Below are 72,089 nucleotides of genomic sequence, written 5' to 3'. Positions count from 1 at the left end.
GTGGGATCAACTTTTTCACTCTCGTCAAATTCTCTTTTAAACCATTTTAATATTAAATTTTTGTGCCCCTCCCCTAAATTTATTAGCCCATACATGAGATGAATATATTATTTACATAAAAGAACAAGTGAATTAAATTGTAATGTAGAGTAGATGGAAATCAGTTGAAGGGAAGGACTGTAACAAGAATTTAAGCAAAAATATGTTGCCGTTATATGGGTGAAAAAGTTTATGGGGTATACTTAAGGCATTTTCTCATGTTTAAAGAGAGAATGAAACACTGCTTGACAAATATTACATGCAAAATAATCTAACCAAAGGAAATAATTATTTCATTAAATTAGAAAATCGTTTTATGTTTATGCTCACCTACAACAGAATCTGGAACAGCAGGGGGCCAACTAATGAAAATGTATCCCCGATTACGAGATGAGTACAACATGACTAAAAGCGACACATGTACTGTAACAATTTACATAGGGTATTCCGTGGGGAATGCAAGCCTGATAATAGCCCTGTTTATAGCTGTTGAAAGATATAGGAAAATTTGTCATCCATTCAGGACACAAATTACCTTTAACCAATCCAAAGCAATGTGCATCATTGTAATTATTCTTGGTTTATTTATAAACATACCTGTGCTATTCATTTATGGAAGAAGAGATATGCAGGTGGGAGGAATAAATACAACACGCTGTCAAGTTAAACGGGAACTTGATCAAAACTTACTTCCATTTGTTTTCTTTGAAATACTTGTTTTCCAAACATTGTTGTTACTGGGTGCCATACTCAAAGCATCCGAATAACTATTACTCTGTGTATTGTTACTGTGTTGCTCTTAATAACTTTCCTAACATATCTGTTCTTTCAGCTCATAGTAGCTCTCTTAAGATACTTTTCTTACGAAGGCAGTGTTTCTATTGCCCATGATATTTTCTACGAATACTTTCAAGACATTGTCGCAATGAACGGTGTTCTTAATCTTTTTGTGTACTTCTTCCCAGACAAGAAATTCAGAAAAGAAATAAAATCATTGTTTTAGAAATAAATGAAAAGTAACTTTTTAAAGGAAAAATAAGAAATGGTGAGTCTGAAATCAATGCTCTATTGTGTTTATACTGGTTTGGGTAACAGGTTTGTATTGCGTTACGGGATCGTCATTTAAACATAGCAATATCTTCCATACTCAAATACTAACGGTGTTGGAGGTAAAAGGATACTAGAGTCTGAGTTCCGGATGTTGATAATCCTTTATTGCACTCCTGTATAATAATTTCTTAAAATTGCGATTTTTATCTGATACGGAGTCAATTTAGTCTTTTTTTCTTCTAAGTTTGAAAAAAAAATCCGTTTTATTCATTATTTTAGCTTAAATTTTGACATAAACCAGATATGTGAAGTATAGTAAAAATCATGTTTCATATGTGCCTGAATTTTTTCTCATATTTCGTTAAACCACAATCCCAATTAAGAACGATTTATATATTCATAATAAAACCACATGATTCTGACATTATTGGTATTACTGTGCCTTTTTGTAAGGTCGAATGAAACATTGAAAGAAATTAAAAGCAATAAAGCAATTAGGAAATCCGAGATTGTAAGAAGGCAATCACGAATAATATATATAGTTCAACAACAGGTTGCATACTAAAACTTATTTGTTAAAGAAATTATTGGAAAAAATAGTTAGTTATAGACATAATAATTGGAGGTGGGCTCAGTAAAAAAAGTTTACTTTAGAATAATTTATTAAAGACATTAAAATCTAGGGATTTGAACAAGTCGACATTACGGTTTGCCAGAGTGGAGAGAGAATCCTAATACAATGGAAGTCTTAAATACGTATATCCTTAATAAAATGTCAGCTTTACAAGTAAAACAGTATTCCCTTTATTTTGATTTCGATTATTTAAAATGTGAAAATAACAACAAAAAAGTTATCTTCATTGTTATGGAAAAATATTCTAACAAGTGGAAGTTATAGAAGATATTCAATGTTTTGTAGTTGTGACGTCATAGTTGTGACGTCATAGTTGAGCAGTTGAGACGTCACATTTGAAAACAATGTAACATTGATTTTAGTAACATATTTGTGAAGAATTGGCAGATTTAGTCTCTATCAAGATGATTTAGTTAAAATCTCTCTCTTATTACAGGCCAGAAATTATTTTTTTACTTACTTTGCTATCCTTTCACATTGTGACAAAATCATTTCACACTGTGAGAGAATATCACTTTTTTTCAATAAATTCAATAAATAAATCACAGTATTTCACTGTTGCAAATGTAATAGATCATTATATCAGTTGGATGATTAAAGGCAAACAGGGTTTTTTTACTTGTGTCTATTTTGTATTTATTTTTTTCTGAAATCGAAAATAGTAATTACAAATAATGTTTTCAATAAGATTTTCCAATTGCAATGAATTATTGTTTTAAGTACATTTGTGGTCTTAGTTTATCAATCATCCCTTTTACATCATTTGAATTGTAGGTCTACTTAATTTATACATATTAGCTAAAATCACAGTCCAAAAACCAATGACGTCCAATATAAGTAATTCATGAACTTGCTAAATGAAAGGACCGGTTCAAACTTTCAAATTTCTTCCTGAGCATTGTTTTCTAGAATACAAATAATTGAAAGCTTAAAAATGTTTATTAAATTTTATTGAAATGTCACTTTAAGTGGATATGGTTAATTACAAGAACTATTGATTTTAGTAAGAAGTATTAATTTCTTTTATTTCCGAATTTTTTTGCAAAATTGTGCTCATTCTATAAACCCCTTCCTGCACCCGTTCTCTCCGCTGTAGTTATTAAAGCTTTATTTCTCATGCAAACAGCTCTGTAAGTTCAAAATCAGTAAGACGAATTTTATGTGTTATTGACATAGAAAACTATAGGTAAATTTTATATTCAATGATTATCCGATATTTTTTTCAATTGAATCTTTTGCCATGAAATTATTTTCCTTTTACTAATTAATGTTTTTCGTTCCTTTATCGAAGCATAAGTTATTCTGTTAATACTGTTCATGTACGTAGTGAATGGAAAGAATCAACTTTCATTTTTTTTTTTTTATTTACATTGAATTGATCTGGAATGCCATTTAGTGAATAAAGAAAAGGAGAACATGAACGTTAAGGGACACAAAACACAAGAAAAATAGGTCTTGTAATATTCTGAGTGTAATCTTTATATCGAGCACAGAGAGAAGCGCCAAGCAACCTCTGTAGACTTACGTGTTGGAACACAGAAAATTCGAATTGAAATATTTATATTCGTCTAGCACATTTTTGTGTCAAACATTCACAGAATTATTTCGCAATCACAATTCCATGCTTTAATGGCGAAAATTACAGGCCAGATCATGATGTTATCATAAATATTAAGTTCTTGCAGCTTATAGAAGGCTTCAAAGAAATAAAATGCATATGCACTAAAAGCCTTTAGTTTCAAAATTCACTGTGACGGTTTTGGTTTTTAATGAATATTTAATTTGTCTTTATTAGCATATTTAGTGCCTTAAATTACCTTTATACATTTTCCGATAGTTATCCCTGATGTTAAAAGTCCCGTATTTGTAACTTTATTTGTTTTCACATGTGCTCAAGTTAAATTTACCTCCATATTGGCTGTCATTCCGAACTTATTTTGGTTCCTGAATTTTCATTGGTTGACTGATAGTATTTTGATGGTATACAATATCACTCGTACTAAAAGGTCGCACCGTAAAGCATATTTAATAGATCTTAATTGAAATTCCGGTTTTGCCTACTACAAAGTGAGGATGTTTGATGTTGTGCTATGGATTTGTGGATAACCAATTAATTTAAATTTTGCGATCTTTTACCTACATCAGTGCTTACAGCAGCGGGCATTAACCCTTAATAATGAAATTGTTTTCAAGCGCTCAAAGATTGGATACAATAAGATTGACTGTATATTGTTTTACGTCCCATTCGAGAATTTTTCAATCATATAGAGACGTCACCATATACCGGTGAAGGGCTTCAAATTTTGACCTTTACTCGGCACTCAGGGCCACTGAGCAGTGAAGGATCTTTATCGTGCCAACGCCTGCCATGACACGGGGCCTCGGTTTTTAAGGTCTCATCCGAAAGACCCGCAACTTTCACTTCAAAGTGCCGAGCGCATGGCGAAGGAACAGTTGCTACCCATTTTTTATCGACTTAGGTCTGTCGCGGCCGAGATTCGAACTCACGACCTCCCGATCACGGAGCGAGCGCTCTACCGACTGAGCTACCGTGAACGGTGGATACAATAAGAGGAACATCTTCATACGATGGAGAGTTTGATCTTTCTAAATATAAGAACATTTACATTGATTTCCGATTTCAAAGAAGCACTAGTTTAACAGAGTAAAGAATGTGCAAGATGCTTAGTGTACACGCAAAACAAAAACTTTTTAACCGATCCTTATATCTTTATATTGAAAGGAGAAATAGCTTGAGAGGACCAGGAAGTTATGTTGAGCCATATCAATTTTACCTATTTGCGCTATATCTTATTGTCCAGTATAACTTAATATAATTCCTATAATGCAATCATCCGCTGTTAGTAGCAATAGCTTCCATCGTCATGGTTACAGTCTCAGATTTTGAATTTTTAATCTATTTATTTGCCTTTGCTGTTTCTATTATAAATAGGGTTTATTATCTGTCAAAATCCTTTCCTAATCCAAACAAAATGGGTTTAATTGGTTAAATGTTATGCAATAAAGCCCAAATGAACATGATCGAAAAACGGCAAAAAGGAAACAAAATAAAATAAAATATTTCCATGGAGTTAACTTTTCCTTGGAAAAAAATATTCTGTTTATTTGATTTCATCGTTGGAAATCTGTTGAGTCGACGTGTTTTCTTGGTTTAAGAAAAGCAGATTTGTCTATATTATAATTATACAATACAGGTATTTTTTCGTCTTTTGCGTTAATTCTCACTCACTATGTATGAGTCAAAAATTGTCCGCGGAAATTTGTCACAATGCATTGAAAATGCATTTTAGACACACTATTATTACACTGTGGAAAAAGCACGTTTACAGAACTTTATATGCTTGTTATTATACACTTATTTCATGACTACGAGGGGAACAGTCAAACTGTTGTCCCGAGGTAATGGGGAAGACCTGGGAAACTGTTGCCCGAGGTCGAAGGCCGAGGGCAACAGTTTCCCAGGTCTTCCCCATTATCGAGGGACAACAGTTTGACTGTTTCCCGAGTTGTCATGAAATAAGTGTTTTATTACCTAACATATTAAGTATATAATTTCTTAAAGTAATGATATCGACATAATAATCAATGGCTTTTAAAATACATTGACAAAAGTTTGTATTATTTTTTAAAACCAAACTAAACAAGATGAATATTAATCAAATATTCACACTGATAGGTGTAAAATCAGAAAAAATTAATGGGTGTGATATTATCATGCACTAATAAATTGGAAAAAAAAAAGCATGTAGTAAACAACATAATGATGTCTTAAAGATTTGAATATTGCACGTTTATGGCAAAGATCTATACTGAATGAAAGGGTCCTACATTTTTCCCAAACTACCCTCAGAAAAGGTACTGTTCATGGCCTCTTCTTTGAAATGATATTAAATTGAATATATATTTAAATTGGTATCAGGTTTACTTTTCAGATGATAATTTCAAATTGAATAAAAATGCTTCAATTTATATATAATACAATATTATAGCTGTAAAGTACGGGAAATTAACTATGACGTCATAATGGAACAGTTCAGCCATGCAACAGTTCATTCTGTGACCGGGTAAACAGTTTTGACTGTTTCATGATTTGCAAAAACATTAAAAAGAATCAGGAAACAGTTCAAAATGCCTAATTACAATTTATATAGTAGGTTAGGTAATAATTGGAGTTGTCCTCCATGTAACAAGCAACAGTAGCACAGTATAGGCACTGTGGACAATTTTACGCGCCTTACATAAAATTTGAATAAAGTTGTTTTAGGTAATAATTAGTTTTAAGATACTTTTCCATGGTTTTTCATTCTCCCGAAAGACAACACAAAAATGATGACTTTTCAAAGGAAGAGATGTTTACTCATAACTTAATCAACGGACGATGGACCATTAACATTAATTTAGATACATGTAAGAGCTATAGGCTAGGGTTTGGGATTGGGGATAATGAACAGGAGTGGACAAGATAGGTGCTGATTTTCTGATAGAAAGCGATATTTAATAAAGCAGTAGTTCTTAAAGAAGATGATGACCCTGGTTATCTTTCATTCAGTACATGATTCACATTAAGGTAGTCAAAACATTGGAACAATCATACGCTTTTCTTGGTTGTGAAAGCCATATTTCTACTTTTGGTCTTGAGTTGGTTAATGATAAACTAGTCAAAATAATCAATAACAAATGTTATATAAATCAACTTTCTCATTCCAAGCTGATGATAAATTTTTACAATGTTTGAATTCAGTGTTCTTTTTTTTTTTGTTTTTTTTTTTTTTTTTTTTTTGTTTTTTGTTTTTTTTTTTTTTTAATTTTTGACATAGTGGTTTACGATACTAGGTCATATGGAAAAGATTCAAGAGCATTTTGATGGAAGGGTAAGACACATTCTTCTTGTCTAATCAATTAATTTGAATGTTTGATGGGTACCAAGTCACAAGACGTTTACCATGGGAAAAAAACTTCAAGAAAAAACCTCTGGTTCTGTACTAAAAATTAAAAAAAGTATTGTAATAACAGAACTAATTTCAATTTTGTTATGTTTTAAACTTAGCAAAACGGCCAATTAATGCATTTGCTCTTCATTGAATACTTTCGTCAGACATCACTCATCATTGGTTCGAAAGCATGGTACAAATGCTTTTAATACATTTTCAGAACAAAAAAAGTAAACGAATGGATTCGCCGAATGTACAAGAATTTTTAACATACCACTTACATTTGAAAGAGTAAACTCTTCATAAAAAAAAATGTTGTAATTAGAAATGGCTCGACTGCTAAGAATACTTTGAACTACGGAAAACAATGAGTTGTTTGACCTCAGGAGAAGAATCAACATAACAGTTAACATCATCCTCTTCTTCAAAGAGCTAAGTCCACGAAGCATCAAAAACGGCCTCTTCTCAAAAATTAATGTTATGTTTATTATAGATAATATAGAATTTTTCCTTTTCATAACCGTTTTCCTTTTTCCAGTCTCTATTATACTTTTTGAAAAATAGATATTGCAATATGGCAGTGTTTTGATAGAAAACGGCAATATAGGAACGTCATTTTATGTAGTGTAACGTCACGTCAAAGAGCGATAGAAATGACTTAAAGTTTGCAATTGCAATTACAATGTAGAAATATACGAATTTAAGACTTGAAATTGAATAATTGGTGATAGATATTTATCAAATCAACATCATTTAATTTAGAACCATAAATTTAAAAAAGCAGATAAAAGAGTTCATTTGATATACCAGTCAGTTCTGACTGGATAGAATTGAAAAAAATCTTTTCAATGGAAAATGACTACAACTGGGGTATTTTTAGATCAATGAAATAGTAAATATTTGAGCTTTTAAAAATCTACATCTAAATAAATTATCATAGAGAAAAAAGTCAACGGAAGTAAAAAGGATAAATTTCCTAAACATTTGTAAAAATAAATTGAACATCTCATCTTTTTTGTTCATGTAAAAGAGAAACTGAAAGGAGTTTCGTAAAATACGGAACTCATTCAAAACTTATTTTTCTGAATACAACATTTTGTGGAAATAAATTAATTATTTTTAAAAGAAAATCACCTAAAAACAAGAATATTAAATCAGCTTAAAAATTGAAGATCTATGCTATTGACTTAGATGAATTCACGAGAATTCCCCACATTCCATCAAAGAATAAACAGACTACAATGTATTTATCAACTAAAATATAAATATAGGTATTACCCGATGTGTTGTTTGAAATACAAGTACATGTATATATTTACTGCAATAAATAAATAAAGGTAGAAATTTGTGTTATACTTGATTATAATTTTGATTATATATAAACAAAGAGAGTACATGTAACATCAAGATAAATTCTAACATTATACTGTTAAACTTTGATGAATACGCATGCGAGATATATCCGCGAGATTCGCACGTACCCCCCGTAAAATGATAAGTGTATGCAGGACAGTGATTCGTGGCGTGTTGTAAAGTGGAGATGAATAAATGATGTTTCTGTTTTTCTTCTCATAACTTATCAGTATCTATTTATCTATAAATGTAATAAATTTAGTATGTTTTATTGATGTATTGTATGACATTCACTACTTTCAATTTCATTTTCACATTATGATTTTCATGTGAATAAATAGAGCAGTATTGCTTAAGTAATGCTCTTATACGTCAAGATAGGAAGTAAGATACATCTATACAGGGATTAATATTTTGCAAATACTCGGCGTAAAATTGATTTTACACGAACAGTTTTTGAAAAGGGGGGGGGGGATTCCAGGTCTTTGCCACAAACACTCATGCATAGAATCACACCATAGGCACTTCAAGCCTGTAGAAACGGTTTTCTAAGGGTACAACCTTCAAAAGAGTTGACAAGCCAAAAAAAAAAAAAAAAAAAAAAAAAAAAAAAAAAAACAAAACAAAACACCTGCGCACCACGCTCTAAAATCCTATTGGGGGGGGGGGGCTGTCTCTAACTATTCAGTACATTTCTTTTTCAAATACTTGAATTTGTGCATTTGTACCTTCCGGCAACAAGAAATAGAGGGGGAATCCAAATAAAGACTTACATATTAAAACTAGAGCAAGATTATTCTCCGTAGTACTCCCTCCATAGGGAGTACATGTTTACATGTACTTCTTAAAGTTAAATACTTCAGAAGATAGTCCAAAAATTGCATAGATAAATGTTCGCCGGAATTCAAAGTGAAACCTTGCATGTTACTTGTGGGTGGTCTGGGCCCGGGGCCGGGATTGTTAAGGTACACGGAGGGAAGCAAATACGCGAAACATTACATAGAGTACAGAAAGAGCAGATATTGAACTACTTATCTATATTACAGAATCCCCCCTCCTCTGGAAAAACAAAGAGAGGTTCAAACCCCCGGAATCCCCCTCTGGATCCGCTAATGCACATATACATGTATATTGTGCTTAATTTTTTTTTATCAGTGTACAAATATTTGTACAAGGGAGGTGCTGGTCAAGAAAACTTGGCAGAAACAATTCATACACAAGTAGTTTACATGTACACATTTTACTCTTATTTACATTAACGTAACAGTAACGATTAAATAATTCTGAATTTTTTGAAACAAATTTCAATTCCCTTTTTCTTCCTTCTCTCAAATCAGTTTTTTTTTTTTTTTTGCTTGTCATTTATTTTTTAATTTGACATCCCACTTGCACTTCATCTCACTCCTTATAATAAACAATTTCAAGGGTCATATATGTAAAATATGCATCTTGTTTCTGGAAACATATTTGAAATGTGTTGAAGCAGACCGCATCCTTTCTTTTAAAAAAAAGTTACTTTTCACGTTTTTACGCAGGTGCATAAGAATTATCACGCGGGCTTTTTTAATGAAATAATTGACATGAAGTTACAAAAATAAAGATTGATTGCTGCTACATGTAGATATAAATATTGTATGTACCGACATGGGGATTCATTAAAGCCGGACATGTGCATTTGACGGATCAGCACATGAGTTCTATTTTGGATCCAGCTTACAGAGATATTTCTAATAATCTCAATGCTAAAATTTCTAATGATATCTTTTTTAAGATAATTTTCCCGTTTCTAATTAAATGCATTTAACAAAACGAGAGAAAATTGGGTCCATGAAAAGCCTTTGATTTTTTTTTTATGATAAGCATTTTAACCGCAATATTGATTGCATGTATCTTCTATGACGTCAAAAATGACTTATAACAAGTAACTTAATGTACAACATAATCATATGATCATATTATACACCCATGCTTTTTTTCCAAATACATGTATGATTTCAGAAAATGTAATTTTTAGATTTTTACAACATTTAGTGTCTTAAAAACAAACAGTCGACCGCTTTTCTATCACCTTGTGTCTTATCTATGGATCTTTAGGGTGTGTTCCCCGAACGGCTACTCGCCAAAAACAAACAAGTAATTATCACACTCAATTAAGGGGCCCTCTAAGGGGTACAGGTAGACTTACCTGTGTTTACCTGGATTAGCAATATTTGATAAATCAGATAAATCCATTCAATTCAAAGATTTTTTTTTTAATTTTCATAATTCTACTATATAAAAGAAAAAAAATAAATAGATAAAATTAAGAAAAATCAGATAAATTCATTCAATTCATTTTAATTTAGAGATTTTTTTTTTAATTTTCAGACCTCTAATGTGTAAAAGAAAAAAAATAAATACATAAAATTAAGATCCTTTGTACGACTGTACTTAAAATAAAAATTTGTATTGTACCTTTAATATTATTTTTTCCAAATTATTCAATGTATTAATGGAAAATTTAAATATATTTATTAATAATTGTTTTTTTTTTTTTTTTAAAAATCTTAAATTATTTTTTCATAAAATTGACACACGAAAACACATACACAAATTATCTATAAATTTCTGATTTATTTAACTCATTTATTTATCATTTTGAATGAAACTTTTTTTAAAAACTCATCATAATTATAAAATACAGAAGTTTATGCAATACTTTTTAATAATCAATAGATTTGGTGCAATAAAAACAGATCACTTTGATTTTTAATGAAGACCCAAGTTAATAAGCTAATTGATGAAGCAGAAACAGAGACAGGTGAACGCCTCCTTCTACTAGACAAGACTTGTTCAGAACAATAGGATCCTGGCATTCGCAACAACGGACAACGAGACCTGGCAGCTTCAGAGACCTTTTTCTGTGACGGGACATTCTACAACTGCCCCAGCCTATTCCACCAGATATACACCATTCATATGCTAGAAGAGCAGCAGTTCTTCCCCTTGTTCCCCTAGACTGTATTGAAGACGTTTGGTTCAGAGCCCTAGAAGACAGAGATGAAACTGACCTCACACAAGCTACAGAATCCTTCACAGACTATGTGACAGAACAGTGGGTTAACGGTGACAGACTTTTATGGAATCATTTTGGAACAGAGGGACCACGGACCAACAACAGCCTTGAAGGATGGCATAGAAAACTCAAAAGAATGGCACAGCACGCATATCCCAACATTTTCATCGTCGTAAAGATGTTCAAAGATATAGAGAATGCTTAAGAAATTCAAAAGATTCAGAGGGAAGCCGGCGGGACCATTAGACCTCCAGCAAAAAAGTATGCAACTATAAAGAGAAGATTGCAGTTACTGAAAGAAAGGTACCAGGATGGCATCATTGACCTAATGGCGTACACAGACTCTGCATCTGAACTACTTCACCTAGGATAGTGATCCCTTAGTTGTGACTAAATAAATTGTAAATATTGTAAATATGTGTGGTGTGAAAGTGAAACAGTGCTTTTTTATTTATAATGAAATATGAAGTGTGTTAAACAGTGCTGTTAAACAATAGAACAAGACAATTTAAAGTAAAAAATCTGTTTAATTCTTTATTTTACTATGTTTTGTGCTTGTAAAATTATTTATTTAAAAAATATGTACACAATATATATATTTAAACTTCTGCTAAAATAAAAAAAAACTTAATTACAAGTCCATTTTATTTTATTTTATTTAAAGTAACTTAAATTCTGGCAGATTATTCATACAGGTAGGTCTACCTGTACCCCTTAGAGGGCCCCTTAATTGAGTGTGATAATTACTTGTTTTTGGCGAGTAGCCGTTCGGGGAATAAGCCATCTTTAGTGTAATATGAGCCACCCATTAGCAATTGGCTACTGAAATTACCGGATTTTTGAAAGCATCAAAATTCAAAAGTAATGTCAAATTTCGCATTTGTCAAAGCACAAACAACGCTTATAATTGACATAAAGATTTGTATTTGTGGTATTTATACATAGAGTAAGTATCAAAGTTGTTCTTGCCTGTGACCCCATCTAACTTTGGGGAAAAAACCTGTTGATAAATCAGCATTTTTCACCCTTTTTAAAACCAGCATATATTCCAATCGTCTGATATGCTTAATGACGCCTCATTTAACTTTTTTTTTTACATGTGGGATATGAGTGCGTTTCCACTTACATTATCAATATATTTACTCCTCATGAATCGGTCCTATAAGTTTGTGTAAAACACGAAGACACCTATGATGGATCGTGGCCATAGCATTTTTCACACGCACTGAAATTTTATTTTATTTTTTTTTCAACATGAGCACACTCGTTACCGCAAAATGTTTTCACTGGAAAATGTTTCTCGAATAGTTATTATTTTTTTTTTCTGTTTTAATATTTTGCGGTAACGAGTGTGCTGTATGTGTAAATCACGATTGATTGTGTAAAATTTGGTATTTTCCCGGAAAACCTCGAACCACGGTGAGGTTTAGAATTTAGTTTTACATAATAAATATCCGGTTTTGACGGAAATATTGTACATGTGAAATGTATTAATGTTCTAGGGTGAGAATTATCAAAAACATATATTCTGAAGCCATTTTAATTTTTTTCATATTTACTAGGCCAAATAAGGCATATTGTGGGTCGAGTTCTTTCTGCAGCAAGAGACGATTTTATAATTATACACCGATTGAAAACGAAATAAATATTAAGAATGATAACGAGACACAGAAAAAGACCATCATCAGCTATGTATAACAAAAATAAATAAGGCATAAAAAGGGACCGTATTACTTCACCAATCAGAATACCGTGTGCAATACTAAGAATCAAACAGAGACCGGATATGATGCAAATCTTTCGATTTGTAAGGAAGATCCGACTTTTTAAAGGATAAACACACATGAATTGTCTTATTCATAAAGGTACCACTACATTCAAAGTGGAAAACAATTTCGTTGCATAGGTGCTTACATGCAAAACTCTATGAAACCTTTGAATTTTACATATACTTGAAGGTACAAGAAATTTATTTAGAAAAAAATTGACGTGATCAAAGATATCGGCAACAGCTAAACTGAAAATACTGAAGTAAAATGTTTTTCTAAGGTTAGACTGTTGAAGAATTACCATAATGGTCAATAGATTACATACGATTCCTACAGCAGAAAATGTCGAGCCTAAGTATTTTAGTGAAAAAAAAATCCTCCGCACGGAATAAAGAGGATTCATTTGCAATGGAAGTTATCGAATATTCTTGAACACTAGAATTTGAGGGTGAGCTCATAGAACATAAATTTTGGAGAATATTTCCTAGCGAGAAATAACCTTTAACTAGTGAATGCATTCAAATAACTGGGAACTGTTTATCAAACACGTATTGAGTCTTTCTGATATGTGTAAAATTCCGAATATCCCTTGGAGATGCGTAATGAGTTTTGATTTATCATCCCTTTTTATTTGTTCACCGACCTCTTTTGGAAACAAAGTTAAACTGGAAAGCAACACTTGTGTTATATCATCTGATATCATAGCATTTGTTGTAGTCTTCTTTGATGAAACGTATGCTCGTCCCATCGTCCCATCAGGATTGGTGCATAATTGTAACGAGAACGCTAGTACGACGAAACAAACACACAATGCTTCGTTCGGACTGTCTGTTCAACAAAGATAAGAAAACATTAAAAGTAAAGAAACTATACAGGCTATCCAAAATAAGAACATTTTAAGTTCCGTCTTTATCTAGCATTATCAGTACCTATAGGTGCATTGATTTACCTTTCCATAGCTAATTACGTTATTTTATGTTGCTTAGCTCTGTACTCTCATTTAGATAAATAAAAAAATATTTTCTATAAGGGCAATTCATATTTTTTGGTTGTGATTAGACAGCATAGAAAAAAAATACACTTAGCAGGTCCCTAAGTTAAGCATGTGCATTGCAAGTTAAATATACATGTATGTATTATTTTTGTGAACAACGGATGAAGGTTTCACAAGTGAATTTCGTTTATCAAGAAAATACAAAGCACTCAATAAATCATACAATGTGATGATTATAAGATGCTGAAGGACCGATTGTTACAAAATAATATTTTGTAGGCTGTTGCCTTTTCTTTTTACTCAAGAAAAGTTTTTTTTGGCTAGAAGGGCCAACTAAGTGCATTGTTTAGCTCAAGCCCTTTGAAAGATGATTCAACAGCTAATTAAATATTGAAATACATTTTTTCAGTGCAATATGAGTATATCAAAAGTTTTCGAAATCTTTGTTAATTAAAAAAAAAAAAAACTTTTTTCAATCAGGACTTTAAGCGTTCATATAAATTGTTGTTTCTGCATATCACTTTTTAAACTGCATATCACTTATCTTTAAAATGAAACTTGTTATCAGTTAATTTCCATTTCAAGATTCCTCCTAAAACTTTCTGATCTCAATAAAAAATTCTTTTGCTAAGACACCTTAGAGCTGGTCAGTGCGGGAATGACATTTTGATTTTTTAAATGGCTTAAATATAAAGAAATCTTAAGTTTTTTTTATGCACATACTCAGGTACATACGTATGTATGTGACCTCGTGTCATTTTCTATATAGTTTTATGCAAAATTTTGTACATATTTTAAACATTGTAACAAATTCTAACGAAATTCTCCCACTTAACTTGGCAAACATCATTCAGGGTACCTTTTTGAATATACATCTATGAGAAGTGTTGCTGATTTCTGAAAAAAAGAGTTTGTGTTATTTATCCTTTAAAAAGAAGTTTATTTCTGTTTGGTGATACAGAGATTTGTTTGTCTTTCGTTATGTCTTCTTTCAGAAAATAAGAATAATATGTTCTAAAAAAATGGAATCGACATATATCATGCAATAAAAAGTATCGTCAAGTGAATCAAATGTTTTCATTTGCGTTAAAGCGTGAAGACTTCTACCCTGCAAATTTCAACTACCCTGCAAATTTCAAAAGAAGTAAATTATCTAGGGGGGGGGGAAAGTTAAATTATCACGGGGGACTGTTTAATTTGTTTTCCTTTTACTATAAAAAAAATGATGGATAAATTCTCTTCTGAAATCCAAACATGCAAGCTCAATTACCTGAAAATTACATCATAATATTCAGTTAAAAAAAATCAACACCGTTGTACAAAATGTATCGTTACTGCATGAAGGACCCGTCTATACATACTTTAATAATTGAGATAAATTTGTTATTTAGCAACAGGTGCTGTATCGTTCTTAGTTCCAATCTTCGGTTGGACTCTTTCCAGTATCTTATGTAACATTTTATCCGAATTACCTGAAAATGAAAGACAGGGAGAAGGTAGGAACATAATTTTACAATCGATATAATTTGTTGTCTTATATTTCATGAATTTCGAAAAACTTCCTTTGAAGAATTTAGTTTCACAGACTTTGACTCTACATAAGGAGTTTTGGAAGTCTTAAGATAGCGATTCAATAAGTCTACAGTGTGTTTTCTCAGTCTATTTGCTCTTTAAGATAACATTTTATACCATAACCATGAAACTTATTTGTTGACAATTTGTCATAAATTGCTAAAACGGAGTTTTGAAATATAAAAGAAAATTACTAATACCTTTATATGCATTTTGGAGAAGAAAAATGTAGGGGAGGTCCAAGTAATTTCTTGATTTATTTTTTTTTTCGGGAAAAATGCATAAATAGTTTATTTGAAAAAAAAAACGTGATTTTTTTTTTATGTCATATAATTTTTGTTGTACAATTTACCCTTTCAGGTGTGTTGCACGGAGCCCCATTTAATACCAGTATGATCAGAAGCTTTCAAACTAACCGCTCTAAAGGACACTGGAAAATTTACCAAATCATATGTTTGATAATACAAATTGTGATAATTCGATCTCCTCTACAACAGAATGTTTACGTACACTTTCTGCTGAAGTCATACATTCCTTTATGTCAAATGTTAGTTCAAACTTTACTCTTTATGATGAGCCGCTGGAAAGACGAGTCTTCAGTTTAAATTGTATTCGATCAATTTTACTCATAGTTGGGTGCATATGTAATCTTTGTACTATCCATATAATAAGTTTGAAGCCTCAACTTAGAAAGCTCTTTTACATTTTATTTTTGTCTCTGTCTGTCCTGTTATATTTAGTAGCACGATTTATGTTATTGTATTCAAATGATGAGACAAAATCGCTTTGCCAGATTTATATTCTTGACGATTCAATCTTGTTTCTTTCACTATAGATTTGAATTGTATTTTTCTACTTCGTCGTTTAACAGTTGCACGCGTGTCCCAGGCAACAGGACATCCCAGACTGCGCATGACAGTAATCGTCATCATCATAGCGACCTTGAACACGATAGACTCAGTGGTTGATATAGTGTGGAATATTTATGGGAACACAATGTCAGTCTTTTATTCTAAACAAGAAATGATGTAGTTTAATGAGAATCTTCCATTACTTTTAACAGTATATTTCTCAGGAAATTTTGTTCACTCCATTAACCCTTTCCTTTACTTTTTCACATTTTCTCTAGTTATTAAAAGTATTTTGTCATGCAAGCAACATTGCGCAATTAGAAGGCAGTGAAGCGGTACTTTTTTGGCAAATTAAGCTACATTTAATGTATCAGTCCATTAATAATTAACAGGTTATACTTTTTCCTCAAAGACATTTTCTTTTTTTTTTTGTCCTGTAACAGATTTCTACATTCCATGAAATAAGAGTTCCTATTCTAAAGACAAAAAAAAAAAAAAAAAAAAAAAAAAAAAAAAAAAAAAATTTTGATGGAAGAGCCAAGGCTCAAGAAATCTATGCAGGTGGCTTGCTTAGTGCCGTTTACTGACTAATAAACAGCAATGGTTTTCAAAGAAACAAGAAAAGAAAAATCATTGGATATTCATATTCTTTGTCAAAATAATTGTTCCTCTCCATGGACAACAAGACACCTCTCTTTTATTGTGGCAAATGTAATTACAATCACTATTTTCTTTCTTAGAAGAATCCCGTTTTGAAAGGATAAGCAATACTGAGAATCGCATAGAGATTTTTCTTATTTACCTTAGATAATCATGCCTAAGTTCAGCAGTTTCTTGATCCGCTCAACAGACACCCTCCAATGACTATCAGTAATTTTTCAGTAATTTGGACGGGTAACATTATTACTCATTTCTGATTTCTCCTTTGAAAGTCAATATCGTTCTTTCCATGTAAAATATAGATTAATATTGATAGATTGTCTGTTGCATAACGTCCCTTGCTTTATTTTTTTATTCATTTAGGATGTTCCCATATACTGGAAAAGGACTTCCATTCTACTTGAAACTCTAGGCTACAAAGGAGTGTAGGTTCTTAATCGTTCTGAATTAGAAATTGGTTTTAAAGTTTTATATGATATATACCTGGGGCGCCATTGTCGAAGGAACATTCACTACCTGTGCGTCTTAGATTTGAGCGGTGCCAGGAACGAGAATCGATCTGGTAACCCGATCATGATGTGAATTAGATTGAACTAGAGGATTTATGGCGCTTTTTCGTGTAGAACAAATGATTTACAATACACACTTGAAATCAAATATGCTTGCTAGCTTTTTCCATTTATTTACTTTTACTAACATGTTCTTAAACTTGGTAGGTCTCAGAATTTTTCAAACGCAACTCAGTCATTTTTTTCAAGAGAAGGATAAATCTAATAAGCACAGGCGTTTCAATTGCTTTCTTGGAACGGAAAGGTTTTATAATTAATAGCTGAATATTCTGATTTCTTTGAATGCAGATCGATGATTTTTTTTTTGAAAAATGTGTGCTTACAAGCTTTTTTAAATTAACTTTTGAGTTGGTCATTATTTTCTGGTATAAAAGATTTCTCTAAGCTCAGACTTAATCAAGGACAGTTAATTCCTATTTTCTTACCAAACTTTTTGTTAAAAATAAAATACAAAACCTTCGGTTGAAACCTGAACTTCTACCAAGATTAAATCCACAGGATAGGAACTTCCTGTTGCACTGTCTGAAGGTCTTATCGGATGTTTTTGATTGTTTTCAAGTGCAACATGACCGAGCTTTACTTAAATACTTTATTCTATATAATAGGGAAAATAACAAATCACCAACTGCATGTACCTTTAATTTTTATTACCTTTATGATTTTAACACTGACAGATCTCGGAAACTAGTTTTAATAAATCTCTAAAAATTATTTTACAATGCATGTTTCTAAATGTTCGGGAAAGTAGTTTTGATTAGATATAGTCAGTGTGCCTAGATCCCTTGTATCCTTGTTTATGTTTGTCTTTACGCAATACGGGGTTAATATCGATGAAGTCAGCCGCTGATGAAGAAAATGCCCCAAAACCCGCTGGACTGTCTAGAAATCTTTCTGAACGAATACCACCCAAAGAATCAGAATAGGGCCCGATATCGTGATACTGATTGTTGTCAGAATGATGTCTGCTGTGGTAATATTTGTTGTTGTCATAATATTTTCCGTTGTCGTTATGATGCTTATGATATGTTCCCCTCCTTGATGCAGAACGAGATGAGAGAACCGAGGGTAAGGTGAACCTGCTGACATCCCCAGGAAAGGCATCAAAACGATCAGAAAAGAATTCAGCACCAAGATTTCGTGAATTGTGTCTATCATCAAAAGGAAAGATGTCTAGACTCTCATCAAAGTAAGGCCCCCTTCCTAAACGTCCATTAAATGTGTCTACCCCATCAAAGTTGAATCTGGAGAATCCTCTAGAACCAGCATGTCCGGACCTGTGATACTTTCCGTGATATTTTAAACGCCTGCGTCGATTCCGTCCAAATGACAATTGCGATGAGCCTACATCTAAAAAGTTCCCTCCTGGTGCAATGACGTCAAAGGAATCTGTGGCCAATCCAAGTGAAGCATGGCGTCCTGAGTCTAAAGCTGAAAGGGAATTTCTCAAACTTCCTACTCTCAAGCCATTTGGAAAGGGATCATTTCTCCGATTTTTTTCGTAGTGACCATAATAAGATTTTTTGGAGTCGTATCCCGACACCGCAGACAGTAAAGCAAGGGTAACAGCTAATGTGAAAGGCATGCGGTACATTTTGTCACCTGGTAATGATAAGACAAAATCATTTTAAATTGCATGTGAGAGATTAATAAAAAAATCCTCTTTTAAAAAAGTCTTCGAGATTCACTTATAAAGCGAATGGAATATATTCAACCCCTTAAGAAAAAAAAAATACGATACAAATAAATATATTTAAGACGACCAAGACTGCTTGTTTTAAATGTATCTATTGAACAGTGTCAAGTTTACTAATGGTTGAAGAAAAGAAATCTCATTTTATGAGAAAAATTACGTTTATATGATTTTCAGACCAAAGCTACACTGCTTTTCGGGATATCAATATTTCAAACAACAGTAATCAGTCCTGACGTCATTCAAATTAAAGCTTAGTCAGTATTATGATATTTTGATTTCTAACATTTGTATTTGTTTTACTCTCTTATCTCATAAAAATGGGGAAGTTCCACATGTTTGCTTTATTCAGCTAAAAAATATCGTTGATGCATAGGTTTACATTAAATAATATGAAAATATCAATACAACAAGGATAGGGTAATTTTCTTTTTTTTTCCTAATGGTATAGAACTACGAGCTCGTACGACAATGCTTTAGCTACAGAAATTCGGACTACTGTACAATGATCCAATAGATTTAAATGGACACACAATCCGTTGCAAATTGCATCACGACATGGCGGCGCATGCTACGTTCAAGAAGTAGCAGCCCCTCCCCCCCCCGCCCCCCTCCCCCCAAAAAAAGCCTGCAATGACCATGATTTTTGAAAGTTACAGAAAGATGATTCAAAACGTCAAAAAAAAAAACAAAAAAACAAAAAAAAAACAGTAAAAATAGGACTTTTCAGACTTTTGTTTATCAGATTTATGTGCATTTAATTATTCAATTCTCGAAAAAATTTCATCATTAGAGAATGAAAAAAAGAAGTTTTTGTTTATCTTATTGCAATTTAAGTTTAGTAATGCTACACAAGTAATATTAAATCATTTATATGGAAAAACCTTTTGTTGTCAATAGACGTGGAGCTTGCAGAGTGTCTGCTGACAATGCAAAATTAAGGAAATGAGAGTTGTAGAAAAGTCGGAAACTAACGGTCAACTTTATCGAGTTTTTTCTTCCTTTAATGTTTATTTTTTCAAACAACCTGTTAATTATTACTACACGGAACAGTAAAAAATTAGCACAACGTAAGTGATAATAGGTATTATTTACATTTTTAAGAAAAAAACAAAGAATCACTGCAAGGGAATATTAAAACAGCGGCATTGGGAGAATATGTGTTTGGCATTTTTCATGTGAACAGATCTTTGGAATTTTAGAGACTTCTTATCTAAATTGGAGTGTGATTTACTCAATCGATATAAGAAATGAAGATTCTAGTATTTTAGTTACGACATGTATTCAAATTAACTTACCGTATTCCTTTCTTGGGGCTGTTTGATGATAATGTGCAATATCCAAGATATAATGTTATTTATATAGTGATGTGTAACCACGGAACAGTTCTTCCCATTGGATAAGTAACTAGAAAATTGCACTTATGAAACTTTGAAATAAGGATCTAAATGAAGCAACTTAAAACATATCGATCATATTAAATTAATTGGTTATCATGAATTGACAGATCAGTTTTCCTCATAATTTTCATGATACAGGATTACAGAATATAGACACTATATATTATTGCTGACTCTTCTCTTATTACGACTTTCAAATTATAAAAAAGCGTGTGTCGCAGACATCTGTCTCAAATAAAACCAATAAACAAAACAAAGAAAACTAGACAATGCCATTTACATCTCCCTTAATTATATTTTTTTTTTATTAATTTTATTTTTATTGACAAATAATTTTTTGCAATTCTCATCAATGAAAAAAAAATGATCATAGATAAAACTTTTATTTTTGAACTTCTCTGAACTCTGCTTTATTATTATTCTTCAATTCAACGAAAAATAATCTTCATAAGGAAATAAAAACGATGAAAATCATCATCTTGATTGAATCGGGAACGCCTTCTACTTAACCTTTTATTCTCAATCGGATTGACATTACAGAGATATACTAGTAAATCAGCCCCCCTACATATCAAATGCAAGCATTGCTAAAAAAATAATAATAATTTAAAAAAAAAAAGAAAAGAAAAAGAAAAAAAACTTGCTTAATTTAAAAAAAAAAAATGTACAATTGGTTTATTAAAAAAATCACAGATATATACGTTGTAGAAGATCCATGTCTAAACAAGAAAATATCATGTCTTAATATACTCTTCAGATTTCATTCAATTCAAAGTTTTCCTAAATTCCTTATTTAAATGAACTTGTTCAGAGAAATGTTATTGTATACATGTATATTTATAGATTTATGACTTGAGCCCTGATCAATAATTGAGCCTTTAATTAAGCAAGTCAAATGACGAATTTCTTAAGCACATTGACAATCTTTAATTTAACTGTTTGAAATAGATTAAGGTCGACATTTGAATTCCGTCATAAGAATGTGAGTTAGACAAGCAAATTCAAAGAATTGTGGTCCACCACCTTCGGTGTCTTAGTTGATGAGATGCCATTATTTATTGCATATTGTAACTGCTTTGTCTGTGTGTCCTGTCCTGTCTGTGTGTCCCGTCTTGTCTGTGCATTGTTACAACGCACTTTGAAAAATTACGCACTTTGACAATTTTTTTTCAAAGTGCGTTTAATTTGGGACAAAGTTAACGCACTTTGAAAAAAAAAAAATCTTTTCAAAGTACGTTAATATCGACAATATTAACGCACTTTGAAAAAAATGTGCACGGATTGGTCAATATTCTAGCAAATGCCTATATTATGTCTATCTTCGCGAAGAAGTTTTTTTTGGAGGAGGGGGGGGGGGGAGAGGCTAAGCAGCCCTCGCCCCCCCCCCCCCACCACCACCACCACCACGACGCCTATGGTATGATGGCAATTAACATTAATGGACTTTCAATTGTAAAAGAACTTAAATTCAATGTAAAAGGACTTTCTTATACCTTTTACTGTACGTAGATTTTTCCATTTTTTTTCAAATATGACCTGTATGACTACATGTACGAGAAATGCTACAAAATGGGGTCCAAGTTTGTAATCTCATTAAAGATAAGCATAATATGATGTTTTTTAATAGTGATTTGATAAGCATGAAAAAAAAAATATTCCCACAAAATATGATGGCTTTTTTTTAAACAGTTATTTGATTAGTATTAAGAGGTATGAAAAATTAATTATTTATGCATATTATATAATTTCGTTTTGTATTGTATTTGATTTTGTATACATGTAGTTAATTTGGCCAAAATACAGTTAGTTGGCTTTTGTTGCTTAGATCAGCGATATGTTCCCTGAGCCTCTCTTCTTAAATATAACAGGGTGCGTTATTTTTTCTTTTTCAGGGAAGTTTATCTGAATTTTTTCATCTATTTTCATATATATTCCTAATTTTTTTGAGAGAAAGTATGTCCATTGTATACCAGTTATGTAAATACATATATTTTGGAAGGAAGGATAAAGAGTTGGGCTAAGTGACCTTCTACCTGTCTTGTCCTCGTTCTCGATGAGGGTAGATCAATTCATCAGTTTTTCGAAGAAATATAACAAAATGATGCAATATATTACTAAAATCTTAGTCCAAAAATTTTGTTTTATACATATTTTTTCAAAGTGCGTTAAGTTTCTCCATTTTAAGATGTTGATGTACACTCTTAACGAACTTTGAAAAAAAAATTCAAAGTGTGTTGATTTTGTCCCAAATTTACCGCACTTTGAAAAATTTGTTCAAAGTGCGTAATTTTTTTTAAAAGTGCGTTGCCACAGTGCATCATACAAAAAAGACATAAATTATTTCGTGTGCCCTGTATTGTCTGTGCTTCATACAAAAAGACATACATTATTGAATTAATAACAGTTATGACAAAGATTATATCTTCTCAAACTACATCAAACTTCAACATCAAGGTCATGAGGTCAAATATTATAATACAATCCGAAAGGTCTTGACACAATTAATGCACACGTGAAAAAAATATCAAAAACCATAGTATACAATCGGAAAGGTCTTGAAACAGGTAATGCATAAGTCAATAAATGTCGTATCTTCTCTCAATCAAAAGTTATCAGCAATGTTAATATTTTTTGAAAATTGGGTTAAATATGAAGGTCAACGTCATGGGTAAAAAAAAACATTTGGAAATGCTTGTCACAGATAATACACGTGTCAAAATGAATGCCCTATCTTCGATTCTTCAAAAGTTAGAAAAATGATAAAATGGTTGAAAATTAGGTCAATCTTGAAGGTCAAGATCACAGGGTCAAATATCATAGCGCATTCGGAAGCATTTTACACAGGTAATGCACTTGTCAAATATGAAGGCCCTATCATGTGTCATTTACAAGTTACCAAAGTTAATTTTTTTGAAAATTAGGTCAAACATGAAAGTCAAGGTCAAGGGGTAAAGAATCATAGCATGGTCGCAAACACCTTGTCACAGGTAATGTGCATGTCAGATATGAAAGCCCTATCTTTTCTCAATCAAAAGTTATATGCAAATATAAAATTTTGAAAAGTATTTTGCATGGTTTTGATTATATCTGACCATAAACATTTGCATCTTGTGTTGTTTTTCTTACTGTTACAAAATGATACAGTTCTATCCTTTTTTTTTTTTTTTGTTAATATTAAAAGTGTAGTAATGCATCATATACTTTATTAAATCATTTCATTAGTGGTACATTTTTTCCCGGTAAAAGAAGAAAGAAATATAACTGTACTTCTGTTGCTGGATGCGGTCTTTAAAAAAAGAAAACCATGTGATATTCTAACAAAAAAAGCAGTGCGTTAGGCCAACATTAACATAATGTTTGCTTGCCCTCTCCCGACTCAGGCTGATAGAGTTGAGTCAGAAGGTAGGTGAAAATTTTTTTTCAAAGAAAATTTAAAAATCAATGCTGAATTTTCAAAATCTATTTTCCGGAATGCATTAAAGAAAATTCCTTCTTGGGTAAAAAAAAGTTTTGAGTCGGCCATTTTTAGCCAGTCATTCGGGAGAGGGCAACCAAAAATTTTTTAAAGATGGCCTTATTGTGCAGTCTAATATGAATTTGATATATAGGACACTAAATATTATTATTATTATTATCATTTATATATGGATATATGTATGTATGTATATATATATATATATATATATATATATATATATATATATATATATATATATATATATATATATATATATATATATATTTGATATTTTTCATTTGATTCTGTGATGATGAATTATTGTTCTTCCTATTATCTGTAAAATTTTATTCATATCATTGTCAGACACAAAGAAAAAAATACATTTCCGAAAAAAATAAGCAGCGCCATGTAACATACTGTTTTCCACTTGATCTTAATGCTATAGTCGTCGATAAAAACCAATGTTTGGAAGTTAAAATTGTAAAATTAAGAGCAGAGGTTCAAAATTCATATAGAAGTGAATTTTAAAACAGATATAACGGAAAAAATATCTCTCCTCTTAATATTTGATGTCTTTTCAAAAGAATGATCCATTTTTTTTACTTTTATTTATTTCATCAGATTATCTTTAAATATACATTAACTTGGATCGAAAAAATTCTGGTATTTATATAATAGTCAAAATACCTCTTACAAACAAAACGTATGCTTAATGAAGAGCTGCTTGTTCGATCTAGCATTAAAAAAAAAAATCCACGAAAGTTTTATTTTATTGTTCTTCACCATGGATAGAAATGGATAGAATAACAGTCTGTGACAATTTTTGTTATATATGGCATTGCTGTGTTATTACTGTGTCTACTTATTGTTTGCATTGATACTTTTCACTTATTTAATCTTGCTTTACATTAACCTAATGTAATTATATTGTTTATCTAAAAATAAACATATTTCAATTTCAAATTATCCCTTAATTTGGAGTAGAACGTGACAGTATGACACTATATTTGATTGCAGAATGAAGAATAATAATGATGTACTTAAAACTGACATTTTTTTATATCAATGAAAAGTCTTATTGCAGGGCTTCAAACTTTGACATCTCTGACATTAAACAGGAAATACATGCATTCATCAGGGCTTTTTATCTACATATCATTAAGCGTTTCATTCAAATATAGAATATCAGGCATATTTCAAGGTTAACGGTGGCAAGTAATTGCATCGTTGTACGGGATCATGTCAATAATGTCAATCCTTTTTCTAAATAGTTTAGTACTAGCTACTTTTCTTGTCTTTTTTAACACAACGTTTCCTTCCCGATAAATTTCATAGATTAAATACATTTATTAAACTAAATATACATGTTGATACCCTCAGCCGTCATTGGTGTCTTTACATATAAGACGAAAATATTAAAACCGTTTTAAATAAGCTATACATGTAAAGGATTATATATTTTTGCTCATGAAGCAAAATTCGCGTCAGGCGAGTTTTGCTTTCTCGTAAGTCTAGTTTACCATTAACTATGAAGAATTTTTGTCTCTTTCACATGACAGAAATGCATTGGAAGTCCAGAATCATCATCCATTTCTCGGTGTTTGGCTAGACAGTTATTTCATTGGATGATGACTTATATTTCCTTTTATTTCCTTTTTATCACAATCATTCATACTTGATCAATACATAGAGGACTCACGGGAGGTGTGATTGGTCGCCAGGGAATACGTAATCCTCCTAGACACCTGATCCAACCTCTGGAACTTCTGGGGGTCTGTGTTTTATGCCCTGATCACAGATTTTTATTGTTTATAGATTTTTGTTTACATCAGCCACTGCTCGTAATCTTCACCCTTTTTATTTCTTTCATTTTACACCCGTGTCATATTTTGTGTCATTTTACACCCGTGTCATATTTTGTGTCATTTTACACCCGTGTCATATTTTGTGACACATATGTTTCCTTTATAATTGATGTTTCAGCTAAAACAAGTAAAATATTTTGATAAGCAACACTTTAAAAAAACATGATTCGTAGAATATTAGAAACTTGTGAAACTCATCTAATTGCAGGTCTCATAATGCTTTTTTACCACGTTTTAAATGAATGTTTTGTTTATCAGGGTGGCTATAAGAAAGCAATATTAAAAAAAAACAAACTTTTTCTCCAAATTCTTGGTTAGTTATAGTTTGCAATACTTAAATTGCTTTTTTCAAAACCTAATGATAAGGACACTTTTTCTTATTTTTGAGTACTTTCTTTATTTCAATGTTTGTATAAATAATGCTGGATTTCAATCAGGTTACATCTAAAAAAGAAACATAAATAATATCAATATAAAAATATCATAATACACAAAAAGCATGACAAAATAAGACTTTCTGATAGAAAGATGGCATTTTTGTAGAATGAAAATGCCTAATCTTTATTTCTATATCTTTATAAATATTTTTTTTCCTTATTTTTAAACTGATATGTATTTTTTTAATTATTTATTTCTGATAAGGACTGATTCTATTCGGTTTATTCAATTCTTACATTTTAGTTAAATCAATAATATCCCCTTCTTCTAAATCTGCCGAGTCCTCCGCGTCCGAATCCAAAAAGTCCACCTCCAATACCGCCATTCCATCTGTTAAAGCGTCCGCCACCAATTAATCCACCCCCGTAGTATCCGCCCCCTAAACGGTACCCTCCGTGTCCTCCCCAACCACCGCCGTATCCGCCATACCACTGGGCGTCAGTGACGGAGAGCACAACACAAGCCACCAAAAGAGCGAGACATACAGATTTCATTGTGGTAGGATTCCTGTTTATCAAATAATAATGATAATAATAATAATAATAATAATAATAATAATAATAAAAGTTATGTAGTTGTTATTGTTTATATATTGAATAATACAAGACAAGGGAGCAAGTTATACAGATCACATTGTATAAAGGTGTTCTCTTATTCAAACATATCTTGATAGTACTATATATGTAAAAATGCATGCATAGAAGATCGAAGAACAAAAATACGGATTTCATTGTAAAAGGATTTTCTGTAAATTGAGTGGATCCTAATCATCTTAGCTTATTGAAATTAAGATGAAAACTAATTGTATGTATTTTTTCTTTAAATATTACGGTTAATATTGAAATTTAAGTTATATGTTATTTTCAAAAAGAGTCTCCTTTCAGGATTTATTTTTATTTTTGGATAAATTTTATCTTTGAATCATTCTCTGTATTTTTTTTTGTTCATTATTGATAAGAAATATAAGATTCTTGAAATAGGTTTCCAAAGAAATCACTGTTTTGCTTTAAAACCACAGAATAGTAATAAAAAAAACATTTTTACTCTATCTGTTATGCTTTAAAATAATAGTTAAATAGATTTATGAAAAAGAAACAAAATGTATTCTTTAACATGAGCTCTAATAAGACTTATTTTGAGCGTATTTCTGATTTGTTGGCAACATTCAACATTTACAGTAAAGAAAAGTGTACTTACCTTGTTTGTTTTACACAAGAGCAGAGGATTTCAAAGTGTTTGAGATATCATGTCTTCGGTTCCCTTTATATACACATTAAGACAGTGGACATTGTGTACTATTTCCTCCTTCTAACTTCCTTTGATAAACACTTTATTTCCCGGTTAATTCCTCAAAGAGTGGGGATTCCCTTTCGTCAGTAGTGCTGTATTGAACACTATTCCTGGTACCGTTAAAAAATGACATGGTCACTTGACTTCACTGTAGTCGTAAAAATTGACACAATTAACGTCTTGTTGGACGTGTTTATTGCATGTCCGTTACGCACTGACCAAATTTGATTGTACACAGGCGGCAAAGTGATGTACGCCTTTTATTTGGATTAACTTACCCAGTTTCTTGAAATCTGACTAAGTTTGTAACGTCATTTGTACAGAGATGCGTAATCTATCTCGAAGGAAAATGGACAAGGAAATGCAAGGTAGGGTATATATATTGCAATGGGAATCCAAGAAATTCAAAAATACCTACATCAAATTCAAAGTGTTTTGAAAGCTTCTTAAGGTAAGTCTAGTCTCTCAGTAAAAGTGTTTTTGCATATTTTACAGTCATTTGGTATGATGAAAAATATATATTGATATGTGTAAAACTCTTAAAAATAAAACTTGTTTCATTAAATAGAATGAAAATAGAAAACTGAAAGAACTGTAGAAAGTACAAGGCCCTATTGCAAATAATCCCCTCTTAATTTGTCGATACAAATATCATTTTAAAGGCATACATGGCGTAATTTTTATAAGTTCAGACTAAAGAAAATTAAAAAGATCTTTCTATTTGTTTTATTACTTTATATAAAGATAGGAATTTCCTGTAAATTACACTATTTAAATCGATCGTGTTTCATAGATATTAGAAATTTAAAACAATAACCGATTTATTTACCGACTCCGCATTTAAATATCAGACACAGTTTAAAGTCAATTTAACTAATAGAAACGTGAGGTTCAAAATCAGTGAAAATTTTAATCTAAACGTAAATAACAAATAGCATGTTCAACTACACTCAAAGTCATATTTTTATTTTTTAGCTCAGATACGCCATATATAGCTTTAAAGAAACTCATCTTTTTGTAAATACATTATATAGAGTCCAGAAGAATCTTGAATGAGTGTGTACATTTCTGCTTTTTGTTCAGTTTTTCAGAAAAGGGTGTTAGATATATATGTATTCGGACTGTTATTCTGAAATCATAAAACAATTTTTAATTTTTCATCTTTTTGCAAAGATCTGAATCGCAATTATATCATCTTATTTAACTATTGTTTCAATCCATGTTCATTGTATACGCTTCTATGTTTACCATGAATGATATAATTCTTAAATAAAAAATGAATTAAATTGAAACAAATCTTATTGAACTGAATAATTAGCTTGGTCTTATAAAAAGCTAATGAACATTAAGGTATAAATACAGAATTATTCGTTCATATCAAAATAGTGAACTGCATATAATAAAAAAAAGTTTTACAGGGAATGCCAAGCCTTCCATTTGTTAGAAACAAGCGTCTGTCACATACAGCACCCTATTTTTCATATGAAAATAAAAAAAAAATTAGATTTTACATTATAAATCTGATGAGTTTGTATTATATATCCAAATAGGGATTCGTTTAATGATTTATTTTCATTTTTATGCATTAGGTACATAACCAGCAATGAATTCTTTATTGTTCTCACTTCTGGTGGCCTGTGTTGTGATCGCTGTTGTCCACGGACAGTGGTACGGATCATATGGACGAGGAGGATGGGGAGGTAATTACGGAGGATACGGACTCGGAGGTGGATATTACGGGGGTGGATCTCTCGGTGGCGGATATTATGACGGATGGAATGGTGGAATCGGGGGTGGATTCATTGGTGTGGGGCGTGGGGGCTTTGGAAGAAGATCTTACTACTAAGTTTGGAATAAGGAGGAACATCTTAAATCAAATGTTGTGCAATATCTTCGATAAATATGGACTTCTGTCTGACTTCCTTCCTCGTTTGACTTTGAAATCAGAATTTTAGTGCTCAGCATGACTATTTCATTTATTTGATACATTTTCATCATTCTATTGTATATATTTTGTTTTCATGTAATTAATTCAAAACGCATTCATGTGCCATAAATGCCTATAAAAAATTTATACATTTTTTATGGATTTGTTTGACAAATAATTAAAAAAAAATAATAAAATGGGTCTTTCTTTTGCAATTTTGCATGAATCTGATGAAATATAACGTGAATTAATCTTATGCAGAAAGAATATTTATATTTAAAAGTCTTTTTCGCTCTTTCCTTTCTAAATAAATGTAATCGAAATTTGACAAATTATGCTCATTAATACACATCAAACGTCTCTGAAACTTTACTTTCATCTTTAAAACATACTTTTAACATTATTTTCGCAAAATTGAAAAACAATATTTCAGAATGGAAATATTAGCGTTGGGCTTCAAAAAAGGCCACTAAATTTCCCATCTCAATATAAAATTATTAAATACTTCTTCCTCAGGGGATATCGTGCATGACTTGCTGAAACATTTTGCAGATCAAAAGTCAGGCAGCTAAAAGATGGAGAAACTGAAAAACTCGAGTGAAATGTTATCAATTTTATCTTCATTTGTATAGGGAGAACACTCTAGAAAAATGAATGAAGCATAATAAGATGGTGAACTGCGACTATATTAAAATTATATTATATTATATTAAAATCACGCATTAAAAGATTGAGGAGCAATATGAGAAGCATCTATCCTTTTGTATTCAATAATCCAGAAGTTAAAAAGAATTCGATTACATGATCAGTATGTACTGGTCCCTGCTGACAAAGCAGGTACCAACATTGTCTTTGTTTGTAAGGTTCATTATATTAAATGTATTTTAGAGGAACTTGGATTTAATTCTACAAGTGGTAATCCAACTTATACTCATAGTTCTCTTTCTAAGGAAGAAATTCTTCAGAATCATATGTCAGTTTTGAATATTTTTAATATTCCAAACAACCAAAATGAATTTGAATTACCATACCTATATTGGATTCTGAAACTTTATAAAAATCCTTACAAACAAATATACATCGCGGGTTCCAGTAAATGTTTAACCAAGCCTCTTTCTTTACTCCTCACTAAGATATTAACAGTAGTGAAGGAGAAACTTCAAGAGTACTGTGCAATAATATATTCGAGAAGTGTTGTAAATCAGATATGGATACTTAAAAATTCCAAGGAACTTTTGGAAAATTTGAAATCTCAAGATTTTACCAAAATCAACAGCTTAAAAACTTACGACTTTTCAACTTTATACACAAACATTCCCCACGATAAATTAAAATCCAGGCTTTTTGATATCATTGACAGCTGCTTTAAAAAAAAATGGGACCCGTAATTTTGCTTACCTTGTCATTGGTCATTAGCAAAATTATTTTCTTTAAAAAACATTCTGATTGTACACACAAGTACTCTGAAGTTGACATTACAAAGATCAGTTTCTGATTGACAATATCTATGTGGCTTTTGGAGACCAGGTCTTCCAACAATCTATTGGAATTTCCATAGATACCAATTGCGCCCCTTTATTGGCAAACCTTTTTTTTTGGATTCATATGAAGCAGAATTTGTCCAAAATCTTGTACGTGAAAAGAAAACTTTTGCTGTGGCCTTCAAATCGACATTGAGATATATCGACGACGTATTGTCAATTAACAATGGTTACTTCCATTCTTATGTCGATACGATGTATCCCGGTGAGCTTGAGATAAAATATACCACAGAGTCTGACACATCTGTTTCATATTTGGATATTTCACTTGAAAAAGACGTTAATGATAATCTAACAATCAAGCTTTATGATAAACGTGATGACTTTAACTTTTCAATCGTCAACTTCCCTCACTTATGCAGCAATATACCTTCATCACCTGCATACGGGGTTTATATCTCTCAGTTGATTCGATATGCAAGAGCATGCCATGCTCTACGTATGTACAATTTTTAAAACAAGGTAAATTATTGACAAACAAGTTGTCGAAAAAAGAATATCAGCAGTCTCGTTTAAAATCATCATTTCGTAAGTTCTATGGTCGATACAATGACCATGTCAGCAAATACAATTTATCAATGAGTCAAATGCTGACTGATGTTTTTCATACTAATTGTTAGGCCATTATTTACACACTGAATTCTCGACGGATTTTTCCGTTATTTCCCAATTATGATAAGGAACACACGGTGGATGTGACCGGTCGGCAGGGGATGCTCACTCCTCCATGGCACCTGATCCCACCTCTGATGTTTTGGAGGTTCGTGTTTGCTCTTCCCCTATTTTGTATTGTTTAATGGACTTTTGAGCTTGAATACTGTTCGTTATCTCCATATATTTCATACATGTACATGCATGCGAATTTCCCCCCTTTTATTTGTGATATTTCTAGCCCTTGAATCTTATAAAAGGAAAATATTGCCTATGCCCAGTGATTAACATCCCCATAGGGAACGGAATTAGAGTATAAATTATTGATAATTGTTTTTGTGAATATATTAATTTTCAAGTTAAGACTATTTTTAACCATACATAACTTAATAAAAGTAATAACTTGAATCTTTGAATATTTGGATATCTATTTAGATCTGCATAGTGTCAGAAAAAAAAATTAAAAAACGAAAACTTGTCATTTCGTATAAACGGAATCATAAATATTGTTTTAAAGGGTAACCTCATTTTACATTTGTAAATGGTGCACACACGTATAGGGCCGGAATTTGTTGTTGTTGTTGTTGTTTTATGAAAATTTTACCAATTTCTATTCCTGTTAATGCTTTTATCCTAAAAAAATGTAGTAATTTGCTTCTCATAGTTAGATAATTTATCTCTAATCAATGCAAGTTGGTTGAAGAGATAGCAGGAATCTCCACTGAGTTCAACCATGTAGATTTAAATTGTTGTTGCATTTTGATTTTTTGCCATCTCGAAACACTTTTTGATATACATGTATATATATATTTCTTGTACGTTTCATTGTAATGTCAGTGTCTATAGTTATAATTTTCTGTATTTACAACACATTTTCAATAAAATTTCACAAAAAAACAACCATACCATTAAAGTATACAATTTATATAGATAAAATCTAAATGAGTGAAGTCACTGATAAGTTGCCTCTCTGTTTATAAATCTCTGATATGAATTTATACCATTGACTAATCTAAATAAAGAATTGAAAATACTGTATTTCACTCATATATCAATACAAGCACTATTTGTTCCACCTCAAAAGACAATTACTAGTAGTGAGACGGAATAAAACTAAATACACTGAAATTCGAGGTATAGTTCCGCTTGAATGCGTTTACTTACATATTAAGTTTCAAAAATTTACGATTCGCTTTACCTTTAATGTTTTTTCCTTATCTTTTTTAATACAAAAAATGAACATTCATTAAAGACAGATGATTGACGTAAAATGCACAAACCCCTCTATAAAAAAAAAAAAAAAAAAAAAAAAAAAAAAAAAAAAACAGCATTTAAAATTGTAAAACTGTGGCACCAAGTGGACTCGAACCACGACTCTAGATAACCTTTAAAAGCCATCTGTCTTATCTTCTCAGCTATTCTGACTGTAGAATAAGTGGGCAGAAATACGAATCAAGTTTTCAAAAATATATTTTTTACGCCCGAGAGCGAGGAAACCCCCGAGAATTTCAATTTAGATTATTCCTTGGATCACATCCTATCCAAAAACATAATTCTAATCATGGGCAGGCTTGCCCTGAAGGACTTCTAGGTCGAGAATCATGGAAATACGGATGCTTAAATGTATGATATATACTGGAAAAAATATTGAAAATGTTGTTTTGACAAAAGTTGAGGGTTGATTTTAAAAATAATAAATAATAGATTTCAAGTTAAAAAATATGAATATTAAAAATAGACACATATGCACTAGAAAATATTTAACGAACATTGACATTAAAATGTGAATTTCTCCGGGAAATTGTTCTCTCCTATGGGTCAATTCGTTTGAAATTCTGACTACATCCTTTATGAATTAAACAAAGTAAACAACTGGTTTATTCATAACATTTAAATAACTTTAAAACTCATTTAACCATCAGCCATGAAAAGGCTAGAATAAAAATTCAAGTCAGTTACCTAATCATTGCAGACAATTGAATTGAAGCTGTTACAAAAAAGGTGTTTGAATATAACCAACAGTTTTCAAGGAAAGTTTGAAAAAATGTGGGCAAACAAATTATAAAGGAGATTAACAAAACCAATCAATGGAATATCAATATAGTTTTTTTTTTTCTTTATTTACTATAAGAATGGGAATTCCCCCTGTCAATGGTTCCAAACCGCACACTATAATTACTATCCTTAGTTATACAGTCACTTAACCTTGTAAGGACGTGATATTGAGATATTTTACGACTTGCTTGACATATTTATTGCATGTCCGTTACGCACTGACCACACTGATTGTAAACAGACTGAAAAATATATATGTATGGAAGAGAAACTTACGTAGACTCATAAAATCAGACTATGTTCATTGTCTGGATGAACAAAATGCGTAATTTAAGATCAAGTAAGATAGACAAGGAAATACTAAGTAGGGTATATATTGCAAAGCGAATCCTCGGATGTTAAGAAACACTATCAAAACTCACCAGTGCTTATTAAGCATAGGAAAGGTAAGAGTACAGCGCTAATTCTCTTTTTGGTACTTCAATAATCTAATAGCATGCAACTGATGAGATTAAATATGTATCATGAAATGTAAATCATAGAATAAAATGCATATAAGTTCCATTTCTTAAATAGAATAAAAGTTGATGCCATTTCTAAAAGGAGTTTATTTTACTCCTTATAAGATTTCAATTCAAATAACTTTCTCTTAATTTTAAATATCTATCATTTTTGTTCTATCATTTAGTGGTTAAAATAATCCAAACTTATATTCTGTATATATATTTTTTAAGACCAAATGAAAGCATGCACTAGTCATTAGCATTATTTAATTTTTTCCCTATTTTATAAGACAGATATTTTAATTGTATGGTGTGATACAAAAAATGATTTTTTTCCCACAGGTCAATAACCCACAATGAACTCCTTATTATACTCACTTCTTGTGGCCTGTGTGGTGATCGCTGTTGTACACGGACAGTGGTACGGATCATACGGACGAGGAGGATGGGGAAGTAATTATGGAGGATACGGACTCGGAGGTGGATATTACGGGGGTGGATCTCTCGGTGGCGGATATTATGACGGGTGGAATGGTGGAATCGGAGGCGGATTCATTGGTGTGGGGCGCGGAGGTCTCGGAAGAAGATCGTACTACTAAATTTTGACTAATTTTGACGATTAGTGTTCTGATCGTAAAAGTTTTTGTAGAGCGTTATTTTAATTAAGACTGATTTTTTATCTGCAAAACACTGCGATAAAAAGGTGCATTGTTTCCTTTTATGAATATCATCATTTGTGCATATATATGTGTATGTGTGTGTGTGAATTTTTATGGTCTGTTTATCGTATGCATTTTGTTTTCACATTATTTATTTTGAAACATATTCAAGTGTTACGAATGCCGTTTTATAAATTGTTAATACAAATTTAAATGATCAATAAAACGATAAATCAAACATTTTTCCTGTTGCAAGTTTAGATGAATTTTATGAATTTGTCTTTTGATCCTTAATCGGGAATACACATTGAAACCTGAAGTTATTCATTGAGTGCTTTACTCTAACGCCCCTTGGAATCATTTAATCAAAAAGGAGTTATATCTCTTTCTATGTTTATGTTAATTGCCAATCCTGATGAATAATTCATCTTTTATCAGATGCATCTGAAAATCTATAATTTTCGTTGTTTACCTTAAACAATCAATTCGCTTTTTGGAAAACAATCTGTACGAAGATTAAATTGTTTGCATGATTTTTTTGGCAAATGTATAACATTATGTCCAAGAAAAAGATAAAAAAAAAAAATATAGCAATTTGAACTAAAATTTTTCAGCACAGTTACAATTATTATATTAATCAGTATTTATCAAACTCAACAGTAAAAGGCGAAAATAATTATCAGTCTTTATCAGAAACGACTACAATTTTCAGCAACAACAGCAATAATATCTGATTCAGTAAATATCAATATTTATCAGCAAGAACAACACAGTATCAGTAAATATCAATTAATATCAGTAAATTTGGAGATTCTCAGCACTTCTTTCCCAGAAATAATAGTTAAATTGAATTTATCTTAATTTGTTATTTTAAAAGGAGGAAAATGGGTTCATTTTTCATTTTTACTTCAACATTTTTAACAAATTCTCGTGCGTTTTTTTTTTTTTTTAAATTATTAATTATACATTCTTTCTAATTATCTGTATGACTCTCTATGATCTGATGTCTGAAGGATAAAAATGAATTTGAAAGTTTATATACATGTGTAACTATGGCGTAGAATCACTATTAAAACGAAAACGCAAATGCAACTTGAAACCTAAAAAAATATATATTCTTAATTCTAAACAAAGTATTGATTGTTTTGCTTTAGAAAATGACTTTTTTATCTTCTCACATCACCCTGCGAGCAATGAATAACGTATTTTAACTTACAACTGTATAACGTCATTCACACGCGTAAAATTCAAAACAAAAAGTTGTAGCATTGGGCAACATCAACACATTGAAGGTAACTTCTATGTGAATAAATAGAGTTCATTCAATCACCAAACATTTGAAAGCATAAGCAAGCATTTAGATATATAATGACTTGTAAATTAAGATATTTTAACGGGGAAAATTTCGGGGTTAGAGTACATACCCCAAACACATATGAAATCAAACATTGACAGTTCTGGCATTATTGCAGTAAATGCCATTGAACAACATCAAAACACTTTAAATACTTTTTTCTTCGTAAATTTTGAGTTAATTCAATCATCAGATCTTAAAAAATTCCAATCCATCAATTGGAGGAATGAAGAAAATGAGGATTGAACTTGTATCACAAATAGAAGCCAGTACGAGGGTTGTTAGAAAAGTTCGCGGACAAGTTATTTTGTGAGAGCGCTTTTTGCATGAAACCAGTACAACTCTATAGACAGAAACTATACAGATTTTCCAATAATGATGCAAATATTTGGTGTTTTTCGATGATCCTTAAAAAATGTACAGCTATTCTATTTAGATAAAACATGCTTCACGGAGCATGTCACTTTTGGCACATTTACAATTTTTTTTGGAAAAAAATCTATAAAAAAAAGCATTGTTGTAGCGCAGAAAGATTTATGATAATTTACTTACCTCTACAATAATCATGATGAAACATCATTTGGCGAAATTGTGAATTAAATTGGAGCCGTCATGACCGTTTTATCGCTAATTTTAGATAATCAATGCAGTAAAAATAAAGTCAAGAATGGCAACGTCATTGAACGTCTTGGGACACCGCGCTATTAAAACAAAATATGTCTGCAGACTGGAAAATACCCGAAAGAGACTCGAATGTTCTAGATGCTGCTGGGAATTGCCTACACGTATTTAGAACCCAAGTGTTCAAATGGTAGTGGCTTATTAAGAATAGAAGTATTGACATTTTTGATAATCAACTCTTGTGATACCCCAATACCCCGCTTATTGCATGGACGTTTCGCCTATGGATTTTGCATTGTTCCCATATACATGTACTACGTAGACATTGACTTTAAGATCTCACTTATATCCTATATGCCACAAAAAGACATTTTAGAAAAAAAAAATAGTAAAATGTCTTTATATAGTTATTTAATTATTAGGTAGGAAAAAGACATGAAAAGTCTACAGAAATGAAAGATATTTGGAACTGTGAAAAGGCTTAACAAGTTTTGAAGCAGGTTGTTACGTCAGCTATAACGTTATGCGATTGCTCCGTGAATCCTGTGACCGCACAGTAAAAATCATGGTATATTTTCAAACTTTTAGTAAATGAACCTGATTTTTTTTGTTTACATACAAATAAACAAAAGATAAGCATTTAATTAGAAAGACGTCATTCTTCAAAATACACATTATATTTTCCGTAAATTGACGTGTCCGCGAACTTTTCTAACAATCCTCGTATAGTATCTAATAATATCAGTTTTTTGGGGGATTTTTTCTCTTTTTCTCTTTTTTTTTGGGGGGGGGGGTGCCTTTGCCAATTAAATAATAAGATTTTCAGAGAAATAAATTGAAAGATGAAGATAGATATTTAAAAAAAAAAAAAAAAAAAAAAAAAAAAAATTGGACGTCTACATGAATGAGAATTCCCGTGGCAGATTTTTTCAGGACCGCCTGTTATTCTTTTTATTTTCGGAATAGTGATAGATTCACTTGACCTTGTAATTTTTTTTTTTTTTTTTTTTTTTTTTTTGGAAAAAAAATATTTATCTTCAACTTTCAATTTATTTCTCTGAAAATCTTATTATTTAATTGGCAAAGGAGTAAGCGCAATAAGGATTTATTTGACATCTTTATTATAATGTTGTTAGACACTGACCACATCAGGCTGTAAGCAGGCGGGGATTACAAGTATACTGATTATATTTAGAACAACTACGCAGTGTCCGTGAATTCTGACTACGTGTATTTTCCTTTTTAATAAAAATACGTAATCGTGGATCAAGGAAAATAGACAAAGACAAGGAAATACTATGCAGGGTATATATTGGAAGACGAATCCCATAGTGTTCAAAATATGATAAAGGAATTGACTGTGCTTCGGAAAGATTTGAAAGGTATGGCTACATTGTTTATACAATTCTTTAGGATTTTTGCTATTTTGTTGTGTATCCTTTGTCTTATTATGATTGTAAAAGTTAGGCAGCTTTACCATAAGTTATATAAAAGGTGTATGATTTGATGAAGAATAATGCTTATGTCAGATATCTCAAAAATTTTCTCAACTTTCCGTTGTTCAATTATAGACCCTTCCTCTTCCTGGAGTCAATTTTGCTATAAGTAGACATTTATAATTATGTATTTATGTTTTGAATTATCATTTAAAATTTTGAATGGATAACTTACAGCAGAATTGTCTGTTAAAGTGACCACGTAGGAGCACTAGCCTTAAACATAATTAAACTAATTATTCTCATAAAAAAATATTCTTTATTCATTCCTTATTTAGAAATATGGGGACATAGAGGTCACCATTTTTCTGTGTCGTCTAGGACATTTAATGTGACATAGTCTATAATAGAATAAAGCGATTAGTTTTGTTTTCGCTATAAGATCAAACATTAAAAGATACATGTATACCACTTTTTCACTCACGTGAATATCGTGAACTACATGCAACGCATAATTTTTCAGAAAATGTCAATTCTTTCAGTAAAGCTGTCATTAAACATAGCATCCATTTTTCTTCATATGAAATTAGATGATTTATTCTTGGCATGTGATTTTTACTCATAAACTGTATTTTATATATAAAGTTTACTTACTTTACGTAATTTAGCAATATGTTCATTTTCTCCATCAGGTACATCGCCAATAATGAACTCCTTATTATACTCACTTCTGGTGGCCTGTGTGGTGATCGCTGTTGTACACGAACAGTGGTACGGATCATACGGAAGAGGAGGATGGGGAGGTAATTACGGAGGATACGGACTCGGAGGTGGATATTACGGGGGTGGATCTCTCGGTGGTGGATATTATGACGGGTGGAATGGTGGAATCGGAGGTGGATTCATTGGTGTGGGGTGCGGAGGCTTTGGAAGAAGATCTTATTACTAATTTTTGATTATTGAAGATGACTAATAATTTTGATTTCTAATGAAATATTTATATGCTTAATTGAATAAATGACATTTTTGTCTGCATCTGACGTTGATATGTACATTGCAATACATTACATGTTCATTTATAGGAAAAGCTTTGTTTATACGTATGTAATATGTTTTCTTATCATCAATTTTCCATTCGCTTAATTTATTTTGAAACATATTTAAGTGCCATTATTGTTTGTTTATATATTATTTCTATTTTTTGTTTGACAAATAAAATTATGAAATAGAAAAAAAAAAGGTTTTTGACTTGCAATTTTATATAAAGCTGAAATATGTTGCATTAGGATTCCAATGATTAGGAAAGAATATAAAAACAAGAGGTCTCACTTAAAACACTCGGTTCACCATTCCTTGATATCTAATTCCATAAACACAAGAAACCTCTCTTCCTTGTAAAGTTATGATGAATAAGTGTAACGAATCATGTTGCAAATGGTGTTCTTATCACTTGCCTCCACAAACCTATAATTTTCCTTGTTTACCCACGGAGTATTTCCTTCTAAATTAAATTTTGATGAAAAAAAAAATTATATACATAAATTGTAAGCCTAGAAGGAAAAAAAGAAATGCTAAGAAAATCTTCTAGTAGTACCTGACTATATGTTTATTTTATAGTTTTTCATCCAAAGTTACAACTTTTCAAGATATGAAGTACAAACACAATAATAATTGAAAGTATAACAGATGAATAGACATATATTCAGACAGCTTTACAGAAAATCAGACATGTGTGAAATTATAACCTCGATAATTCGTATAACCATTCTTTTTGGTGGTGGGGTGAGGGTGGGGGAAGGGTTGCTATTTCAATTAAAGTTAAAAAAATTTAATTTTGTTCAACCATTGAACCGTAATAATAATATCAACTAGATTTTTTTTTTTACTAGAACTTACATCCATTGGGTAGTTTCTTCCTTATTTTCATAAATAATGATACTTGAAGCAATAAAAGAAAAAAAGATAGGTTAAGACCCCTTTTTGATGCCTGGTTTGTGGTGTCTCCAAGAAGGATGCAATAGTTCATCATTAAAAACCCCTTGTCACCTCTTGTAAAATGAGTATTTATTCAAAGTTATTAGACCCACAGAAGTCACATGAAGGACACAAAATAACCAACTTCTAAATTGTCTAACCAGTCACGGAAACCCAGTGGTAGCGGAGGGGTTTTCTTAGTTATCAAGAGGCCCGGGTTCGATTCACGTTCGCCACGCAGTGTCAAACCTATGACATAAACTTAGGGATTGACTGATCCTTCGCAAAGTGGTGGGCATTAGAAATGAGTCTCGAGTCTTTCAGACGAGAAAAGCCGAGGGCCCAAGTCACGGCATATAATACATAAATATCAATCAATCAATCTAAATTTTCTCACATTTATCCAGACTTTATATCAATTCTATAACACATTTTGTTTTTAAAAACACAGAAACATGTTCGTCCCGATTTATATATTTCATGCACCAGTTTCAGATGCATCTCGTGTATACTAATCTTAAAATAAGAGATCATGTCGAAATTCCATCAGAATCATTATCCTTTCAAATGTCATATTTTGTACCCTCTTGTGTCCTCATTGTGTTCTTAAAAATTAAAACAAGCGCGGACCTCTAAGCGACCTCTAAAATTTAGGCGTCAGCTGGCTCCCATTAAAACAAATAGTCGCCAATGCAACTTTTTAGTCGCCAGGCAATTTTTTCTCAGGCGCCAACTTTAAAAGCTAATAATAATCAAATGAATATAAGGTAGGGGGTATTTTACAATCGTAAAGAAAAAGATCTTCAAGAAACATAAGCCAGCTTAATGCCAAAAGGTTTTACCTTAAGCATACATTTATATCTCTCAAGCCACTGTCCGGAGTCCTCATATACATAGTTCTCTCCTACCGACCAGAACGAAAAAGAAGATCGTACATTTTAGTCCCGGTTTGCGACGATGATAAAATCTTATATTCAAAACGATCATTCTTTTTAAGAAACTCGGATCTCATGAAATATTCTTTAAAACTATAATAACGTCAAGGATTGTTTACACAATTTACATTTTATGCTCGCTCTTACAATTATGACCTATCTGTTAATTTCTCGATGATATCTCTAATGAGTGAAAATTTAATTGCAACAATTGACCACATCTCCCGTCCAATTTACATGTACTGCGTTGCACAATGGTCTATTTTCTGGAGTGAACAAATATCCGGGACGGCTATCGTCTTACTCAGTCTACCTGAGCTGTGTACCCTGACGCAATGCAAAATTTCGTTCACACAAAAAACAAGCAAACAAAAAAAAAAAAAAAAAAAAAAAAAAAAAAAAAAAAAAAAAAAAACACAAGCTGTCAAAGAGAACACAAGATATGTCCATTGTTATCTTTTAAATTTCTTTCATTTTCTATAGATAGTTCCGGAATTTAACGATCGCCAAGTCAATTCAAAATGGTCAATTCAAAATAGTTTGGCAATTTAAAGAGAAATTTTAGGCGCCAATAATAAAAAAAAAAAATAGTCACCTTGGCGACTAAATCAGTCCCCAGTTAGAGCCCTGAAGTGTTGATTTTAAAAGAGAAAACAATTTAATTTCTTAACTGCAAACTGTCACAATTTTAACTGAGTTTTGTTTTTACGTCCAAAATTAAGGGCCAAAACCATTGTACTTTCACCTTACATACCAACACATAAAATGGAAAAAAAAAATTATATCTATAAAACAATAAAAATAATCGTATATTTTTATTTGTGCTTGGAATAAGGTTGCGCACATTAGCAAATTAAAAAAAAAATACTACCTTGCTTATCCGGGTCATGTGTTGCAGCATTAAATCCAACGAAGCAGCAAAAGAAGCATATTATATTTAATTAATAAGTGAGCTGCAACAATATGAGTCTTATTTTTCAAACATTTTCATTAATTTTTTAAAGAGTACCGAGTATAGGTCAAAATTTGCAGCGCTCTACCGGCAAGTGGCGTCCCCATATGAGTGTAAAATTCTCGAAAGGGACGTTAAACAACAAACAAACAAACTTCCTTTATGCCCTGTGGTAATTATCCTCTAAAATTAAAATTGTCAATTACTGACAAATCTAACTAAAGTTTTGAAGATATAACAGGTTGAGAAGTGTCTGTGACTTGTAAGAATGCATATGTTCATATTTATATTGCTTCCTTTAACTTCCTAGCATGCCTGTTAAATTTTACATCATAGAGTCCAGAAAAGAAAATCTAGAAAAGATGACCCCCCCCCCAAAAAAAAAAAAATATATATATATATATAGTGTGCTTAATGTTTAAGCAGATTTCTGCAGATTGTATACATTATTGCCTAATTTACACATACGGCCTCGATATCCAGCTTTACAATCAAGACATTCTCCTGTTTCTATATCACAGTATCCACAGTTGACATATGGGCAGAGGATTGAACAACTAGCACCATAGTACCCAGGTACAGGGCAACCTTTGCGAAAAAAAATCGTGTATTTCACTTATGGCTACAATCATTTTAAACAAGAGGCCAATGGGCCGCATTATTTCTGAACACTTTGGCTAGGGTAAAACAAATCAGTTCATAATTGAAAAGTTCAAATATATAAGTAGTTCCAAACTACCACTCAAGGGGTCATGATTAGAACAAAATTGAATCTACATTAACTGAGGATGCTTCCATTTTTCTCTGACTAATCAGGACTTTAGAAGATTTTTTAAAGATTTTTCCAATATATTTCTCTACTTTGATCTCCTATTGTGATTGGCCTTATCACTGGGGGTCATGATTTGAACAAATTTGTATACACTATCTTCGGATGCTCCATATATTTCCTTGGAAAACTTACCGTAAACTTCGACCTCACATAATTCATTGAAAGCATATTGTGAGTAATTAGCTGGATAATGTATTTCCTCTAATATTTCGTATATATATCACATCACATACTGTCCATGTATTGGGCAGCTTATGTTCACCATAAGTGGAATGGTATATATTGTATAGTTTGTATCGTTATAACACAAAAGACCTTCGTTACTGTTGGATAAATTGGATATGTATAGAGAGAATCCCAAGAATCTACTCGTGAACGGGTTCCTGAAATCTGAAACAATACAAACATACATTTTATCATTTCCAACTGATAGTTTTCTATCTATGAAAAAAAAAAAAAAATTAGGAAATATCAGGTTTAGAAAATCAAATAACGTTTCTAAATACCTGATTAATTAAACGCTTTTTCAAATGATTGGTAGATAGACAACGTAATTTATAATGAGTTACTGACGTTATGAATAATCGAATTTCTTTAAGAGGGGTCATTAATATATCCTAAAATATAAAGTATAAAATATATGCTCTTGAAATTTTTAACAAAGGAAATTGAGAATCTCATCGATAATCATTTGATTTCTTTTATATAAATCTGTGGTACCTGACCCGTTTTGTAGTAGTCCATAAAAAAACAGGAAAATATCATGAATTTTGACATTTTGAGATGCCCCCTCTGGAAACCAGATGGTAGGATTTTGTATTTCGTGTAAAAAAAAAATTCACAATATAGTATTACTTACCAAATAATATTATTTAAGCAAAATGCCTATCGTAGCATTTGTATAATTTGCTCCGAAGTGCGAAAAAATAGTACTTTCCTTTATAATTCTACAGTCAATGTACCTGTATTTTGAGATGATCCCTAAAAATAACCAGATGATAGATTTTCACTAAACTTGGCATGTATACTGAAGTCAATATAAGGTACATATGGAATAAAATTAAAGAGTTTCCCTATAGTAGTTTTCACACAATAAAACCCCAGTCGGCTCCCTCAAATATTAAAAAAAAAATCTAAATTTCTATGTAATATAACATTCTTGATTAAGAACTGCATTACAATTAGCTTCACAAAAATATTAGTAAGGAATAATACCATCCATATGCATAGCCTGTATGTTGGTGAAACAATTAATGCTACTTTTTAGTGCATTTAAGTTATGACCACGCACACCTATTTCACACTTCCAAATAAATTAATTTTGCCGAATTACTTGTAAATTTACTCCCTTTACGAAAAACAGTAGACTAAAGTTAGAGCCTTATCTATATTTTTTTTAATATTTGGGCTATTGCTATTTTTTGTCATCAAAGCGTTAACTAAACATTTAGAAGTGTTTCAATAAAGACAGTATAGAGACAGCTCGTATTTAAATTCGTTGGCTTTAAAAAAAGTAATAATAACCATCAATTCACAAACTAGCAAACAAAATTAACACCTTTTTAAATCCATGTTTATTTTGAAAAAAAAAAGCTATTAAGATGGATTGTATGTTGTTTTACGTCCCACTCGAGATTTTTTCACTCGTATAGAGACGTCACCATATACCGGTGAAGGGCGTCAAATTTTGACCTTTACTCGGCACTCAGGGCCATTGAGCAGTGAGGGATCTTTATCGTGCCAACGCCTGCCGTGACACGGGGCCTCGGTTTTTAAGGTCTCATCCGAAGGACCCGCAACTTTCACTTCAAAGTGCCGAGCGCATGGCGAAGGAACAGTTGCTACCCATTTTTTATCGACTTGGATCTGTCGCGGCCGAGATTCGACCTCCCGATCATGGAGCGAGCGCTCTATCGACTGAGCTACCGTGAACGGTAAAAAAGCTATTAAGAATGATACGGTAACAATGTATCTACACAATGTATACATTTACGTATAGGATCATTTACGTATAGAAATACAGATTGTACAGGTATCAGAATCAAAAATAAACAAAGGTAGACTATTCGTATCAGAATACCCACATTTGTAAAGATATACTTGATATCGCGAATACGTTACGAAGCTCTTTTGTGGTGTTGTAGGAAGAGTCCGTTCGCGGGGTAAAATGTGCTGTTGAATGCATGACGAAATCTGATCTTTACAGTTTTTTTATGTGCACCATAAAAAATCCGTTAAAAGGTTTTGCCGAACATTCAGTAAACTACACAAGTAAAACTTACGTGGAGCCGAAAACCTTGTTTTACATTTTTGCTGATATCGCTGATGTTATAATTAAAGAAACAGCTTCACTTGATACAGGAAATGGTCCTGTCCATATCCAAACTGATCCATGTGTTTCATTTTAGATACAAAGATAAATACATACTTTGTACTTTCATTTTCTCTAACAATGATTCCTCTAAGTGTCCAGGTATTTAAAAAACAGGTTTTGCTAATTTGCAATGTTCAAGATTTTTGCAGAAAATAAGTGTTTTGAGTACCTTTGCAAAATATTTCTAAAGCAAGCTTAAAATTTGGCCGTTTTTGAATTTTGAACATTTTTATGAAATTATAAGAGATATCTTGCAAGGCTAACAGCTTTCTCAACTTTGCAGCAGAAAGAGTGTGTTAAATTAGATAAACCCAAGGTAATTGCAATACCAAGTATAAAACATTTATCATCCAAAGAAATAGAATAATATTGTAGGTAAAACATTTTACCAAACACGATTTTTTTTCGTGTATCCAACAATTGATAAATACTATAAAAACCCCATTCAATGTTTCCTGTCCTGTAGTATACCAAAATATATCGTATGCTGAGAATATTTTCAAGGTTAACCCACCATTCTGCCTTTGTTTTCTCATTTAGTGATATGCTACATTTATTTCCTGCAGCAGACAGGTTTATCTTCAGTCCATCTACAGCTTTGTAAGATGAATACCCATCGTGAGTAGAGGCTTGCCATGTAGGTTTCTCGAAGGCAATGTTTTCTTCAAAGATACAAAAAAAGAAAACCTCCATAATCCGAAAAAAAAGAATACATCACCGTGATTTCTCTCGGAGGGTAAAGCGTTCAGATTAATTATGCTCTATAGAATAACGTTGCAATGCGTAACGTAAAAGTAACCCTTTATACAGATTACAATATACCTAAGATTTAAGGAGTTTTAGCGCAGAAAAAAATTCTTTAATATATAAAAATATATATAAAATTTAATTCGGGAAAGAATTAAACTGTAGGATTTATTCTAACGGCAGCAGGTCTTTCACTTAATAAACACTGAAAATAAAATATTTCTTTTTTCAGCTCAACTTGAAATTTTGGCTTTTTTTTAGAACTTCCTGCAGAGAAGATAGGATGAAATTAAAACTTTGACATCGAATGAAACATAAGGGCATTTTATATTAATGCAATAAGTATTTTGATAGCCCAGTTACGCATTAAATTGCTTATTTCTTTCCATAATCCTCTCATCACTAGAACACCATATCTTATCCTCCTTAAATGAATAAAAAGTCTGTAAAACAGTTTGTCGTGTGTTGCCACCTTTGTGACGTTTATTAATTTGTTTGAAATTCTCAAAAGTATTATTAACAATGGCATATAATTTTAGCAGACACAAAATATAAATATGATAAATAAACCAATTTTGTAAAGGGAGATAATCCAAATTTCCAGTAATTACAACTTAGAATTAACAGAAAAATCATGAAAATGGGTCTGAAAACGCTTAAAATATAGAATAATTATTACAACCAAAAATTTTGGCGGAGGCGGGGTGGAAGGAGGTAAATAACAAACTTGAAAAAACGTCCGTCCTCCAAGGCTATAGGTGGGAGAAGAGGCAGAGTGACGCACCGCGTGGCCAGAATTTTAATTGTTTGATTTTGATTGGTCAATCTCTGCCTCTCCTAAGACAGGAAACAAAATGACCATTATAATACATCACTATACAATATTTCAGACTTAAACATTCAAGGAGGATACTTATTGATTACAATAAAAAATTTTAAGTAAACTTAAATTTATTTATATTAATGCAATAAGTATTTTGATAGCCCAGTTACACATTAAATTGCTTATTTCTTTCCATAATCCTCTCATCACTAGAACACCATATCTTATCCTCCTTAAATGAATAAAAAGTCTGTAAAACAGTTTGTCGTGTGTTGCCACCTTTGTGACGTTTAATAATTTGTTTGAAATTCTCAAAAGTATTATTAACAATGGCATATAATTTTAGCAGACACAAAATATAAATATGAGAAATAAACCAATTTTGTAAAGGGAGATAATCCAAATTTCCAGTAATTACAACTTAGACTTAACAGAAAAATCATGAAAATGGGTCTGAAAACGCCACTGACTTTACCGCACTAGGGAAAGTTCAGACCCATGAAGAAAAATGGCAACACACATCAAACATTAATCATACCAGAAATGAGAAATTTACCTAATCTGCACATTGCAATATTGGAATAAAACATATGTCCAATAATGCAACAAAACACCATCTGTTCATGAGACATATAGGACAAGATAAATGTATCAATCTATTACAATTCAATTACATGTATGAGGGATAAACATATGCTCCATAATAACAAAGAAGATTACTGTTATAAATGGATGCATTTCATATGCCCTTCTGAGTATTAACAAATGACTCAGGGACTGATGTGCCTGATAAGGGATAAACATATGCCCCCATATTCACAAAGCATCACATTCCTCGCTGTCTTTTACAAAGTTCACACATGTGTAGACTTTTTATCTATCAGCTTGAAGTATCAATAATAGACTTGAGCAAAAATGTGCCAGGTGAGGGATAGACATATGCCCCCATATTAACATTACATCACACCGTAAATTTCCTCGCTGTCTTTTTTCAAAGTTTATATGTGTGCAGTCTTGTCACCTACTAGCCTAAGTATTAACACATGACTTAAGCACTATTGTTCTGGATGAGGGATAGTCGTATGCCCCCATAAGTTAATATTCGTGAAAATCACTTTGAAATCAAGATCCTCAATGAGTAACAAAAGATCTGCCCCAAGGGTCCATTTCCACCCAAGCATATACATGTTTCAACATGGTGTCACATGTCTAATATAAGATTTAAATGCATCCGATTTCCATCTACCCAGGAATCTAATCTATCACTCATCCCCCTAGATGCACAGTAAGAGGCTATCCCAATTCGAAAGGAATGTCCTTTGAAACTTTTGACATCTAAATTACAAAACATGAGACTTTGCTTTAATACATTTGAAAATTCTTGCCTTGTGACTGCAATGTTTGGGGGGTAGCAAAAAAGGGGCCCATCACCCCTCCCTCTCATTTTCAAGTAGTGTTCTAATTCCTCAATAGGACAGTATTTTAAAGAACTGCAGGAATTGATTGTCAGAGTAAAAACTTGACCGCCTGAATGTTTATAATTTTGAAAGTGAATCAAAACCTTACTTGTGACATTTGTAAGACATGATTAGCAGTGCAAACTGATGTTATTTCTCCTATTCTGAGGAAGCCATGGAAAGCCAATAAAAACATTGCTTGAAATAATACTTTTATATATATATATATATATATGTTTGATACTGTATGTTCTAATGCATCACAAATTTTATGTAGAACTACTATGGTTATTGGTAAACAAATATCCATTGAAGGTCTTGCTTTGCGACAAGAACTTAATAGTTTTTGAACAAGGAAGCATGACGTATTATCAGGCAAGTTATTAATTCTATGTATATATGCTATTGATAAAATAAATGACACAACAGAGGAGGCTGCCTGACCTTCAGCAAATAAATAAGAGATAAACAAAGCCAAAGTATCCTGAGACAATGGAAGATCATTACTGATATTAAATTTGTTCACAAAATTTCTATAAATAGACCATGCTCGTTTATATGCCTGAGTGGAAGCTGGTGCCGATGTTGAAGTCGACAGGTTCCTCAAGACTGGTCCTAAGGAGGTAATGCTGGCAGCTGAGGAATCACCATTGGTTCTTTGTCCAGATAAGGAGCCAGTTGACGGAACTGCTGCACCTTCAAATGAAACAAGCAGTCACATAGAATATTTTCTTTGGTACCAAGATGCCTAGCTTGAGACAAAATGTTAAACTGCAAACAAATGAGCACTGACTCTCCTACGAGGTACATTATACGTTTATCCTTAGACAATTGCATGTTAATGATATGCACAAAGGCATAATTGTCGGTGTAGAAATAAATACACTTGCTTTTCAAAATATGACTCCACACCTTAAGAGCTAACACTATTGGATAAAATTCCAAGAGAGTAATATTAGATTTTTACCAATTATCATTCCAAGTCCCATAGAACCAGTGCCCACCTAACACTGCCCCATATCCAATAGATCCTGAAGCATCTGTATACAATTCCAATTCATTAGAATCTACCCACCTATCTGGTAAGAAAACTGACCTACCATTAAATTGTTCCAAGAAGGCTAGCCAAGTATGCAAATCTGCTTTTACTTCTTTGTTTAGTCTAATGCGATAATATGCTCTTGTTATGCTAATAGTGGTATTGATAAGTCGCCTTAGAAATGCTCATCCTGGCAATACAACATTACAAGTAAAATTAAGAAGACCAATTACTGATTGCATATCCTTCAAAGTAATCTTTTTGGTTGATAAAAGCTCCTCAATTGTATCCCTACATTTTTTAACTTTATCAATAGGTAGTCTTGCCTCCATCATCTCAGTGTCTAATTCATAACCCAGAAAAGTCATTACCTTGTCAGGACCGAATGTTTTATCCTTAGCCATAGGTATACCTATGTCAGCACAAATTGTTAAGAATGCCTCAAAATTTTTGTGGCATCCTGTAGCAGATTTGTCAACAATTAGAAAATCATCTAATATATGAGTCATAAATTTAATACCTAATTTTTCTTGAGCTAACCACTGAAGTGCTGTACTAAACCTTTCAAATATACGACAAGAAGAACTGCAACACATCTGAAGACATGTATCAAAATACCATTGACCTTGCCTTGCGAAACCAAAGTATTTGGACTGCGATGCATGTAAATTGATAATTCAAAATACATTAGAAATATCTGTTTTGCAACAATATGATCCTTTCCCACACTGTTTAATGTTTTGAATAGCATCCTCTACAGAAGAGTATTGAACAAATGACTCCTCTTCAGGTATGCCATCATTGACAGACTCACTTTCTGGATATGACAAATGATGTATCATACGGTACTCACCCTCTGTTTTCTTGCTAACTAGACCTAAAGGGGAACAATGTAAAACGGGCATTGGCTTTTCTTTGAAAGGACCCATAATTCTACCCAAATGTATCTCCTTCTCTAACTTCCTGCTGATAACCTCGGGTAAGTCCTGTGCTGATTTTAATGCAATATATTGTCGATTACCTATTACCAGTTACCCAGTCATGCAGGGATATATGAGCCATCCCTAAATTCATCATCATCTGTGGACTGCATATTGTGGATTTAATACCAGCTTACCTGTCTGATCTTGTTCTTCCACTTTGATAGAATACTTACTTTTTCCTCAACAACAAAGCCATGTCAACATATTGTTTTGACCAAATTTTAGATTTAATTTTGTCGGAAACCCTTGTCTCTATTGGCACTGAGAGTTCACAAATCCCGATTTCTTACCTGCATTTTCTACAGATGGGAATTCAGTACCCACAATCTGTGAACTGTGTTCGGCTACAACACTTGATACCAAACCTGAAATACCTGCATCCCCTGACTTATTCATTGTGTGACCATCCAACCCACGAGGGCTAGCTGTTAAGCTGTTGCTTGCAGAGGTGGTAGCATTATTACCCCTTTCACCCTCAGATTATGAACAGAGATACTCCCCTGATGTTGTAGCAATGGTTTTATCTCTGCTAACATGTTCTCTGTGACTGGCTTTGTTATGGTTTGGGTTAATGCAGCCAAGGTTTCAGGAGGTACACCGAGGGGTGGAGTGCTGGTATCGCTTGCCACAGCATCAGTTGTGGTGGGCCCTCTTGTTTCCTTTTGGCCATGGTGTGGTCTTTTCGCCTGACTTGTTTTGGGCTGCTGGCATAATGTTGGTAAACCTATAGAATTGTAAAATTGAGGCAGAAGTACATTTCCAATATTTAACACAATATAGGCCTAAATGTCAATTGATCGGAACTGCATGAGTCAGATAAGATATACCGGTACTATGACCACGCATATGAGCATGTTAATACTTAAAAATACATTATATCACCACTTGAATGCATCAAATACAAAGTCGTATAGGCCTAACGTTAAATGTCAATTGACCAGAATTGCACTGACCAGTCAGATCGTATACGTACCTTGACCACGCATGTGATCATGTTAATACCTAAAAAATACATTGTAATGATTGTATTACCACTTGAATGCATGGAATACAAAGTAGAAAGTTGTCTAACCTGAGACTTTTTCCAACAGTCACTCCGTTAAATTACACCCTGTACCTATTACAGTTGATGACAAAATTTATCCCGGAAATATCGCAATAAAAAATAGAACCAGTATTGTTCTGAAACAGACCGACATTTCCCGCAATACTGTACTAGCAATCACACCACCCATTGTGCGACTGCAGAAGCCATTAATCAACTTCTCTGGAACCGCTGCTGGTCAGTAAGAACTAGCAGCCACATAAACAGAACGCTGACATCAGTAATAAATCACCACTTTTGAAGTCGATTCACCTCGTACCGTGTCAAATCCCAAAGTAGGCTGTAGTGCCTTTACCAAAGACAACTACGCATTGTTAATTGTTTTTCAAACAAGCAATAAAACTGAACATGGTTGTCCTAAAATAATCAGAGCAGATTTAATTCACAAAGAAACGCCGTCCAAACACTCAAAATAATACTTTTATATAAAGCATCAATAAGCAATAAACCTAAAATTGTATTTTTTTTTTTTAATTAATTTATTTTTACTTATTAAGCCACAATTCGAAACGAGTAACTTAATAGGCATATCTTACGATAAATCTAAGTGCTGATGCACACCAATAAAACCGTGAATCGTTGATGAAACAAAACGTGTGCATGATACATGAATGTCAAAAAGGGACAGCGAGTACAGAACGGAATTTAAGTAAACAAACAAATATACCGCAACAAACAAATTGGCAAACATTCATTTTCCGAACGATTTCTTCACAGAAAAAAGGATAATTAAGGAACTAAAACGAAAACCCAAGCGGGTACAGACTGGCAAGTACAATGACTGCCCGAGACTTGTACTTAGGCCTTGCCTAGAGTACCGTAAAATTAAACAATTTTAGTAATCAACTAATACCGTAACAAACAAATTGGTAGACATTTCTCCAACGATTTTCCTTCACAGAAAAAAGGATAAATCCGGAACGCATTAATTAAAATACATTCCTAGATAAATCAAAAAAAATCGATGGAAAAATCGCCAGGGTAAAAGCTGAAACTAAAACGAAAAAACCCAAGCGGGTACAAAATGGCAAGTACAAAAGACTGCCTGAAACTTGTGCTTAGGCCTTGCCTAGAGTACCGTAAAATTAAACAGTTTTAGTAATCAACTAATACCGTAACAAACAAATTGGCAGACATTTCTCCAACGATTTTCCTTCACAGAAAAAAGGATAAATCCGGAACGCATTAATTAAAATACATTCCTAGATAAATCAAATAAAATCGATGGAAAAATCGCCAGGGTAAAAGCTGAAACTAAAACGAAAAAACCCAAGTGGGTACAAAATGGCAAGTACAAAAGACTGCCTGAAACTTGTACTTAGGCCTTGCCTAGAGTACCGTAAAATTAACAGTTTTAGTAATCAACTAATACCGTAATAAACAAATTGGCAGACATTTCTCCAACGATTTTCCTTCACAGAAAAAAAAGGATAAATCCGGAACGCATTAATTAAAATACATTCCTAGATAAATCAAATAAAATCGATGGAAAAATCGCCAGGGTAAAAGCTGAAACTAAAACGAAAAAACCCAAGCGGGTACAAAATGGCAAGTACAAAAGACTGCCTGAAACTTGTACTTAGGCCTTGCCTAGAGTACCGTAAAATTAAACAGTTTTAGTAATCAACTAATACTGTAACAAACAAATTGGCAGACATTTCTCCAACGATTTTCCTTCACAGAAAAAAGGAAAAATCCGGAACGCATTAATTAAAATACATTCCCAGATAAATCAAATAAAATCAATGGAAAAATCGCCAGGGTAAAAGTTGAAACTAAAATGAAAAAACCCAAGTGGGTACAAAATGGCAAGTACAAAAGACTGCCTGAAACTTGTACTTAGGCCTTGCCTAGAGTACCGTAAAATTAACAGTTTTAGTAATCAACTAATACTGTAACAAACAAATTGGCAGACATTTCTCCAACAATTTTCCTTCACAGAAAAAAAAGGATAAATCCGGAACGCATTAATTAAAATACATTCCTAGATAAATCAAATAAAATCGATGGAAAAATCGCCAGGGTAAAAGCTGAAACTAAAACGAAAAAACCCAAGCGGGTACAAAATGGCAAGTACAAAAGACTGCCTGAAACTTGTACTTAGGCCTTGCCTAGAGTACCGTAAAATTAAACAGTTTTAGTAATCAACTAATACTGTAACAAACAAATTGGCAGACATTTCTCCAACGATTTTCCTTCACAGAAAAAAGGATAAATCCGGAACGCATTAATTAAAATACATTCCCAGACAAATCAAATAAAATCATTGGAAAAATCGCCAGGGTAAAAGTTGAAACTAAAATGAAAAACCCCAAACGGGTTTAAACTGGCAAGCACATTGAATGCCTGAAACACATACCTGGGTCATGCCTATAGTACTGTAAAAGTCACAATTTTTTTAATAATGAATTTCAGCATAAAGGTTGAAATTAAAGTGAAAAAAGGCAATGATTGGCAAGCCAATATCTGTTAAGAAGATTTAATCTTTTTTTTCTTTCCTTTTCTTCCCCCCCCCCTTTTTTTTTATAATACACTGTAATTAAATAATTAGTTTAAAAAAACTGCCAAATTTAATTTTGTTACATGTACCATATCCAAATGATTTTGAAGAAAGGATAAAAGTGACAATCTTGTTACATTTTCTCGAAAATATATTTTCTCACTGAAATTAACGCTCCCCTTATACTCCTATATAAATGTACATTCCCTTAGCTTGTTTGTTCAGATGAACTCCGTCGCATACAACGCAGGACTGTTAAGGCGTACTATGAAGAAATCAACGGAATATAAACGTGCATAAATACGTACCTTTTTAAACTGAATTTATTTTTGTAAACCTGCTATATTATCATTTGACTTTAATTTTAATTGAAATAATATTGTATACCCCGCTCTGTACTGAATTTGGTTTGGTCACGTTATTTGACAGTCACGTGATAAATGCATGTAATATGTACTGTATGTAGGTCATAAACAAATTTCAATATCGCAAGGGCATACCCTAGTTAGAATTAAAAATTTCAGTAATAAATTGTATCTGTATAACTTGTAATTCATGAAAAGTGCTGCTGGTTTAAACAGAATTCGCATTTTATTAGTTTAAATTTCAAGTTATTTGGCTCTATAGTCGAAATATGTGTGACCTTTACCATGTATTTTATTTATTAATTAAGTAATGCTCTCGATTTCAGGAAAGCAGCAGCACTTTTCAAGTTAAGGAATGTTTCCGTTATGGATATTCAAAAAATGGTCAAGATCTATTAAGTGTATGCCCTTGCGAAAAGGCGATTTAATGAGGCACCTCGTCGTGAAACATACACACCCTGTACACAAATACACGGTAGAATTAGTTTAATACATTCTCTCGATAGTTTTTAAATAATGGCACTAAACAAAGGTTTCAGATTTGTATAAATGGTCTACCTAAGATTTGCAAACAATATTCTAATTAATAATAAAATGCGTTTTTCACTGTGGAAAAATTACGTGACCCGCCTCTCACTGCACATAAAATGCGTCAAATTTTACCATGATGACGTCATGTCGACAAGTGCATTGCGATCAGTGACTTGTTTATATATTGCTGTGTGGGATTTTACTAGCGACAAAAATGAATGCAGTGGTAAGTTTTGATGTAGTTCATCACTCTTATGCAGTTTAAAACCGCAAATTATTTCATTTTCTGTTATTGTGAGGAATTCCTATATGTGTGTGATGTCATAGTAGACATTTCCCGTATAAATTTAGCCCCGCCCCCTTTATGCAGCCTTAACAGAGCTAAGAAATTTCCGACTACAGTCTCCGTCCCGGGTAGAAACAAAATAATTCCCGTGTTCCCAAAATACACAATAACCTAGTGATGGCAATGCATCTCTCAGTATTTCATTCACTTTGTCTGCTACATCATTGTACTCGAAATTAACCTTAAATCTTGGCAATAATTTGCAAACAATTATTTTCGCAACATTATAGCGGCGATGCATCACCGATACCATAGTTTCAATTTCTGCGGCCAACAATGTAGGATCTTTACTGGGAACGATGTCGTTCTCCCCGATCATTAGAACAACTACCTCGGGACCTAAAGCAAATACACTCTCCATATCCTTAGATATTATATCACGAACCTTCCTTCCACCCACACCCCTGTACAAAACGGAATGCGTTTTTTCCAGACCAAGATTTGCAGAATATCTAATGTCATCACCATGTTTCAAGAATTCGTGAAAACGACGCACAATTGAATGACCAAGAATGACAACTGAAGTTTTGCCCATTGAAAACATGATAAAATAATTTTACTCACCAAATACTTGATAAAATAAATAACAAACTTGAAAAAACGTCCGTCCTCCAAGGCTGTAGGTGGGAGAAGAGGCAGAGTGACGCACCGCGTGGCCAGAATTTTAATTGTTTGATTTTGATTGGTCAATCTCTGCCTCTCCTAAGACAGGAAACAAAATGACCATTATAATACATCACTATACAATATTTCAGACTTAAACATTCAAGGAGGATACTTATTGATTACAATAAAAAATTTTAAGTAAACTTATATTTATTTCGCATCGAGTCACATAGGGAATTTATTGGATTTGATTTGCAACAGCAATATTAAGGGGGGAATATTGAAAGATTTTATTGGAAGCTCATTATCAAAATAACACCTTTAAATGAACTATTTTCACTAAATAAAAAAGGAATATATGTATATTGTACCAATAAGCAAAATATTTCTAATGGATGAATATTCCGGCTTTATTAGCCTTTTTATATGATTCACAAAATTTAAATTGTTGATATAAAAATGTAAATTGTTTTTAAAAACAATTTATAGGAGTAAATGCTATCAAATCTAAAATCCTTAAATCCTCGAGTTTCAATGAATAAATAAATAAATGAAATATTTGTTTGTATGTTGTTTTAACGTCCTTCTCCAGAATTTTTCACTCATATGGAGACGCCACCATTTGCCGGTGGAGAGCTGCAAATTTTGTCCTATACTCGGCACTTACGGCCATTGAGCAGTGAGGGATCTTTTTCATGCCAGCACCTACTGCGACACGGGACCTCGGTTTATACGGTCTCATCAATGAAATGAAAATTATAAATAAATAAGTACTGGTCAAAAAATCTCTTTTAAAAGAAACACAAAGACATTTGAATTATGTAATTATAACTGTATGGATCATGAATAACCGTTTCTTACTGATTGTATATTTTATATGGACGCATTGATTGATTGTATGATGTTTAATTTTGAAGAAAAAATATGCTTTGTTCATCACGAAGTCTCTAAGACTTCAAATTTAAGTAATTACTCTGCACTCAGGGCCATTGAACATTGAGGAATCTTTATCATACCAACACCTGCAGTGAGACTGGTCTCAGTTTTTCATGTCTCATCCGGAAGCCCCACAACTTTCACTTCAAAGTGCAGAGTGCTTGTCGAAGGAACAGTAGCTAACTATTCTTTATCGACTTATGTCAGTTGCAGCCGTACTTTGAACCCACGACTTTCCGATCACGAAGCATGACAGTATTTAGCTGTAGGTAATCAATTGATGTTTTGATAAGTGACATTCATACTTTGAATCTATTACTTAGTGCCTTGCCTGACGTATTTCTTTGTATTAAATTGTATTAATTCATAGATGTCTTCTATTATTACATGCAATATGTCTAGTACAAATAAATTGCTAACCGGTAATAAATGTATACAATTTTATATCTTCTGATTTCATGAGACCTAAAATCTGTCGTATATGAAATAATGCGATTCCATATACAGCTGTATTTTTAATCCTTGCTTAAAAGAGAAAAAAAAAATATAAAGGAAATTAATTAAAGGCATAAATAAAAAAAAGTTTACAAACTACATCTAAAAATTTTTTTGGAAAAAAAATAGTTGGATTCAGTTGCTTTAAATTGAAGGTGTTTATATTGATTATGCCTTGTCTTAAAACTTAAGGAGGAGAAGGACCTTGAGCTGAAAAAATACTTGTCATTCAATTTTTTTCATATTTTGTATATTTCTAATTAAGTATGTCCCACATATCTTAACGCAGTTAAATCATTAGGTTTCTTACCTTATTTTGGAGATATTGATTGACAAATACTATGCCCTACAGTATCTAAGTGGAGTTTTAATTCTCCATGTTTCCGGGCGCATTACTCTGTCCATAATGGAATTTTTTAAGCATACATAAAAATATCAAAGTGGACATGTATCTTTTAAAATATTTCAGAGTATAACTAGGATTTAAAATTCGAAAAAGCAAGTTCTGTCTATCACACTGCATCTGGATAGGGAAAATAACGCACTTTTTAAGACAACTTAAACAATAAAAAACGTAATTTACAAAAAATTCTATCATTCAATATTTTTTAATTTACGTTGAAATGCAAATCCTTCAAATTATTGATTAACTGTAAAAGTTTCGAATGATGAAGCTGACCTCATTATTTCACAGGCCATCGTTAAAGAGGACATAAGCATGACAAAAACGTTTCATGTTACATTTCTCGAGTACGGGAAAAACCAACTATGACGTCACACGTAAGCTAAATAAGCGAAATAAGATATACCTACATAAGATTTCCGTCATCAGCCACGCAAAAATAAATTTTGTGTTCCCCGTTTCTCAAAATATTTCATCATATACTGATTATGACCTGTTTTTACATAATAATACCGCCCCTCTGTTCACGGAGTATGATCTTGCTGTACTAACAAATCATGTATGACGTCACCGACTTGTTGGACGCGCAGTTTAGGGAAACAGAGGAGTGGATCAATCTTTTTCATAATTTGTTAATGTTTACAAGAATGTTAAAACTTTTTTTTTTTATCTTTTTTTTTTATATAAGATGGTAATTAAAGTTAAAAAATTGTCCAAAAATTATACAAGAACTGATGCTTTACACGTTTTGCGCTTATATAAACGGAGACTATGACGTAGTTAAACAGAGTCATGTGACCATGTGTCCTTCATCCCCTTAAGGGCGATTTAATTCCTTTGGGGCAAGCTGTCCTGATTCCTTTTTGACATCTGGATGCATGTATATTTGAAAAAAAGACGTGTTATGATTAACCATACAGTAATGTGGATAGATATTTCTCCTCTCTGTTGGCATTGGGACAAAAGCTAGACGAAGATTTGGTGACAATTTTAACAAAATAATGTATTGACATTTAGCAAAACAAATTGCCTGCAACTAATAAGTTGACATTAAGCCGCACAACACTGTAAATTATAATTAATAACATCAATGACTTAAATTGGTGACCAAAATTATAATTTTTGTATGCATAGTACAAGGTCATAATTATTGGAGGAGTTTTGTGAGCGTTGCCGCTCATGGGTCTCTTATTCTCCTGTCTCTCAATGTTGGCAGTTCTTATATTTTGATAAATGCTGTTTTTGATAAACAATATCAACGCTAATTTTGCTTGTTTGTACACTGTGGCTTAGGTTCAAAGTATACCTAAAAAAACATGTATAACCTATCGGTATACAAATATGTTATGAATATTTTTTTTTTACCAAAAGGCATCAGATGACCGCATCTAGGTCTCCCGAGGAATAACTGAAGATTATTGAACTACCACTATGTATGTATGTTGTGCAAGATTTCTTTTTTATTGTTTTGACACCAAAAATAAAATCAGTCAAGGTGTTCTACTCGTGAATTTGATTCATTATGCTTTACATACATACATAAAGAGTATTACATTAAAACATCATAATTGCCTATCGATTAACATAGAAATACCATAGGGCACAAATTTCTAGAAATTGTCGTGAATAGTCTAAGCTTTGTATGTGTCTACCAAAAATGGTTGTGTTTTTTTTTTTTTATTTTGTAATCTCTAGACTACTCTTGAATTATTTAATTTTAAGGCGAAAAAAATCTGTAAACAAATGTTCCATCAAAATTCGAAAAGATACTTACCATATCCTCTTGAATGTTTTATAATACTAGAAATGAGCAAGCATCATCATCTGAGACTTATCCTAGTCATATTTGGAACTAAAAGTGACTGTATGAAACTGATTTATTATTATTATTATTATTATTATTTGGCATGAAAGAACGGAAAAAATAAACCCGACACGGAAATTGTTAATTGATCTTTTTTTTTCGGATACATTAATTTAGATAAGCGAATTACAAAGATCCTTCAAACATTTCAATGGGTAAAGCACTATTCATGCTTTGTTTGTTACTGAATGTACTGACACATTGTCAAAACTGCAAATGTATCGCAATACCGTACAACGTACTTATAAGGAAGTCCAGGGTCCTTGAAATTTTAGTTCCTTATATACGAAATCTATTGATCTGAATGGGGGAGATATTTGACTTCCTTGCAACGTAGACGTTATTATATCCTAATGCAATTTCCCTATGAACAAGTTTAACTTTATATTATAAATCAGGAGTTAATATAATTAACTGATCTTTAAAAAATTAAAATAAGGAGAACTAAAATTCTCTTTGCTATGTTAAAATATCTAATCTCTCGGTCAGCCTTTTTTCTGTCATTATTATTATACAATACAAAAAGGTAACACTAAACGTTGCATACTTTACAAGTTTACTTTTGTAGAAGTCAATATAATTAAACAGCATGAATGTTGCTAGTATAGTGAGAGAAGTATCGATTCATGAGAACTGAATGTTAACTGGGTCCAGTGAAGAAAAGTTTGGAAGTAACTTTTTTTTCATAAATATATATATAAAGGACAATTGAATCTAGCAGCAACTGTTTTTCCGAATAATAATATTTCCAACTCAGGAGATGAATGTATCCCATTTCTGTACATGTATGACATGCATACTTTTGCCAATTTCATCGGGTTGCATTTCTTGTCTCTGAGAAGCAGTCACATGACAGTAAAAAGGAAACCTTGGAAATTTGCTTAAATTAGTTTCTTGCAAAAAAGGTATTTTTATGTATATGTGATTTGTTTTTACTTAATGATTTCTCGGTAGAACTTTTTTCTTTCATTTTTTTTAAAGTTTTTGTAATTTAACTTACCCCCCCCCAAAAAAAAAAAAGAAGAAAAAATGGCTATATAATTAGCATAAACTGTCTATTATCTTGGGTCAATTTGAATCTCATCGCAAGGCTACTGTGTGTGATTAAACTGTTGCAATGTAAAAGAAAATATATATAAGTAAAGCACTTGCAAAACCTTTACATGCAATATGTCTAGTACACATTAAATGCTGATCGGCAAGGAAAAAAAAAAGATGTACTTTTTATTTATTTCTGTTAAGTACTATGTTAAACTGTTCGTCTTGTGTTCGAATTCAGACATATCGAATATTGGAGGAAAAACAAAACCAGAAAAAAAGAGACATCTAACAACGTTCTGTTTAAAAGTTTAGTCTTCAGTTATGTTCTGTGCACAAAATGATTCTTAATCTAATGAAGAAAAAAAGTTTGAATTTATTAATTATTACAAAATTACTAATCTTCTAAGAATTTGGGATGTTAGAAAAAAAAAAATTATAATAGTGTATACAGTACTGCTGAAGAATGTGTTTAAAACAATATAGTTAAAGAGTACAATGGAAATATCAGCGACTTTTGTGATGTAATTATATTCTTCGATAAAACATGCATTTCCTTCTTTTTTATTTTCCAAAATCAAACGACTGTTTATTTCTTCTAAAACTAAATAAAGGATATGTTGATAACCACTTTTTTTAAACCTGTTATGTTTCTATCTTTTAATTACGACAGCAGTACCTTCTTTGGGAATGTAAGTTAATATGTGAATAAAATTACAAGAACATCACATTGAACAACTTATTTATAAAATTCAGTAATTATATTCAATTTCACAATGCGCTTTTTTATTGAATATAAAATAAGGTTTGATTCATGTACTTGGAATATTTCCTGTTAAGGATTGAGTAATTTTGGCATATTTAAAAGAAAAATGAGTTTGCGCTGGAATGAAACTCTTAATATGTAGATTTGAATTAAAAAAAAAAAAAAAAAAAAAAAAAAAAAAAAAATCACCAAAAAGATGTATTAATAGTAGCTACTTTTCATCATCATGGCTTAATTATAAGAACAATGGTATGACCAGCAATGCATCAAGTTGTCAAAACATTTTTTTCCGCTTTCATTTATTTATTTTTTTTATGTCTATTCAACTTCCTTTTTTGCGCTTGATCGCCTGATATGTGCTTCTGTTGACATAATTGTATTAGGTACGGTACATACAAGGACGTCCATCATTAATTAAAAGTATTTTGATTAATTAAGAAAAGAAAATAGCAAACAGTATAGGTGAATTGAATTATTCCTGACTCATACTGGGGGAGGGGGGGGGGGGAGGGGGTGGTGGTTTAAGGATGTATACCTGACTTTTTTATTTACTTGTTTAACTGTAACGGTTAGTGTAAATAAACAACTATACAGCTTAAAGGTCAGTAAATATCCACTTTTAAAAAGACTAATTCCATAGTGCTTCCAACTGGATAGATTTTAATCAGCTGTGTTCGTCCCATGAATTTTATTTCTTAATTGTTTTTTTTTTTTTTTTTTTTTTTTTTTTTTTTTTTTTTTTTTTTCTTTGAAATATTTTCAGCATTAGCAAAGGAACAGATGGTTTGCAATAGAAACTTAAGACAATTTATTGACAAAAGGTGCATCAATTTTAAAACATTTTACGTCAAGCATTCTAAATACAGAGTTTCTGATTCAAAATATAGTGGACATCGTGATATTGTATAGTAATTACTTTTTAGAGCCATATGATATATATGGAAGTATATTGATCGTGCATTCCATCATTTTTTTCTCAGGCTGAAGGACAAGCTTAAGATGCGATATCTGTGCATTTACTTGATTGTAAGTACATGTAATAATTGTGTCTCACTTTTGTTTTTTTTTTAAATTTGCCTATTTGTCTATCATATTACATGTTAATGCATAACAATTTGAGGCTCAGATTATAAAAAAAAATGTATACACAAGATGATACACCTCCTTTTAATTTGGCTTATTTACGGTTAATAATTGAATAGGTATATTGGAGTAATATTTAACTTCGTTCTTTGTTTTTTTTTTTTATTTAAACCCATTCTTCTAGCTGTTTTTAATGTTAATTAGATGGGATGGAAGTTCGATTTAAAAATAAAAGGTACACTGATTAAATCTGCCTCACGGAAAGGAAAGAAAAAGAATAAAACCCATGATATATTTTCATATGCTACACATATGTCAGGTATTCGCATGCTTATTAATTTGACAATCCTTGTGTAAGATTTTTTAATTTTTTTTTTACCTTTTTTTAATAAGCACCGACCATTTTTTTTCTTCTTATTTCATCAAGGCTACCAAAATATTCCTCTTATTATTCTTGGTAGTTGACCTGCGCAAGTAGGTTAAGGCTTCCCATAGAATATCAGAGTCAACTCTGTGTCTTCACTTCTCTGAACTCCGTAAATATGACGTCATAATGGAAAATGACGTCAAGTCACAGCCAACTTTAGGTGTTACGACAGGGAGAGTGTCATGAACTTTACACTCTATTTCAAACTGCGTGTAAAATGCTGGATAGCTATTTCAAAATTCATGGGTCGTTAAAGTTTTTTGAAATCTAATATGTCCGAATATTTTAAAAATATATCGCTTACGTACCCTTGATTGAAATTCAGCATGTTCAAAATGCATAGGAAAATATACTTTTGAAATGTATTCTGTTTTATACCCATGGTTGGAGGTAAAATTTATTTTATGTGTATAAAAGAGTCTCACGCAGGTGATAAATGAGGATTAATCTGAGATTTTTTGTGGAAATATGTAAGAAGAGGTTGTTCTCTAAATGAATCTTGCTTGGGAAAAGTGTGTAATGGCTTTGATTTAATACAGATTACGATATTGTGTGGAAAATACCCTCAGATTTGTAAGTAAGTTGAATTTCTCGCGAAATATTTTGTACCCAAGTTATACTATGACTTTTCCCAAGCATATTTCGGGCACACAAGGATACGATGAGTTTATTTATGATTGTTGTGTTAATCAGCTGTGCCGAGGAGATTTATGTGAAACACTTCAAAGATGTATAAATGACCGTCACGTGATCAACAAAGCCATGTGATATAACAAATATGTTAATATATAGCCGAGGGAACCCTCTATATAAATTGGAAGTACTTAAATTACAATACTTATAAATTAAAACCAAAACCGACCTCGCAATGGACTATTATGTTTTGAGCTCATTTTAAAGCTTCGGGAAGCCTTAACATAGCTGCGTGCATTATTTTCTTTTTAATACATGTAATTGATAGCCAAAACGTAGTATCTAGTAAGTTGGCCTACAGAGACTCAGGGTTCAGGGTCTTGACATTAAATATTTTAGGCCTATTGTCGACTTTGCTTGCTACCGTACACTGATACTTAACTAGTTTCCTGTCGTGTATAAATCTGATCGGTAGTCACCTTCATTCCAATCGATCGTTTTTGTGAATATTAATTCAGAAATAATATATCGTTGTTTCAGATCTTTTTAAAATGTGATATTAGGCCATTCTTATTATGGATTTTGAATAAGATAAAATATCCTTATTCATTTGAATTTTGTTAACGTAAGCGTAGATAAATGTTTTGAGACTTCAAATTCATTAAACATGGTTAGGATGGAAGGAGGATTAATTATTCAGGACCTATATTAAACTTTCCGGTAAAGTTAATTAATTAACTGAAAAAAAAATTAAAAAAAAAATAGTGAGAAAGATAACAGTATGCTTTGATGTCAAAACAAAATAATTAAATGCTGTGTACATAGGTTCCCTATGTTTTTTACTATGGTTAACTTTGATAATTTGATATACTAGGACAGTTTACTCTCGAACATTTTTTGAACATTTCAAAGCAAAAAATCTCTTTAATTTGATTACAGTGATGTGAATTAGTAATTGCCGGAAAATATTCGTAACCTTTTAACTCTCATAAGTGTGTCTGTTAAAATCTTCAGATCTTTCTGCAACTATACATGCCACTGTCGTCTGCACCTGTAGCATTGGAACATGAGTTTTTCAAAAGAGGAAAAATGGAAGAAAGTGTGGATCCGCCAGGTTATTATCGTTCTTATTAACATCTCTCTCTCTCTCTCTCTCTCTCTCTCTCTCTCTCTCTCTCTCTCAGTTTTACACAAATTAAGATTTAAAATTGAACAGTTTATTTCAGTAACATGTTGTCCTGTCACTAGGTCAATTTAGGCTCAGCAATGGGACATTAAACACTTGTGTTTGTAACCATGGTTGTTACCGGTCGAAAGGGATTTTTTTTTAAATTTCTTTTTTAGATATTAAGGATAAATTTTATTTTGTTGCAAGAATATGTGTCAACCACCCCTAACCAAAAAAAAAAAAAAAAAAAAAAAAAAAAAAAAAAAAAAAGAAAAAAAAAAAGAAACATAGTTAAGTATAATTTACTATAGTTAATTAAAGTGACAAATTTGAAACTATAAAAAAACTATAGTTTTACTATAGTGATAACTATAAAAAAAAATGATTTACCATAGTGATAACTTTGAATTACTAAAGTGTTCATTATGAAAACTTTGATTTTAAATGGTGATCACTATGAAAACTTTGATTTTAAATGGTGATCGCTATCAAAACTGATTTATTTAAGTTAGCAATCAAACATAATTTATGTCATTGTACTCTATACATCTTGTTTTCATTCTTGATAACATTAAATTATGTTATTTACTAATACCAAAAAAAAAAAAAAGACCTATTGAAATAAAAGCCAAACAATATTCATTTTAAAATTGTTATCCAGTAGAAGTCTTTGAAAACCATATTTTTTTTTTTCAAAAATGATGAAATTAAAAAAAAATTGAATTCAAAAAAATAATTGCATTCAAAATGCATAGAATTATTTGAAATAGAAGGCATCAATAGATATCTTTTGTAAATTGAGATAATCAGCAAAACTAGATACAGGTAATACCAAAGTGATAAAATTAATTAACTTCTACATGCATCACAGAAAATTATATCCTGTAGTAATCAATTTTAAACTTTCAATTTCTAGACGCTTCGTGTCGAAAACCTTTATAAACCATTATGCTGACTGAAACATTGATTTAAAATAGTGTAAACGTGGACTCTTTGATTAACCAAAGTGATCACTATGAAAACTTTGATTTACAATGGTAATAACTTTAACACTATGAAAACCTTGATTTACCATAGTGTTCACTTTGAAAACTTTGATTTTCTATAGTGATAACTTTGACACTATGAAAACTTTAATTTACTATAGTGATAACTTTAAAACTTTGATTTTTTTTATAGTGATAACTTTGACACTATGAGAACTTTGATTCACTATATTGATGAATTTGACACTATAGTGATACCTTTGAAAAATTTGAAATACTTAAGTGATAACTTTGAAACTTTGATATACTATAGTTAACTATAGTAAGCTATAGTTAATTATATTTAACTATAGAATTTTTTAGCGAAGCGCACCCCAAAATTTAGTGTTAAAAATTTTCAGGAGAAAGAAGTCTCTAATCATGCTTCTATAATATACACTGTATCTGTCTGATATGCTCTAGCAATATGTATCACATGAAAAATAATATACCGAAAATGTTACAAAGTATTAACTTCAAATCTGTATCCAAGACCCTTTAAGATCTGATTTATTTACAGCGAATAAAAACCCACAGGCTGACCCAGACACCTTGAGAGCGTTGATGTAAGTATTTATCATTTACATGTAGGCGTGTTATCCTTGAAGTTCAGAATATACTTTTGAATCACGAAAATTGGATGAAATACCCCACCTTTTTAACAATTTCTTATGTCCCATTGAAATGCATCCAGTCCAACATTATATCATACTGGAATTTACATGTATTGTGTTACAGGATGTTGAAAAGAAATTGGCACAGAGGGTTCAAAGCAAAAGTAGGCTAATATCAACCCGGGAACAGATTCAAGGAACAGATACCAAGACACCTGAAAGACAATCTTTGACTTATCTGTATGTCTAATCTATGAAGATTATAAATAAATTCTGAAATTTCTCAAGCAAACGTCAAGTAGTGTATATCTTATGACACAAAACACTTCATGTAAGCAACCCTAATTAACATTGTATTTGACATGTACTCTGTCTCACTTTCAACATTTTTCATAACATGCTCAAAATCCACATTCAAAGTCAATCTCTATATTGTACATGAAATATATGGAGATAATAAACAGTATTCAAGCTCAAAAGTCCATTAAGCTATAAAAATTTTGGAGAAGAGCAAACACAGACCTCTAAAACATCAGAGGTGGGATGAGCTGCTGTGGAGGAGTGAGCGCCCCCCTGCCAACCCCTCACACCGGCCGTGTGCTCATTGTCATGATCGGGAAATAACGGGAAAATCTGTCGACACTTCAGTGTGTAAATAATGGCCTAACAATTAGTATAAAACGTCAGTCAGCATTTGACTTCATGATAAATTGTACTTGCTTACTAGGTCATTGTATCGACCATAGAACTTACTAAATGACGACTGCTGGTATTCTTGTATCATCAACTTGTTTCTCAATAACTTACCTCATTTAGACCTTATTTCCTCGTTTTAGAAATCGTTCATACGTACAGCATGATCTTGTGTATCTAATCAACCGAGAGATGTAAACTCCGTATGCAGGTGAAGAAGGTATTTTGCTGTATAAGTAAGGGAAGATAACCATTAACGTCTTTTTCTAGTAAAATATCAAAATATGAAACAGATTTGTCAGACTTGGTGGTATCTTTTATTTCAAATTCACCGTGATAAATCGTGTCGACATCAGAATGGAAATAACCATTGTTAAAAGACAATACGCTGTTCGTTAATCTAAATGTCGGGTTGAAGGCCACAGCGGGTGTTTTCTTCTTTTCACATATAAGATGTTCAACAAATTCTGCTTCAAGTGAATACAAAAATAAGTCTGCTGATAACATGGCGCAATTGGTACCCATGTGAACTCCAACAGATTTCTGGAAGACGGTCTTCAAAAACCACATAGATATTATCAATCAGAAACTCTAACATCTTTTTAATATCAACTTCAGAGTACTTGTGTGTACAATCAGTAACAATTTCAACAAAATAATTTTGCAAAGGACATATGACAGAGTAAGCAAATTTACTAGTTCCATTTGTATAGAAAAAGCAACTGTCAATGGTATCAAGAAGTCTGGGCTTTAATTTATCGTGGGGAATGGCTGTATATAAAGTAAAAAAAGTCGTAAGTTTTTATGTTGTTCATTTTGGTAAAATTGGAATTTTTAAGTATTCACATCTGATTTACAGCACTTTTCGAATATTTTGCTGCACAGTACTCCTGAAGTTTCTCTTCCACTACTGTTCAGTAGTGAGGAGTAAAGGAAGAGGTTTGGTAGAACATTTGCTGGAACCCACTATGTATCTTTGATTGCAAGGGTTTTTATGAAGTTTCGGAATCCATGACAGTATAGAAATGGTAATTCAAATTCATGTTGGTTTTTAGGAGTATTAAAAATTTTCAAAATTGACATCTGATTTCGAAGAATTTTCTCGTTAGAAAAGGAGCTTTGGGTATAAATTGAATTACCACTTGTAATATTAAATCCCAGTTCCTCTAAAATACAATTTAAATAGTGAGCCTTACAGACAAGGACAATGTTATTACCTCCTTTGTCAGCAGGGACCAGTACATACTGATCCTGTAATCCATTTATTTTTTTTTTTTTCACTTCTGAATTATTGAACACAGAAGGATAGTTGGTTTTCATTTTGCCCCTCAGTAACTTAATGCGAGATTTTAACATACATCTGATACATTTAATTCATTCTAACAACGTGTCAAGGCTTTTTTTTTTTTTATGTCTGACCCATCGCCTGGCGTAATCTTCCACAGAATTCAAATTTATGAAATTATGATGCCAGTTAAAAGATATGTGATTTAAAGTCACATCTTCAAAAATTATTACTTTTTGGTAAATATAAATCCATCTGAAGTATATCACGAAAACACACTGTTATATGAAATGTACATTAAAGCTGTTTTCTGGCATAATGCCGTTTGTATGATTTCTAGTTTTCTTACAGTCAACATTTGTTGTTATTTGCCCGTGAATGTTTTTTTGAATATTTTCATATTTGTGACAAGTACCTTTAGATGAAATAAGTGATACAATGTGAAAGTCATGCTATTTTTTTTTTTTTTTTTTTTTTTTTTTTTTTTTTTGATATTTTTATTCCAAAAATGTTGATTTTTTTTCACTTTTTGCAAAATTACGAAAAATTGATATTGTTTGACAAAGTTAATAAGAATTTTCAAATAATCATGCAGCATATAAAAGAACGCAGCTATGTTTAGGCTGTCCGAAGGCTTAATATGCATTAAATATATACTATTTTATTTTAGCTATGTTTTGATTTCGATTTGTAATCTATGCATACATACACAGTTAAGTTGTTAAGAGAGTTGAATAAGGTATTATAAAAAGCATTTTTGTGATGTCACATGACTGTGTTGATCACGTGACGGACACTTATAAATTTTCTTAAATGTTGCACAAAAATCGCATCGGCACAAGTGAAAAACAAAATTATTGTGAACGGCTTGTTACATAAACCAATTAAAGGTATTCTTGGGTATATATAAAGTGCTTGGGGCAATTCTGAATTTTATTACGTAAGAAAATATTTCACGAGAAATTCAACTTACCCACATACAAGTGGATATTTTCCACTCTTCATATCAACTTATACAAAACGGGATAAATTACATACAATCCCCCAGCAAAATTCAGTTAGAGGACATATTTCTCTAGTAGATGAACACAGATTATCTTCAATTAAACCTTATTATTCACTTGTGCCAGTCGAATATATATAAGATTTATAAATTCTTACTCTGTCTACCGACGTGTAAGGGGGAGCATTTCACATACTTTTTTTGTAACTCTTTGAATACGTTCAAGTTAGACAAGAAAAGGGAATAACGATATTGTACTGCAAATATTCACCATCATAACAGCCTTAAAACAACAATTTAACACACGATTTAAACATCAACGTATAAAAATTCTACATGTGATGTGAAAGGAATGTAAAAGTTATGACACTTTCTCCTTCATGCCTGCTCAAACCTGCAGTGATTTGACGTCATATGCCATTATGACGTCATATCTAGGTAGTTCAGAGAAATTACTACGGCTGGTACACTTTGACATTCTTCGGACAGTCTTATCCTAGCCCCGAAATCCATTGAAAGTGTTGATGTTGTAGTTTTATATAAAAATGGTAACAGAGGTCACATCCTATACTTGGTTTCAGCACAAATGGTGTAAAAAGTGTGATTTTGGCAAGATCGGGATGCACAAATTAGCCATATTAGTCACAAATTTTGTATTCCGGTTACCATGGTATGGACGTTCAGAAAAAAAATGACACCCATAAAAGTTTTACCCTTGTAACATATCATAGGCCAAGTTTGAAGAAAATCTGAGACATGTCGTGGCCAGCCTTCTTTCAATTTGTTTGATTTTTACAGAGATTAATATTTTATTCTTCAGATAATAGACTATATCTAAAACTGTAACTTGGCGACTTTTATTAAAAAATTGCTTAAATAAGGACACATTTCTTCCCCAGCTTACTTTCACTGGGCACCAGAACAAAAATCATTTTGAATCATCCCCTTTCTTTCACTAAAACAATCAATCCAATTAATGATTTAATTTCTGGCAATTCTTTTGTCTTCATAAACCCTGTACAAATTATCATATCTACTGCAAAGGAATTTCTAAGATATACGTTAAACTTTACAGCCTTTTGTTGCTCGAGTACGAATTTTGTCATAAGTCATCTGCATATTGACTTCATTTTCACATTGTGACGTCACAAACATGGAGCAAAACATAACGTAACATCTGTTTCAAATAAATTTTTTTTTGACTATATGTGTACCAAATTTCATTATGATCTGAATTGTGGTTTTGTAAATATAGAGACAGTTCGCGAACTTTTTGATTTCCCCTCGTACATTAGAAACACATCCAATCCATTGCTGTGAGATTTACTGCTTTTCTATTAAATTTGATTTCTTTATAAGAACTGAAAAATAATATCGACAAGGAAGATTGTAAATCATTCTTTTCATCTGACTATATGCATTTAGCTAGACGAATTAAATTGACCCATCTCACTCCTAATAAGTGTGAGCAGTAACAATGCATATCTCGAACTGAACATACTTAATATGGTATTGGTAGTGTATGTTATTGTTGTGGGGTGTTGAGTAATTGAAATGTGTTTGTATTGTTTCATCACGTATATATTGAGTAACAAAAAAAAAAAAAGAATGTGCCCCTTCCATCTTAATTTTACAATTTCTAGAATTTTGTAGATTTATATTAATGTGTAAATACACTGTCAATGGCCGTGTTTCGAGTTATACCGCAACGCCGTTTTAAGTCCATGTTTAGTCACGCCGCATCAAAAATGTTCCTCGACGTTACTTCGGTAATATTCAGTACCTAGTTTATATTGAAAACTTTTATCTTTTATGATTAACTCTGATACTGTCATGCAAATTTCCTTTAAGTTGCAAGCATGGAATTGTCTAGCAAATTTATTTGCAAACACCACTTTTGTTGTCCTGGTAGAAAAACTCGCCCAGACGTCAATTACAGAAGATCTACAGTTGCAACTAAGCAAAGTTACGGAAATCAAATGGTTTTATTGAAAGTAGGACCAACCATATTGGATGATAATTTTAAAAAAATAATGGAAAAACTGATGAAGTTACTTGTACTATGATACATGTATCTTTAAACGAAATGCAATATGACAGTTTTACACGGGAGGGGGGGGGGGGCAAGATTTATTTTTTGAGAAATAATGCAGAGTTGAACCAGGGACGTATGTACGTCCCTGGTTGAACAAAATGAAATTAAAAAAACATCTACATGTATTTCAGTTGCAATTGATTTAATTAATGAGGGCATTGACACACCAGAGATGATTGTCCTAATGTTATATCCCAGACAGCTACAGTTCTGCAACTAGCTGTAAATGAATTTTAGAGAACTCCACACAGAAACACTGATAAATTTAAAAGATAGGCTAAGGCATAAGTACAACTATATATACAGGAAACATGACTGTGTACATTACAATATCATTGAGATAAGTATTACTAGGTCTTGTAAGGAAAAGTATTGCATTTATGATTTATATTAAAAAAATGAACATTTATAATGTGATCAGTAAAGTACCGTACATGTAGCTTTACACTGTTTCCAGAAAAGTATATTCCCTGACAAGAAGTATAGGAAAGAACACTCAAATTCTACCATACTTAATGAAAAACTTCTGCATGCAGGATGTTGCTGGAGTACCACTATGACAGATCACCTCATTGCATCTGTAAGGCGTGGCTTTGAAAGGTTT

The 72,089-nt window shown here is 31.9% G+C and overlaps 2 protein-coding genes across 2 annotated transcripts; one reads left to right on the top strand and one right to left on the bottom strand.

Moving 5' to 3' along the window:
• Positions 1 to 18,124: 18,124 nt before the first annotated feature.
• LOC133198647 (uncharacterized) lies at positions 18,125 to 20,533 on the bottom strand. The gene is made up of 2 exons (XM_061334689.1): positions 20,487 to 20,533; positions 18,125 to 19,097 (listed from the first exon to the last, which is right to left on the bottom strand). Exon 2 carries the CDS (start codon positions 19,087 to 19,089, stop codon positions 18,253 to 18,255), a length of 837 nt encoding a protein of 278 aa, XP_061190673.1. The 5' UTR covers positions 19,090 to 19,097; positions 20,487 to 20,533; the 3' UTR covers positions 18,125 to 18,252.
• A 14,141-nt stretch (positions 20,534 to 34,674) lies between these two features.
• LOC133198094 (acanthoscurrin-2-like) lies at positions 34,675 to 39,337 on the top strand. The gene is made up of 2 exons (XM_061334240.1): positions 34,675 to 34,891; positions 39,081 to 39,337. The coding sequence occupies exons 1-2, from the start codon at positions 34,675 to 34,677 to the stop codon at positions 39,335 to 39,337; spliced, it is 474 nt and encodes a 157-aa protein (XP_061190224.1).
• Positions 39,338 to 72,089: the final 32,752 nt, after the last annotated feature.

The sequence above is a fragment of the Saccostrea echinata genome, unplaced genomic scaffold, assembly GCF_033153115.1.
Source record: "Saccostrea echinata isolate AGI-Se365-2 ecotype Australia unplaced genomic scaffold, CSIRO_AGI_Sech_v1 ptg000033l, whole genome shotgun sequence".
In the NCBI taxonomy this organism is placed as follows: domain Eukaryota; kingdom Metazoa; phylum Mollusca; class Bivalvia; order Ostreida; family Ostreidae; genus Saccostrea; species Saccostrea echinata.
This window is presented reverse-complemented; position numbering and strand designations above follow the sequence as displayed.

Coding starts and splice junctions, on each gene's coding strand:
- LOC133198647 (XM_061334689.1), bottom strand. CDS start 19,089: ATGTACCGCATGCCTTTCACATTAGCTGTTACCCTTGCTTTACTGTCT.
- LOC133198094 (XM_061334240.1), top strand. CDS start 34,675: ATGAACTCCTTATTATACTCACTTCTTGTGGCCTGTGTGGTGATCGCT. Junction 34,892..39,080: donor CATTGGTGTGGGGCGCGGAG/GTCTCGGAAGAA, acceptor TTTCTCCATCAG/GTACATCGCCAATAATGAAC.